This window comes from Acanthaster planci, linkage group LG11 (genome assembly GCF_054643075.1).
Source record: "Acanthaster planci isolate LZ-2023a linkage group LG11, COTS_SCS, whole genome shotgun sequence".
NCBI classification, from domain to species: domain Eukaryota; kingdom Metazoa; phylum Echinodermata; class Asteroidea; order Valvatida; family Acanthasteridae; genus Acanthaster; species Acanthaster planci.
This window is the reverse complement of record NC_141787.1, coordinates 7058074-7128867: the sequence shown is the minus strand read 5'-3', so window position 1 is coordinate 7128867 and position 70794 is coordinate 7058074. Positions and strand designations below refer to the sequence as shown.

The window sequence follows — 70794 nt, the reverse complement described above, 5'->3', positions numbered from 1 at the left end:
ATCATGAACTGTGACGAGAACAATAAAACCGAATAAGAAGAAAAAAATGTCATTTATAAATTAATATGATAACAAAAATAGACATTTCAAATACATTTTGATACTTACGTATATCGCAACAAAGAATTTTCACTGGATCAGTCTGACAAGCAGCATCCACATTCTGTACATGTAAAAGAACAAAATGAAAGTTATTTAAAAAAATTTTCTAGAGAGAACAATTGAAAGAACAATACCCATTTTGTTCCTCTTGAATGTTCAACAATAGTTGAAGGGAGCAAGTGATTGTGATGGACTTACCGACACAACTGGAATCATGCTACGAGCACTTACAGTACACTCTGGGTCTTGCACACTTTCTATGCACAAGGTTCTATCTCCAACCTTTCCGACCTGATTGCTCTCTCTTCTGGCTTGTTTCCGTGGAAGCACATCCTCCAAAACCTGATAGCAGTTTCCAATGAAAGAAAACAAATTAAATGAAATTAATCCTTGTTAAAATGAATAGGAGAAATAGTTCAGTAAAACAACAGCGTCATTTATAAACTACCACAGTTGTGCTTATATAGTGAAAAATATATTGAAAGGCAGAAGAAACAAAATCAGGTGCGGAAACCTTACGGCTAATGATATTGTTGCTTCTCATCTTCATGGCACACACATGAATGTCACGATCAGTAAGGCTCATGCTGATTGAAAAAGAACTGCACCTTGCATATTAGTGAGTGTTAACCGATTTTAACCCTGCCCCGTCATTAGCCTATCAAAATGTACAAATATCAAAGTAGGCTACTATTTCTGTACAGTGTTTCTAGCTTTAAGATCAACAGAATAAACAACCAAAATTAACAAAACGTGTACAAAACGATTACATGCACCATGCGATTATGAAACTAACGTGAATGCATGGCGAGTGAGTGAGTAAGTTTGCCTATTTATAGGGAGGAGGGTGTTCTCGAGCTCATAGGAATAGGGTGGCATGGAGGCAGGGGTAGTGGGGTCCAGCAGCAGGGGGAGGAGGTCGAGCGCAGGAGGCCAGCCGGCGCCCAGTGGCCCTAGGGCGGACCGGACTTGGAGGAGGAGACCGGGGAGGACCAGCGGCGGGAGGGCCCCCGGGCCGGGACGGGCGCCGGGGCCCCGTCGATGGTGGGCCGGAGGTGTCCGGGACTCGGCAGTGCAGCGGGCGGAGCTGGAGGAAGGCCTGCCGGAACTGACGGTAGAGTGAACGAGCGCTTCCCCGGTGGCCGAGGATTGGGTGCTGGGCTGCATGTCTGACGCAGCAGCACCAAACTGACTTGAAATCCACGGTTAATAGTGTACCCCGCAGGAGGGCTCTCGAGGAGTACCGCCAGGGTGCCGAGTCGCCACATCGGTCCCAATGCCATCACGCGATCAGCTGTTTGGCAGGGATGAACTGGGGCCTCCAGCCCGAGGGCGGCATCTCGCAGCGGGCGGCGTCGGTCCCGCCGCGGGTGCCGGACGGGGAGCGTTACGGGGGAGCGGCGCTCGCTGAAGATTTCTTCCTGGGATTGCGTTGTCCACGAAAGGGCGCATCTACGGTCTCGCTTCGACTCGGGCGCAAAACCCGACTCGGCCCTACCCGTGAACGCGTCGGCGAGGCACCCTAGCTCGCAAGAACGTCTCTCATCGGGGTCTGTTGGGGCCAAAACGTGTGCCGAGTGGGCGCGAGACTCCCGAGCCAAACAAGAAAGACACGGGCGGCCTCAACTGAGCGCGCCGGAAGAAGGCCAGGCATGCAGGCAGGCAGGGCATGCCAAAAGAGAAAAAGGGGACGCCATGCCCCGCCAGCGGGGACCGAGTGCTGCTGGCCCCGTTGCAGATCTCCGAGTGGACCGGCGGAGAGGGAACGGGCGCCCAGCGCCGAGAGAGAGAGAGAGAAGATAGCCTGCGCGGACGGGCTGCGGAGGGGGCCCCCTTTCTGGCAGCCGCCGAGGCGCCAGGTGGGCCCCCGATAGGCGAGAGAGAGGCAGAGGCAGAGGCCTATTGCGAACCCATCGACGTCAGGTCGGGCGAGAGGACCCACTCGATTTAAGCATATCTTTAGCGGAGGAAAAGAAACTAACCAAGATTCCCCCAGTAGCGGCGAGCGAAGCGGGAAGAGCCCAGCGCCGAGTCTCCGGGCCCCCAGCGGGCCTGCAGGAACTGTGCCGTGAGGAAGTCTGGTCCGGCTGTCGCGGCGGGGCCGAGGTACTTCTGATCGAGGCCCCCCTCCGTCCTGTGCCGAGTGTCAGGCCCCTGCGGGCGCCGTCCGGCCGGTGACTAGGGCTTCCGGGAGTCGGGTTGTTTTGTAGCGCAGCCCAAAGGCGGGTGGTAAACTCCATCCAAGGCTAAATACCGGCACCCCGGTTCCCCAGACCGGGGGGGGGGCGGTCGGAGAGCCTAGAGACCGGCCGTGGTCGCGCCGGCTGCCCGGCCGAGGAAGGGACGACGGGCCACGCCCGCCCGCGCGCCGCTGCCTCCCCACAGCGGCCGCGGGCCGGGCTTCCCGGCCCGCCGGAGGGCCCTGCCCGCCTCGACCGTCCCAGGTGGCACCGGGCCGGCGGTCCCCGTCCGGGCCGGTGTCGGCCGCGCTGAGGCGCCCCGGGTCCGCGGGCGAATGTCGCGAGCCCTGCCGGCCCGTCTTGAAACACGGATCAAGGAGTCTATCGGGCTCGCAAGTCTGGGGGCAGCCAGGTGAAGCGTGGATAAACGGCAGGATTAACTATGACTCTCTTAATGTAGCCAAATGCCTCGTCATCCAATTAGTGACGCGCATGAATGGATTAACGAGATTCCCACTGTCCCTATCTACTCTCTAGCGAAACTACAGCCAAGGGAACGGGCTTGGCAGAATCAGCGGAGAAGGAAGACCCTGTTAAATCTGACTCTAGTCTGACCTTGTGAAGAGACACGGGGGTGTAGGATAGGTGGGAGGGCCCCGGCCCGACGGTGAAATACCACTACTCTCGTCGTTTCTTTACTTAGCCGGTGGGGCGGGGAGCGGGCCCCGCGCGGGCCCAGTCTATTGGCGCTACGAGGCCGGCCGCCTCAGGGCTCCGCCGGCCGCCACCCGCTCTGGCGACAGCGTCAGGCGGGGAGTTTGACTGGGGAGGTACATCTGTCAAAGGGTAACGCAAGTGTCCTAAGGCGAGCTCAGCGAGAACAGAAAACCCCTCGCGGAGCAAAAGGGCAAAAGCTCGTTTGATTTTGATTTTCAGTATGAATACGGACCGTCAAAGCGTGGCCTATTGATCCTTTTGAGCTTGGGAGTTTGAAGCAAGAGGTGTCAGAAAAGTTACCACAGGGATAACCGGCGCTCGCCCGGCGGCCTGGGATGAGCTGCTGGGCCGCAAGTCTGAGGGGGCCGCCCCAAACTGATTTGAATTCCAGGGTTGGCAGTATACCCCGCAGATGGGCTCTGGGGGAGTAGCGCCGGGGTGGCGAGTTGCCAGGTCAGTCCAAATGCCGTCGTGCGACGGGCCGTCGGGCGGGGAGGGACCCAGGCCGCTGGCGTCCCGCCCGAGGGCGGCCCGCGTCAGCGCCCACCCGCTCCGTGCCTTGGGGGGCCGGGCCGACCCCGCCGACTCCGCCCGCTGCCCCTGCCTGGGGGCCGGGAGCTCCGGCGGAAGCCGAACCGCCGTCTCGAGAGGGACGCCAGATCACTTGCAGACGACTTGGGTATGGATCGGGGTGTCGTGCCCAGTAGAGCAGCCGCTTCGCTGCGATCTGCTGAAACTAAACCTTTCGATCCAAGGGATTTGCCCGCGCCGCAGACGGGCCGATCCTGGCGGGGCCGGGTCGGAGGACGGACGGACGGACGGGAGGGCCGCGGCGCCACTCGCGGGTTGGCGGTGTTGCCTGCAGCGCCGGGCTGGCGAGTTGCCGAGTCGGTCCCGGTGACGGCGGGCGCCCGCCCGCCGGAGAGATCGGTGTTCAGCCAAGGGCGGGATCACCGCTTAAGGAACAGACTCGGGCGAAGAAACCCACTCGGCCCCACCGGCGAGCGAGCGCCGGGCCGCGAGGCCCGGCCCCCCACCTGACTTGAAAAGCGGGGTCGGCGCTGTGTCCCGCAGGAGGGCCCACCGGGAGAGACGGCGGAGCGAGCCGGCGCACGCCCGGCGGCCCGGGAGGAGCTGCTGGGCGGGGGATCTCGGGGGGCCGCCCCCAACCGACTGGAAATCCCGGGTTGGCAGCGTACCCTGCAGGAGGGCTCCGGGGGAGCGGCGGCGGGGTGGCGAGTTGCCGAGTCGGTCCCGGTGACAGAGTCTCGCAGCGGGAGCCGGACGGGCGACGTCGCGGGGGCGCCCGCTGAGGAGATCTTAAACGGACTGGGTGTTGGGGGGAAAAAAGGGATCTCCGGTGCGACCCGACTCGGTCGCAGAAACCGACTCGGCCCCACCGGCGAGCGAGCGCCGGGACGGGCGGCCCGGGCCGCGAGGCCGAGGGGGCCGGCCCCCCACCTGACTTGAAATGCCGGGTCGGCGGTGTGTCCCGCAGGTGGGCTATGACGCAGCGGCGCAGGGGTGGCGAGTTGCCAGGTCGGTCCCAATGCCCCGCCGCGAGGGGCCGCGGGGCGGGCGGGGACCGGTCCCGCCGCGGGAGCCGGACGGGCGGCCTCGCGCGGGCACCCGCTGGAGAGATCTTCCCGGGAATTGGTGTTGCGGCAAATGTGGGATCTCCGGGTTCGAGCCGACTCGGGCGGAGAAACCGACTCGGCCCCACCAGCGAGCGGGCGCCGTGACGGGCGGCCTCGCGCGGGCGCCCGCTGGAGAGATCTCCCCGGGACTCGGTGTTTTGAGACATGTGGGATCTCCGGTCTCGACCCGACTCGGGCGCAGAAACCGACTCGGCCCCACCGGCGAGCGGGCGCCGTGACGGGCTGCCGGGCGCGAGGCCGGAGGGGGCCGGCCCCCCCCGACCCGACTTGAAATCCCGGGCCGGCGGTGTGTCCCGCAGGAGGGCCCGAAGGTAGCGACGGGATGAGCTGCTGGGCGGCGGGTCTCGGGGAGCCGCCCCCAACCGACTCGAAATCCCGGGTTGGCAGCATACCCCGCAGGAGGGCTCCGGGGGAGCGGCGGCGGGGTGGCGAGTTGCCAAGTCGGTCCCGGTGACAGAGTTTCGCAGCGGGAGCCGGACGGGCGACGGCGCGGGGGCGCCCGCTGAGGAGATCTTAAACGGACTGGATGTTGGGGGGAAAAAGGGATCTCCGGTGCGACCCGACTCGGGCGCAGAAACCGACTCGGCCCCACCGGCGAGCGGGCGGCTGTGACGGCCTGCCGGGCCGCGAGGCCGAGGGGTCGGGGGCCCCCCACCTGACTTGAAAAGCGGGGTCGGCGGCGTGTCCCACAGGAGGGCTACGGCGCAGCGGCGCAGGGCCGGCGAGTTGCCAGGTCGGTCCCAGTGTCCCGCCGCGAGGGGCCGCGGGGCGGGCGGGGACCGGTCCCGCCGAGGGTGCCGGGCGGGCGGCGTCGCGGGGCGCCCGCTGAAGATTTCCTCTTGGGACTTGGCGTTTCGCGAAATGCAGGATCTCCGGTCTCGACCCGACTCGGGCGCAAAAACCGACTCGGCCCCACCGGCGAGCAAGCGCCGGGACGGGCGGCACCGGGCCGCGAGGCCGAGGGGTCCGGCCCCCCGACTGACTTGAAAAGCGGGGTCGGCGGCGTGTCCCGCAGGAGGGCCCGCCGGTAGCGACGGGATCAGCTGCTGGGCGGCGAGTCTCGGGAGCCGCCCCCAACTGACTCGAAATCCCGGGTTGGCAGCATACCCCACAGGAGGGCTGTGGGGGAGTAGCGCCGGGGTGGCGAGTTGCCAGGTCGGTCCAAATGCCGTCGTGCGATGGGCTGTCGGGCGGGGAGGGACCCGGGCCTCCGGCCCGGGGACAGAGTCTTGCAGCGGGCGACACCCGTCCCGCCGTGGGTGCCGGACGGGCGGCGTTGCGTGGGCGCCCGCTGAAGATTTCTTCCTCGGACTTCGTGGTCCGCGAAAGGTCGGATCTCCGGCTCTAGAGAGCGTCTCTCGTCAGGGTCTGTTGGGCCCAAAACGTGCCTATTTCAATGAGAGCATTTTGGACCTTAACCCCAACTCCCTGGTTTGAGTATTTATAGGGGGGAAGGTGGTCTCAAGCTCAGCTCCTGCTGCCAGAAATCATTACAGCCATATATTGTCAATACGATACGGCCATTTCCACACGGTGGAGCCCAAGGCTCTGGACAAGCCCGGCTCCGAAACAGCGGGGACTGGTGGTGTGGCGCGGCGAATGGCAGTCTTGGGGGAAAAAAAACCGCCGCAGCCGCACGCCACCCCCCTTAAGCTGTGCATTTCCGACACGTGTCCCCGGGCGAAAACAGCTCCAGGCCGGCGGGGCGGTTGGTGCAGCGCGGCGAATCGCCTTCCTCGGAAAACCTGGTCCGAGAGGTTCGGATGTCCGGGGTTGCCCTCGGAAAGCGGGCCGGGCGTCTCCGGCCTGCCGTCCATCGGCTCGCTGGCCCACCCAAGGCCTCTGAGAGGGCTTTGCACCGGGACAGGTTGGGCCCGAAACGTGTGTATTTCAATGAGAGCATTTTGGACCTTAACCCCCACTCCCTGGTTTGCCTATTTATAGGGGGAGGGTTGTCTCGAGCTCAGCTCCAGCTGCCAGAAATCAGTACAGCAATATATCGTCCATACGATACGGCTATTCCTACACGGTGAAGCCCAAGCCTCCGGAGCGATTCCCCCTGGGGTCTGGACAAGCCCCGCTCCGGAGCGGCTGGACAAATGTGGCGGCTCGCCGCCCCGCCGGGAGGCCCTCCGGGCGCTCCGTCAATGGCGTTTTTGGAGCGGCCGGCCGACGCCTTCAGCCCAGGAGAGCGTCGGCCGGCCCGCCAGGCCTTACCAAGAGGTGTCGGATAGGTCGTTCCCGGGCCGCGGCAGGCCCTACCGGAGAGCCCCGGGACGGTAGGTTCAGAAAAAAGTGGCGGCCCGCCGCCCAACCGGGAGGCCCTCCGGGCGCTCCGTCAGCGGCGTTTTTCGGCGCGGCCGGCCGACCCTTCATGCCCAGAGGTGTCGGAAAGGCCGTTCCCGGGGGCGCAGTTCGGCCGGACCCCGGGACGGGAGGTGCGGTGGTGCGTGGCCGCAAGCCTTCTGGAGGGGCTGGAGCGGCAGCACGGCCCGCTGCAGAAGAGCAAGCGGGAGAGAGTGAGGGAGAGGGGAGCCAGGGCCCCTCGGAGAGCGGTGGGTTCTCCGCTGCCCCTGATCAGCAATATATGCAAAGTCCGGATCGGCCCGGCAACTTCCGCGGAGCAGTGGGACCGGTCCGCCCTGGGGCGGGCCGCACCCGACCTCCGCCGGGTCCCGGCAGCCCAAGGCGCACTGACGTCGCGGTGGCGTCCCAGGCCCGGAGAGCCGGCAGCGCCCCCCCCCCAGGCCGGGGCCTCGCGCAACCCCGCGGCACGCCCGCCGAGCAGGCGGCGGGCGGCGCCCCGCGGTAGCGCCAAGCCGTAGCCCTTGCGGCGGCAGACAGGATCCCCGACCGGGGATCTCCAAGACGGAGGGAGCTCAGCTCGGCCAGCCTCCCGGCTGGTCTGGCCGCCCCCTCCGGGATCGAGGCGAGAGGAGGCCGGCGCAATGGGGCCAAAGGGCGGCATTCCAGCGGTTACCCGCGCGCTCGGGGAAGGAGAGGAAGTGCCGCCCCGGCCGGGCTGGAGAGGGCGAAGGACCGGCGGCGGGCGGCATTCCAGCGGTGGCCGGGCGGCGAGCGAGAGCAGAGAGGCGCAGGACTCCGGTGCCGTGGCCCAGCAGCCACGGCGCGGCCGAACAGTCCGGAGGGCCCGAGTTGGCGGGCCCCGGCCCCGAGGGGCTACCTGGTTGATCCTGCCTAAAAGATTGCCGAGGCGGGGAGGGCCGGCCACCGTACTGTCTCCCAGGTGTAGGCGGGAGTGGCCCAAGCCGGGGTGCTCCAGAGCCCGAGGAACCGCGAAGACACTGGCTGCAGGCGGCAACAAGGGGTGTGCCAAGAGACTGGGAAGTTGCGTCGCGGGTGCCCCGCTCTCCGGGGAGGATGATATGGGAAATATGCGCGCAGGTGAAAGGGAACCGGCCGGGCGCAGTCTCCCCGCGGAGGGCCGAGTTGCCCCCGGGGGAGTCCCCCATGTTGTGGTAGGTCGGGACTGAGTATCTGCCCCACCCACGGGCACCGGTCGTTCCCCGAGCCGAACAAAAAAGACACGGGAGGCCTCGAGGGAGCGCGCCCGAAGGAGGCCAGGCAGGCAGGGCAGGCCTAGAGAGAAAAAGGGAAGGCCAGGCCCAGCCAGCGGGGACCGAGTGCCACCGGCCCCATGGCAGATCTCCGAGTTGACCGCCGGAGAGGGAGCGGGCGCCCAGCGCCGAGAGAGAGAGAGAAGAGAGCCCGCACGGACGGGCCGTGGAGGGGTGCCCCCTTCCTGGCAGCCTCCGAGGCGCCGGGTGGGCCCCGAGAGGCCAGAGAGATAGAGACGAGGCCTATTGCCAACCCATCGACCTCAGGTCGGGCAAGAGGACCCGCTCGATTTAAGCATATCACTAAGCGAAGGAAAAGAAACTAACCAGGATTCCCCCGGTAGCGGCTAGCGAAGCGGGAAGAGCCCAGCGCCGAATCCCTGGGCCCCCAGCGGGCCCAAGGGAACTGTGGCGTGAGGAAGTCCGGTATGGCGGTCAAGGCGGTGCCGAGGTCCCTCTCATCGAGGCCCCCTCCGTCCCGTGGCGGGTGTCAGGCCCCTGCGGGCGCCGTCCGGCCGGCCGGCGGCCAGGGCTTCCGGGAGTTGGGTTGTTTTGTAGCGCAACCCAAACTCCATCCCAGGTTAAATACCGGCAGGAGACCGATAGAGCACAAGTACCGTGAGGGAAAGTTGAAAAGCACTCTGAAGAGAGAGTTCAAGAGTACGTGAAGCCGTCGGGCCCAGGAGATTCAGCGCGGCAGGTGCTGTGCTCGCTGCGGCCCCGCACCCCCTAGCCGCCAGCCCCCCTTGGCTGCGGCGGAGGAAGAGCGGCCACGCTAGGACCCGAAAGATGGTGAACTATGCCCGAGCAGGACCAAGCCAGAGGGCGAATGTCGCAAGCCCTGCCGACCCGTCTTGAAACACAGATCAAGGAGTCTATCGGGCTCGCGAGTCGGGGGGCCGCCAGGTGAAGCCCCGAGGTGCAACGAGAGTGCAGGCCGGCCAGGGACTGGCCGAGGCGGGATCCGGCCGGCCCTTGAAAATGCGGGGTCGTACCCATAACCGCAGCCGGTCTCCAAGGTGAACAGCCTCTGGTCGATAGAACAATGTAGGTAAGGGAAGTCGGCAAGCCTAGGTCCTTCTTCCGAGGGATTTGCCCGCGCCGCAGACGGAAAGATCCTGGCGGGCTGGGTTGGAGGATGGGCGGTGGCGGCGGCGGCGAGAGGCGGCTGCCGGGAGAGTGGCGGTGCCACTTGCGTGGCAGCAGATAGGCGGGGCGGCAGGTTGGGGTGGCGGGCGGGTTGTGGAGGGCCGGCCGGCTGGAGGCCTTCGGGCGGGCCGGACAAAGAGGAGGAGGAGGACCCGGGACTGACGGCAGAGTGAACCGGCGCTTGCCCGGCGGCCCTCAGGCGGAGCGGACCCGGTGGACCGGCGGCGGAGGAGGAGCGGCGCAGCCGGAGGAGGGCCAGCTGGGACTGACGGCGGATCGAACCGGTGCTCGTGCAGCGGCCCGGTATGAGCTACTGGGCCGCGAGTCTGAGGGGGGCCACCCCGAACTGATTTGAAATCCAGGGTTGGCAGTATACCCCGTAGGAGGGCTCTGGGGGAGTAGCGCCGGGGTGGCGAGTTGCCAAGTCGGTCCCAATGCCGTCTTGCGACGGGCCGTTGGGCGGGGAGGGACCGGGGCCTCCAGCCCGGGGACAGAGTCTCTCAGCGGGCGGCGCCGGTCCCGCCGTGGGTGCCGGACGGGCAGCGTTGCCTGGGCTCCCGCTGAAGATTTCTTCCTTGGTCCGCGAAAGGTCGGATCTCCGGTTTCGAACCGACTCGGGCGCAAAAACTGACTCGTCCCCACCTGCGAACGCGTCGGCGAGGCACCCCGGCTCTCGAGAGCGTCTCTCGTATTTCATTGAGAGCATTTTTGGACCTTAACCCCCACTCCCTGGTTTGCCTATTTATAGGAGGGTGGTCTTGAGGGTGGTCTTGAGCTCAGCTCCAGCTGCCAGAAATCAGTACAGCCATATATTGTCCATACGATACGGCTATTACTGCACTGTGGAGCCCAAGGCTCCAGAGCGATTCCCCCTCAGGTCTGGACAAGCCCAGCTCCGGAGCAGCGGGGACTGGTGGTGCGGCGCGGCCAATTGCCGTCCTGGCGAAAAAAAACCGCCGCAGCCGCACGCGGCCCCCCTAAAGCCGTGCATTTCCGACACGCTTCCTCGGGCGAAAACGGCTCCAGGCCGGCGGGGCGGGTGGTGCGGTGCGGTGAATCGCCTTCTTCGGAAAACCTGGTCCGAAAGGTTCGGATGTCCGGGGTTGCTAGCGGAAAGCGGGCCGGGTGCCTCCAGGCCTGCCGTCCATCGGCTCGCCGGCCCACCCAAGGCCTCTGAGAGGGCTTTGCGCCGGGACACGTTGGGCCCAAAACGTGCGTATTTCAATGAAAGCATTTTGGACCTTAACCCCCACTCCCTGGTTTGCCTATTTATAGGGGGGAGGGTGGTTTCGAGCTCAGCTCCAGCTGCCAGAAATCAGATCAAATCATATATTGTCCATACAATACGGCAATTCCTACACAGTCGAGCCCAAGCCTCCGAAGCGATTCCCCCTGGGGTCTGGACAAGCCCCGCACTGGAGCGGCTCGTCAAAAGTGGCGGCTCACCGCCCCGCCGGGAGGCCCTTCCGAGCGCTCCGTTAACGGCGTTTTCGGCGCGGCCGGCCGACCCCTCCAGCGCAGGAGAGCGTCGGCCGGCCCGCCCGGCTTGCCCAGAGGTGTCAGAAAGGCCGCTCCCGGGGTTGCAGTTTGGCCGGACCCCGGGACGGGAGGTGCGCTGGTGCGTGCCCGCAAGCCTCGAGGAGGGGCTGCAGCGGCAGCCCGGCCCGCTGGGGACGAGCGAGCAGGATAGAGCGAGGGAGAGAGAGGGGAGCAAGGGCCCCTCGGAGAGCGGCGGGCTCTCCGCTGCCCCCGAGCAGCAATATCTGCGACGTCCAGATCGGCCCGGCAGCTTCAGCGGAGCGGAGGGACCGGCCCGCCCTTGGGCAGCCCGACGCGCACTGACGTCGCGCGGCGGCGTCCCAGGCCCGGAGAGCCGGCAGGGGCCCCCCGCGGCACGCTCGCCGAGCAGGCGGCGGGCGGAGCCCCGCGGCGGCAGGCAGGATCCCCGACCGGGGACCTCCCGCTGCAGGTAAAAAGCTCGTAGTTGGATCTCGGGCGCAGGCTGGCGGTCCGCCGCAAGGCGCGCCACTGCCCGCCTGGCCTTCCTCTGGGTCTCCGCCTGGTTCTCGTGACTGAGTGACGAGCGCGGCCGAAACGTTTACTTTGAAAAAATTGGAGTGTTCACAGCAGGCCGACCGCCTGGACAGCAGAGCATAGAATAATGGAATAGGACCTCGGTTCTATTGCGTTGGTATTCGGAACTCGGGGTAATGGTTAAGAGGGACTGACTGGGGCATTCGTAGAGGGACAAGTGGCGTTCAGCCACGCGAGATTGAGCATTAACAGGTCTGTGATGCCCTTAGATGTTCGGGGCCGTATGCGCGCTACACTGAAGGGATCAGCGGGTAGCCGCCCTTGGCTGGAAGGTCTGGGCAATCCGTTGAACCTCATTCGTGCTTGGGATAGGGAGTTGCAATTGTCTCCCTTGAACGAGGAATTCCCAGTAAGCGCAAGTCTTCAGCTCGCGTTGATTACGTCCCTGCCCTTTGTACACAACGCCCGTCACTACTACCGATTGAATGGTTTAGTGAGATCCTCGGACGGGCCGCAGCGGGGCGCCCCCCGGCGCCTCGCTCCTGCGTCCAGAAGAGGATCGAACTTGATCATTTAGAGGAAGTAAAAGTCGTAACAAGGTTTCCGTAGGTGAACATGCGGAAGGATCATTACCAAGCAGAGAGAGCGTGCCCGGCCGGCCCCCTTCCGTCCGACGAGGCGGGGAGGGCCGGCCACCGTGCTGTCTTCCGGGTGTAGGCGGGAGTGGCCCACGCCGGGGTGCGCCGGAGCCCGCGCCGCGTGGGCGCGGGACTCCCAGCGCTCGCTGGAGCCCCGGGACGCCGGGGCTTAGCCTCAAATGGACCGGGGGGATCGGTGGGACGCTGTCGGAGCGGCCGACCACCGGCGCAATTATCAAAAGTGATCGACAGAGCCAACCACCCCCCCCAAGAAAAACGAGATACAAATCTTGGCGGTGGATCACTCAGCTCTTGCGCCGATGAAGAACGCAGCCAGCTGCGAGAATCAGTGTGAATTGCAGAACGCAGTGATCATCGGCATTTCGAACGCACATGGCGGCCCGGGCGCCCCGCGGCCCGGGCCTCGGCTGCCTGAGGGTTATATTGAGCTGGGCAATCGCCGCGGCCGGGAGGGACCGCGGCGCGAGAGCGCCGGCCGGCAGCCGCGGGGCTCGAGGCCCCCGAGAGGACACTGGCTGCAGGCGGCAACAAGGGGAGTGGCAAGATACCGGGAGGATGCGGCGCGGGTCCCCCGCTCTCCGGCGAGGATGATATGGGAAATCTGCGGGCAGGCGAAGGGGCACCGGCCAGGCACAGTCTCCGCGTGGAGGGCCGGGTCGCTCCCCGGGGGAGTCCGCCGTGGCGTGTCAGGTCGGCACTGAGTATCTGGCCCAACCACGAGCGTCGGTTGTCCCACCGAGACGAACAAGAAAGACACGGGCGGCCTCGAGGGAGCCCGCCGGAAGGAGGCCAGGCAGGCAGGGCAGGCCAAGAGAGAAAAGGGGAGGCCCGGCCCCGCCAGCGGGGACCGACTACCGCCGGCCCCGTGGCAGATCTCTGAGTGGACCGAACGAGAGGGAGCGGGCGCCCAGCGCCGAGAGAGAGAGAGAGAGAAGAGAGCCCGCGCGGACGGGCCGCGGAGGGGGGCCCCCTTCCTGGCAGCCGCCGACGCGCCGGGTGGGCCCCCGAGAGGCGAGAGAGGCCGAGGCCTATTGCGAACCCATCAACCTCAGTTCGGTCGAGAGGACCCGCTAGATTTAAGCATATTACTTAGCGGAGGAAAAGAAACTAACCAGTATTTCCCCAGTAGCGGCGAGCAAAGCGGGAAGAGCCCAGCGCCCGGCCTCCGGACCCCAGCAGGCCCGCAGAAATTGTGGCGTAGGGAAGGCCGGTCCGGCGGTCGCAGAGGCGCCGAGGTCCTTCTGATTGAGGCCCCAACGTCACGTGGCGGGTGTCAGGCCCCTGCAGGCGTCGTCCGGCCTGCGACCAGGGCTTCTGGGAGTCGGGTTGTTTTGTAGTGCAGCCCAAAGGCGGGCGGTAAAATCCATCCAAGGCTAAATACCGGCACAAGACCAATATAGCACAAGTACCGTAAGGGAAAGTTGAAAAGCACTCTGAAGAGAGAGTTCAAGACCAAGTGAAGCCGTCGAGAAGCAAACGGGAGGGCCGCGCAGATCGGGCCCGGGAGATTCAGCGCGGCCGGCGTGGTGCCCGCTGCGGCCACGCACCCCATAGCCGCCAGCCGCCAGCCGCCAGCCCCCTGCGGCTGCGGCGGAGGAAGAGCGGGCACGCTAAGACCCGAAGATGGTGAACTATGCCCGAACAGGACCAAGCCAGAACTCTGTGGTGGAGGTCCGTAGCGATTCTGACGAGCAAATCGATCTTCCGACTTGGGTATAGGGGCGAAAGACTAAAAACTTTAAATGGTGCAGGGCCCGACCCACCGGCTCGGGGCCGGGCCCTCAATGCACTGGAGCCCAGTGGTGTACCAGCTGTCCGCGTGCTGGCCCCCCTCCGTCCCCTTTGCCACCCGCTCCGTCAAAGGGGCGCGGCCGGCGGTCGGGCGCGGCGGGCGGGGCGGGGCGCTGACGCGATGTGATTTCTGCCCAGTGCTCTGAATGTCAAAGTGAAGAAATTCAGCGAAGTGCGGGTAAACGGCAGGAGTAACTATGACTCTCTTAAGGTAGCCAAATGCCTCGTCATCTAATTAGTGACGCGCATGAATGGATTAACGAGATTCCCACTGTCCCTATCTACAATCTAGCAAAACCACAGCCAAGGGAACGGGCTTGGCAGAATCAGCGGGGAAAGAAGACCCTGTTGAGTTTGACTCTAGTCTGACCTTGTGAAGAGACACGGGGGTGTAAGATAGGTGGGAGGGCCCCGGCCCGACGGTGAAATACCACTACTCTGGTCGTTTCTTTACTTAGCCAGCGAGGCGGGGCGCCACCCGCTCCGATGACAGCTTCAGGCGGGGAGTTTGACTGTGGCGGTACATCTATCAAAGGGTAACGCTGGTGTCCTAAAAGCTCGTTTGATTTTGATTTTCAGTATGAATACGGGCCATCAAAGCGTGGCCTATCGATCCTATTGGACCGTCGTGAGACAGGTAAGTTTTACCCTACTGATGAGAGGTTGCCGCCACGGCAATACTGCTCAGTACGAGAGGAACTGCAGATTCGGACCCTGGTTCAGGCGCTCTGTCGAGAGGCCAGTGGTGCGAGGCTACCACCCGAGAGATTACAGCTGAACGCCTCTAAGTCAAAATCTCTGTCGTGCGCGGCAACGCCGCCGGCGTCCCGCCCTAGGGCAGCCAGCGTCAACGCCCTCCCGCTCTTGACTTGGGAGGCCAAAAGCTCCGGCTGAAGCCGAACCGTCGTCTCAAGAGGGACGCCATATCACTTGCAGATGACTTGGGTATGGATCAGGGTGTCGTGCCAGTAGAGCAGCCGCTTTGCTTCGATCTGCTGAAACTAAACCTTTCGATCCGAGGGATTTGCCCGCGCCGCAGACGGGCCGATCCTGGCGGGCTGGGTCGGACGACTTGCCGCGGAGGAGGCAGCGTTGTCACCGCGAGAGCGGCTTCTGGGAGAGGGGCGCTTCCCCGGTGGCCGGGGAGGCGGGGACGATGGGGTCCAGCAGCGGGGGGAGGAGGTTGAGCGCGGAGGGCCGGCCGGTGCCGCCCCGTGGCCCTCGGGCGGACCGGACTTGGAGGAGGAGACCGGGGAGGACCAGAGGCGGGCCCGGCGGGACTCCGACTCGGCGGAGGAGCGGGCGCAACCGGAGGAGGGCATGTCGGAACTGACGGCGCAGTGAACGAGCGCTTCCCCGGTGGCCGAGGATTGGCTGCTGGGCTGCATGTCTGACGCGGCCGCCCCAAACTGACTTGAAATCCACGGTTAGTAGTGCACCCCGCAGGAGGGCTCTCTGGGAGTTGCCAAGTCGGTCCCAATGCCATCGTGCAATCAGCTGTTCGGCACGGATGAACCATGGCTTCCGGCCCGTGGGCGGCATGTTGCAGTGGGCAGCGTCGGTCCACCATGGGTGCCGGACGGGGAGCGTTACGTGGGCGCCCGCTGAAGATTTCTTCCTCAGACTTCGTTGACCGCGAAAGGGTGCATCTCCAATACGCTTCGACTCGGGCGCAAAAACTGACTCGGCCCCACCGGAGAACGCGTCGGTGAGGCACCCTAGCTCGCAAGAGCGTCTCTTGTCGGTGTCTGTTGGGCTCGAAACATTACGATTTTCTCCCATTTAAACGAATTTGAGTTAGACCTCTCTGACTCGGAAAGAAAACATCCATTCGGAAATGAAAGCTTTCCCCAGTGGACAATTTTTATTGCCCCCTTGTGGTGATAAACCAGTAGTCCTATGCTTTTGACCTCTGCTAAAGGTACCAGTCCTTGGTACAAAGGGAATGACGGATATGTGTCATCCTTCGCTGGTTGTGGTCATTCATTGCTGGATTGATCACTGGCTTGATGCTGCGTAGTGATATGAAAATTAAAAAAATAAGAATTTAGAGTTGATTGTCACGTACATTTATAATCTATATGAAATGTTTGGTGCACGTATAAAAAAAGCAATTTGTAACAAAGTAATAATCATTTGCAAACAGAATATCAATGAGATATTTGTGTCACCAATTAAAATGAAATATTCTGGGGCCTTTTTTTCCTTTCATGATGGAGTCTCCAAAGTAAATTGGCTGCCATATAAGGGCAAGGTTAAGGTGATTTCCTAATCTTCATCATCCATCAATTTACAGTCTTGGTGCAGTTCTCAAAATGTTCAGTTTCTAAAGAAGTCAAAATGACAGGAAAATTCTCAGTTGGAAGTTGCGTCCAGGCATTCGATGAGTTGGGAAGATTGTGTGCAGCTAAAGTAGTCAAAGATGAAGAATGGTCATATCTAGTGAGTTTTATTGGATATACTGCGCCCGATATCTTGGTGGATGAACGTTTCGTAAGACATCCAGTACCTCCCTATGAAGAGTATCATCAGAGACGTAAGTAACATGCTCATGTTCCATTTTAACATTCAATTGTTGGTCTACCGGTATATCCGAAAGAAATATGATTTAAAAATTAATATGTATTTCCAAAAGATACCGGTACTTGTACAAAGAATTAATAAATAAATAACAAATTAGTTATTTTCTTTTAAATGCACTATACATGTTTCTGAAAGAAAAACCCAATTAGGAAGGATTAGTAAATCGGAATATTTGCGGCAGGCAAGTTGTCTCTGGTACATGTAAAAAATGTTACCTGTTGATGTAATGAAATGCCATGAAACCTTAGAAAGATATTTGTTTTCATAAATCACAGATTTCTACCTTTGAATATTGTACAGTTTAACACGGGTGAGCATTACAGCCAACAAATATCATATATCTTTGCTACAGAAAACCCCAGGCAAGCCACATAAAAATCACTGTCAAAAAGTGTTAAAGGAAGCAGTACAGTTTTTGAGAGAGTGTCAGCAAGGCAATCAGGTTGAAACAAGTGATGGACACAAAGGCACTATTCTAATAGTGGATCCCTTCAAAGGATCTTTGTCCTGCAAGATGGAACTGCAGTAAACCTTGAAAACATTTCATTTCCAGGTACAGATTACTCAGATAAATGTTTTAGGGTTTCTACATACGTCTTGGTCATGCATTTTTAAACTTCTTATTCCTAAAAAATCCTGGAAAAGTCATGAAAGTTTTCCAGGAAATAAAGTTTTCTGTGGAAACCCAGTTTTCACAACCAGGAGAGCAATTTAATTACAAGTTGACTCTAGTGTTAGATTTAATTTAATTAATTTGATATGTTTTCTGCTAACTTTATACTAGTTAATGAAATCTGTTTGGACTGTATACAATAAAACATGCCATAATCAGGAGGGATCACAGAAACTTTTTATAGATCCCGAATTTTGTACTGGTAGTTTCCAGTTCGGGTTATTTCTTTCACAAAAAGCCCAAAATTGCGGGCCTATTTGGAAAGACAATGAGAGCTGGGCGAACAGTTTTACTATTTTCGATATATCTTTGGGAAAAGGCAAATAAAACAAATCGTGACTAAAACCCATAAATTGAAACAAAAAGTGATCTACTGGCCAAAATCTTGAATTTCTGGCAAAAAAAACGGAGACAAACCTCCTCCGGGATTCAACAGGCGGCGCTATTTCGCTCTGATCTTTCACGGCTTTCTATGCGTGCACTGAACTAAAGAAAGCCCATTTGAAGACAAGGTAAAATCGACCACGTTTGCAGCCCCGGTGCAGGCAACCAAAGTCCTTCGGGCCTCTTACCCCCCCCCCAGCGGCAACTTAAAAAGAACAAAACAAAACAAAAAAGCAGAGTGTTCTTGGGTCATTCAGCTTTCTATTGATTTTCAATTTTAAGTAGGTTACTTAACCAATGAAATTTCTAATTATTCACCAAAAACAAACGCCACCAAGTCTGTCATCCGAAGCCATTTTTCAAATGACATCCCTCCCCCTTTTCAGTCTCTTGGAACAATTTGTCAGTAACATTTTGCTGTGCTTGGCCCTGGGATGGGAGAGCTTGAATGTGGAGAATTCATTCTGGGCCATTCTTCCACAATCCCACAATTTCTTGGGCCACTCAATTTCCTCTTTTTCAAATAAACTCTAGGGGTACTTTTTCAGCGCCTCAGTTTGGCGAAGAATTCTCCCTGAATTGGGCAGAGCACCCCTATGGGCGTGTGTTTTGGTGTAGTGCAACCTTTAAGAGTTGAGAAGTGTCCGGACGGACGTGCAGTCCGGGGAATTTACCATATTGATGCGCGCGCTTTAATTCAAATTTGTCAAGGAAGAGCTGCCAGTGAGATTTGTGTGCAGGCCAATTGTGCATTTTTGCTACATGATGCACTATTGTGGCGTTTTGATCGCTCATTCTTTGCAGAGTAAAATTCTGTACGGTATAAGTTGGTTAATAATGGTTTTGTTATCTACGAAGCAATTCTCTGAAATAGCCAAATGATTAAGCTCGTGGTTATCAGATCGTCAGATCGTGGGTTCGAATCCCACCGGTGACTTTTATTTTCCCAAAGCTTGCTGTCAGTCAGTAGCTATAAGATACTCTATTTCACCCCGCCAAATACCAACAGTACCTTAGCCCACGGGATAAGCTCTTCTGCTGGGACTGTCCGCGAAGTCCAGGTGAGCACCTTAGTACAGGTTCGAGACGTATGGCCGACTCGGCGGCCAGGGCTTAGGGGCTTGTCTCGTTTCCTCCCTTGCATGGTCGCTCAAACTCTTTTTAGAGTTAAATGGATGGGCAGGGAGGAAGTGTGTTGGGCCGGGAACCCCGAGATCCCAGAAGAGTCCTATATGGAAGCCGGTAACTGCGATTCCTTGCGAATTTCAGGAGTCCGTGCACCTGAATGCTTGGTCAACACCACATAACTTTTATATTTTTCCCTCACTTTTTTTTTTATTTCGTGAGCGAAAAACTCTCAAGGCAATTTTCTGGGTTAAATACACGGATCACTTTTTTATTCATAATCTACATTTCTTAAATGTTCGACAATAAAACCGATTTCAACTGTGTTGGGGTCCATTTCTGCCTAGTGATCTCAATCGAAAAAACAGGGACGTATCTCTGTGAATTTTTATTATTGACGGTGCAAGAGAAACAGATCAAGAGGCCGCACAGTGTGGCACCTTATTTCATTGACGGAAAAACATTTAGTACAATTTTGCTTGCTTTCAACTGCAGAATCACTTGATATTTTCAAACAGAAATCCTCACAAAAGACATGCGTGTCCCACTTGTATTGGACTAACCTTCTTGCGTCACGCCAACAGATCTGCTCCCCCAAATACAAGCACAAAACTGATTAAACAAAAGCAAAGCAAAACAAACAAACAAACAAACAAACAAACAAACAAACAAACAAACAAACAAACAAACAAACAAACAAACACCCCAACAAACAAACAAACCAACCAACCTACCAACAAACAAACAAACAAACAAACAATCCTTATAGTTCTTTGAATTTCAAGAACAGAAAATGACAGAGAATCCACTGGATGTCGAATCAGTAAAGATTTGGGTTTTACCCTAATCACGTCCTAAAAACTGTATACAGCCTCTGTATCACGGCACACTCCATTCAGTTTTGTTTTTATCTCCACGTAACCCACGTTACATTTAATTTTGGCAAGACCGAAACTTCATGTTGTGATTTATATCTAGAGCCTCACTGGCCCTTAATTTTTACATCCGTATTCGAGTTACAAAAAGGGACAAGGGAAAAAAAGTCACCCATGTTACTTGGTCAAGAGTATGTCCCTTTTCGAACTCAAATAGCACACTACCAAAATTTACCTGCCATTTCTCAAAACCTAAAAAAATATTAAATACAAGTATTGACCATTCCGTATTTCCCTAGGTGCTGTGCATGAAGACGACATGATAAAACACCGTCTTTGGAGTTACTATGAAATCCTGCAAAAGAGTTGTGATTGTAAACACACAACACAAAGTTGGCGCATATTCTTCCTATTTCTTTAACTCGTATACAATTTGTCTAAAATGTACCTTTTTATTCAACTGCAGGCCTTGAGAATCAAAACTTTGACTTAACACTGGCTTGTACACAGACTGACGTATGTGAAATGGCATAAATGATGACGTGATCTTGTGATTTATAAATAAAATGTAACTTGGACAAAGATGCAAGATAATTTGTCAAAGAAGTATTAGATTTGGACCATCTGAATTTCAAACTTCTCATTAAAATGACAGCTACAATTAAATTATTTTCATGTAAAACCTCAAAATGCACATTTTTGTCTCAAGTAACCTTACTTTCAACTTTTGTTTCACTATTTTCAAAGGGTGCTCTAATTGATGATTGATGTTTTGTTTTCACGGTAACGACCATTCCCATATTCAAGCGCAACACACATGCTTTCCCAGTTAGGGTTGGGGCTAGGGCTAGGATAAAAGGGTTGGGGTTAGAGATAGGGTTAAGGTACAGATAGGGGTATGGTAAGGGTTAGGGTTGGGATTGTGGTTAGGGTAAGGTTTAGGGATATATAGGTTTGTGGTTAGGGTTAGGGGTAGTATAATAGGGTTGGGGGTAGGGATAGGGTAACAGATAGGGTTAGGGTTGGGGTAAGGGATAGGGTAGGGGTTATGATTGGGGTTGTGGCTAGGGTTAGATTTAGTGATATATAGGTTTGTGGTTAGGGTTAGGGTTAGGATTAGAGTAAGGGTTAGGGTTTGGGTAGGGTAAGGGTTAGGATTGGGGTTGTGGTTAAGGTTAGATTTAGTGATATATAGGTTTGTGGTTAGGGTTAGGGGTAGGGGTAGGGTAAGTCTGAGGATTGGGGTTGTGGTTAGGATTAGTGATATAAAGGTTTGTGGTTAGGGCTAGGGTTAGGCTTAGAGTAAGGGTTAGGTTAGGGGTAGGGTAACGGTTGAGTTTGGGGTTGTGGTTAGGGTTAGTGATATATAGGTTTGTGGTTAGGGCTAGGGTAGGGTTAGAGTAAAGGTTAGGGTTAGGGTTAGGATAATAAGGTTGGAGTTAGGGATAGGGTTAGGGTTACAGATAGGGTTAGGGGTAGGGTGAGGGTGAGGATTGGGGTTTTGGTTGGGGTTAGATTTACTGTTATTTTATGTTTGTGGTTAGGGTTAGGGGTAGTATAATAGGGTTGGGGTTAGGGATAGGGTAACAGATAGGGTTAGGGTTGGGGTTAGGGATAGGGTAAGGGTTAGGATTGGGGTTGTGGCTAGGGTAGTGATATATAGGTTTGTGGTTAGGGCTAGGGTTAGGGTTAGAGTAAGGGTTAGGGGTAGGGTAAGGGTTAGGCTTTGGGTTGTGGTTAGGGTTAGATTTAGTGATATATAGGTTTGTGGTTAGGGCTAGGGTTAGGGTTAGGGGTAGGGTAAGGGTTGAGTTTGGGGTTGTGGTTAGGGTTAGTGATATAAAGGTTTGTGGTTAGGGCTAGGGTTAGGGTTAGGGGTAGGGTGAGGGTTAGGATTGGGGTTTTGGTTGGGGTTAGATTTACTGATATATATGTTTGTGGTTAGGGTTGGGGGTACGGTTAGGAAAATAAGGTTGGGGTTAGGGTTACAGATAGGGTTAGGGTGAGGGTTACGATTGGGGTTTTTGGTTTGGGTCAGATTTACTGATATATATGTTTGTGGTTAGGGTTAGGGTTAGGGGTAGTATAATAGGGTTGGGGTTAGGGGTAGGGTAAGGGTTAGGATTGGGGTTGTGGCTAGGGTTTGTGATATATAGGTTTGTGGTTAGGGCTAGGGTTAGGGTTAGAGTAAGAGTTAAGGTTAGGGGTAGGATAAGGGTTAGGATTGGGGTTGTGGTTAGGGTTAGATTTAGTGATATATAGGTTTGTGGTTAGGGTTAAGGGTAGGGTAGGGTTGTGTTTGGGGTTGTGGTTAGGGTTAGTGATATATAGGTTCGTTGTTAAGGCTAGGGTAGGGTTAGAGTAAGGGTTAGGGGTTAGGGTTAGAGTAAGGGTTAGGGGTAGGGTAAGGGGTTGTGTTTGGGGTTGTGGTTAGGGTTAGTGATATATAGGTTCGTTGTTAGGGCTAGGGTAGGGTTAGAGTAAGGGTTAGGGTTAGGGTTAGGATAGTGGTTTTGGTTAGGGCTAGATTTAGTGATATATAGGTTTGTGGTTAGGATTAGGGGAAGGGTATGTGTTAAGATATAGGCTGTGGTTAGGGTTAGTGATATAAAGGTTTGTGGTTAGGGCTAGGGTTAGAATACGGGTTAGGGTTAGGGGTAGGGTAAGGGTTGGGATTGGGGTTGTGGTTAGGGTTAGATTTAGTGATATATAGGTTTGTGGTTAGGGTTGGGGCTAGAATAAGGGTTAGGGTAAGCGTTAGGCTTGGGGTTGTGGTTAGGGTTAGGGTTGTGGGTTAGGGTAGGGTAGGGGTAGGGTAATGGTTAGTATAGGGGATATGGTTAGGGTTAGATATATAGTTTTGTAGGGTTAGGGTTACGGGTTAGGGTACAGTAAGAGTTAAGGTTAGGGGTAGGATAAGGGTTAGGATTGGGGTTATTTAGTTAGATGTAGTGATATATAGGTTTGTGGTTTGGGTAAGGGTAAGGGTAGTTGAGGATCGGGGTTAGTGATAAAGGTTTGTGGTTAGGGCTAGGGTTAGGGTTAGGTAAGGGTAAGGGTTAGGGTTAGGTAGTAGGAAGGATTGTGGATTGTGGTTAGGGTTAGTGATATATAGGTTTGTGGTTAGGGCTAGGGTTGTGGTTAGGGTTAGAGTAAGAGTTAGGGTTAGGGTAGCTGTAGGGTAAGGGTTAGGGTTGGGGTTGTGGTCGGATTTTGTGATGTATACGTTTGTGGTTTGGATAGGGATATATAGCTTTGTGGTTATGGTTAGGGACAGTAGGGTGAGGAATATTCTTGGTGTTAAAGTTAAGATATCGTGAGTGTTGGTGATTGGGTTAGAGAATGGGACAGTCAGGATCAACATTTGACACAACTGAAAATACGACAACTCGAGTCAACATATTAAAACCATATAAAAATGACAGGAACAGTGCTCACTTTTCAAGTAAAGAGGCTTGCATCACACGGCAAAGTATCTAAATAACTAAACCATGTATCAAATCCACCACACAAGCGAACAGTCTATTTTCCTTTTTATCAGAACTGTTAGTGTTCCTGATTCACTCCAACCCCTGGAAAAAGGGCCTGCGTGATACCATCAAGGTTGCATCCCGCGAAATGATTGTATTTCTGCGTGCGAACTCATTGATGTTCTGTAATCCCAGGGATTTTTACAATAAAACATGCCATAATCAGGAGGGATCAAAGAAACATTTTTATAAATCCCGAATTTTGGACTGGTAGTTTCTTTCACAAAAAGCCCGAAATTGCGGGCCTGTTTGGAAAGACAGTTTTGGATATATCTTTGGAAAAAAGGCAAATAAAAACAAATCGTGGGTGAAACCCATAAAATTGAAACGAAAAGTGATCTACTGGCCATAATCTTGAATTTCCGGTGCAAAAGCCGAAGACAAACCTCCACCCAGAGTCAACAGACGGCACTATATCGCTAAACCGTGTTTGGGTCCATTCCTGCCTAGTGATCTCAATCAAAAAAAGCGACGTATCTGTATAGTGAATTGTTATTATTGACGGTGCAAGGGAAACATATCAAGGGGCCGCACAGTCTGGCAACACTCGCCTCCTTATTTCATTGAAGAAAAAACATATAGTACAATTTCGCTTGCTTTCAACTGCAGAATCACTTGATATTTTCAAACAGAAATCCTCACAAAAGACATGCATGTCCAACTTGTATTGGATTAATCTTCTTGCGTCACGCCAACAGATCTGCTCCCCCAAATACAAGCACAAAACTGATTAAACAAAAGCAAAACAAACAAACAGACAATCCCTATAGTTATTTGAATTTCAAGAACAGAAAATGACAGAGAATCCACTGGATGTCGAATAAGTATAGATTTGGGTTTTACCCTAATCACGTCCTAAAAGCGGTATACAGCCTCTGTATCACGGGGCACTCCATTCAGTTTGGTTTTTATCTCCATGTAACCCACGTTACATTTAATTTTGGCGAGACTGAAACTTTAAGTTGTCATTTATATCTAGAGCCTCACTGGCCTTCAAATTTATATCAGTATTCGAGTTACAAAAAGGGACAAAGGAAAAAAGTCACCCAAGTTACTTGGTCAAGAATATGTCTCTTTTCAAACTCAAATGGAACACCACCCAAATTTACATGCCATTTTTCAAACCACCCAAATTTACATGCCATTTTTCAAAACTTAAAGGAATCTACGTTTAAGATCCATCTCTGATCACTCCTTTTAGTTCTACACCAGGCAGGGTTTTAATCTCAAAATTTATTGTATCTGCTCCTGTACCTTGCAATCAGAACATCTTTCTCTGGAAACCTGTATTTCTCTGCCATAGTGGGGGGTTTAGACTGAGCAGCAGTGTTGGGTACAACAAACAGCATCGTCGGATAGCCTCTTTAAACAGAGTCCTGACATACCCTGAGGAGAACAAACAATACAGTGATTTTGAATATGGAAATTCTTAATTACAACAGCTCTTCTTTGGAATTTTCAAAAAGTGTCCTTTGTTTGCCTACACGTATATGTATTAACATGGGCTTTTTAAGCCTTTACTTAGTCACACTTTACGGGGGAAAAATAAAAAAGTTGTATTTCCTGAAATCTGTTGAAAGATACAATTTCAAATCTCCAGTCTTACTTATCTAAATTCTTTTTCAAATGCAAGGAATATGTCATGTTGAGAGCATAAATGTACTTCCGGAAAAAAAGGAGATTTGAGGGGAAATTTTACAATCTACAAACCATGGGTTTTGTGGAATAAACTTGACAAATTAAAAAAGCAAGACCCCTACCAAAGGAAGCTGCTTCTTGGATTTATTTCACCATAGCTTCCCCCGGCTTAAACTTTGGCTTGCTGAGGTGAAACATGTGAGTGCCCTTGGATGTGGTAGCATGGCTTCTGTCACTATTCTCGTTTTAGTGATGGCCAGCAATGTGAAGCCTAACAAATACAACAAGTGTATGATTTTCAACAAAAGGAAAAATTTATAGAAGTAAATCTGGAATGGCCATATTGAAAGTAAATAAAGGGATGGCAAAAGATTGGTCCAGTTGGATAAATTTCCAGGAGAAGCAAAATGCTCAAAAACATTTAGACTAAGTAAATAACATAAGAGTCAATTTCAAAACTGAAGTAACACCTTAATTCTACTCACCTGCAAGTTGTACCATCATATGAGTAGGCCTTCATCTCGGGAGCAAATTGGTTTATGAGGCTGTGGAAGCTCTCCAGGGAGGACGTCTGCGCTGTGGAAGACATTTTCCGAATATCTTTCAGCAGTGAAGTACTCTCCAGGAATTGGTACAGCTGGGTAGTTTCCTCTGTCCCTATAAAGCCACGAACCTGATTTGTTAATATCATTTTGTTTCAATTAATCTTCATGACTCCTGTATTAAAGAACCATAAGGGAAAGCCTGAAAGTAAATTCTTTTTTTAATACCTGGCTTCAACCATTTCTTCTTTTGCCTCCCAAGTCGGCCTTGGTCACACTTAGTATATAGAGCACAGTGCCCTTGGTGTACTCCAACGATATGGTTACATAAAGAGGCCCACTTGGCCTCCCGGAGATCGTCCTCTGCATCAGTGGTGGAAGAGGCACACCAATAGACATGATTGTTTATGGACCTCTTCCATTCGGCCACACCTTCAAACCCTTTCCTCTTTGATAACTTATCGACCTTCTTCTTGATCCCTTAATGGAAAATAAAAAAAATAAATGATACAAAATAAACTTCAGCGTGTTAAGGCTTACTTTTTTGGCAAAGTGAAATCACTTTTTTGCAAAAAGGAAAGTAACTGTTCCATTAGAAAATTATATCCAAGATAATGCAAAGATACTTTGGGCCTTTCAAATAATTTCTTGCCATAAATATTTTCCTATGTGTTTCTCAAGAAATCAGTTGAAATTCTGTAGTCTCGGCAAATGGATTTGAGGGTCATAAAAACAAATATTGATTTTTGGATATAACTTTAAATCTTTATCCTCAACTACTGGTACCTTTTGCTACATGCCAGACGTCATACATGTGCAGAATTGTTGGCTCATGTTCCCGCACATATTTGGCCAAAGACCGAAGACGGTCAGTGACGAGCTTGCAGACAGTGAGGTCAGCTTCACGTAGGGTTGCCATTGTCCTTTTGAAGCCCTCCAGCTCCATGTGGTAGCTACTCTTGACTTCTTTGCACTAACAAATGAATACACAACAAATACATGTACTAAATTTTAGTAACAGTCAATCTGAGGCTATCAATCAAGGCGCAGCGGCAGCAGCAAATTGAAATAAGCAGCAAATTGAAACTTTCAAATTGACTTTATATACAGAATAAAGTTAATGAAATGAATGCATCCTTTTGCTTGTACAAATTGTCGAGAACCATTTATCGAAAACCATCGCATGTACATCAACTCTACCTTTCTTTAGAAACAAAGACTCACCTGTACAGGCTGAATATCAACAATCTTGTAGGCGTTGAGTTCTATTGCAGAGTAGCTCCCATATTTAGCGGAGTGGCCTGGACTATCTTCCCGTCCATCCCCGCCGATGACTAGCGCTTGACTATCAGCTTTCAGACGAAGCTTTAATTCGGTGATGTGTTGTGTCCACACGGCTTCAACTGATGGCAAGAGGTGTCTCTTCTGGTGGGAGAAAAAAGTGCGCAGCGAAATACAAGTTGCCCCCGTACAGGTCAACATGCGGAGAACCTTTGATGGGCTGGCACCAGCAAACAGGAAAGCTGCAGATAGTAGCAGATTTCCTGCAGGTGTTGCACCCAGCCATGGCTGGGAACTCCAGGTCGTCCCCTTGGACTTGCAGGCCCCTCATCGCTGAAAAACAGAAACGAAAGTCCCCACAGTTCGTTTCATCAGACTGATCTTCCGTGAACCGCACTTGAAACACTTCCTGAAAGGTTGGAAGAGCTGCCCCTCGAACAGTGTACTTTGGATGATCTTGAGGAAAAACATCCGGTGATATTGGAACGGTCTGTGGACTTCTTTCCCTTCTGTTTACAAAAGATCAATGGCATTTGGATAAACCAAGGTGATACCACGGTGAGTGTAGGAATGAAAAGTAGTTTCTACTCTGCGATGAGAGAAGGTTAATTTTAAATTTAAAAAAAAACATGTGGCTTTGTTTCTGTTGTAACCTTATAAAATAAATTTTAGTTTCATATACTGCATCTATCGTACTTACTTTTTGAATGACCGGGTGCGACAAGGTTCTGAAGATGATGACGAAGATGATGAGGAGGATGGTTCATAGTCGGAGGAATCATCACGCTCTTGTTCCTCTTCTAACTCTGCCTCTTCTAATTCTTCAACTTCTGCATCATCAAGCAGCTTGCATTGTATTCCAGTTTCGCTGACTTCGGGAACAGCTTATATTCCGGCATCGGTATCTATCAGAAAAAAAAAATGTATAAATTTGCTGTTTATCATGAACTGTGACGAGAACAATAAAACCGAATAAGAAGAAAAAATGTCATTTATAAATTAATATGATAACAAAAATAGACATTTCAAATACATTTTGATACTTACGTATATCGCAACAAAGAATTTTCACTGGATCAGTCTGACAAGCAGCATCCACATTCTGTACATGTAAAAGAACAAAATGAAAGTTATTTAAAAAAAATTTCTAGAGAGAACAATTGAAAGAACAATACCCATTTTGTTCCTCTTGAATGTTCAACAATAGTTGAAGGGAGCAAGTGATTGTGATGGACTTACCGACACAACTGGAATCATGCTACGAGCACTTACAGTACACTCTGGGTCTGGCACACTTTCTATGCACAAGGTTCTATCTCCAACCTTTCCGACCTGGTTGCTCTCTCTTCTGGCTTGTTTCCGTGGAAGCACATCCTCCAAAACCTGATAGCAGTTTCCAAAGAAAGAAAACAAATTAAATGAAATTAATCCTTGTTAAAATGAATAGGAGAAATAGTTCAGTAAAACAACAGCGTCATTTATAAACTACCACAGTTGTGCTTATATAGTGAAAAATATATTGAAAGGCAGAAGAAACAAAATCAGGTGCGGAAACCTTACGGCTAATGATATTGTTGCTTCTCATCTTCATGGCACACACATGAATGTCACGATCAGTAAGGCTCATGCTGATTGAAAAAGAACTGCACCTTGCATATTAGTGAGTGTTAACCGATTTTAACCCTGCCCCGTCATTAGCCTATCAAAATGTACAAATATCAAAGTAGGCTACTATTTCTGTACAGTGTTTCTAGCTTTAAGATCAACAGAATAAACAACCAAAATTAACAAAACGTGTACAAAACGATTACATGCACCATGCGATTATGAAACTAACGTGAATGCATGGCGAGTGAGTGAGTAAGTTTGCCTATTTATAGGGAGGAGGGTGTTCTCGAGCTCATAGGAATAGGGTGGCATGGAGGCAGGGGTAGTGGGGTCCAGCAGCAGGGGGAGGAGGTCGAGCGCAGGAGGCCAGCCGGCGCCCAGTGGCCCTAGGGCGGACCGGACTTGGAGGAGGAGACCGGGGAGGACCAGCGGCGGGAGGGCCCCCGGGCCGGGACGGGCGCCGGGGCCCCGTCGCTGATGGGCCGGAGGTGTCCGGGACTCGGCAGTGCAGCGGGCGTAGCTGGAGGAAGGCCTGCCGGAACTGACGGTAGAGTGAACGAGCGCTTCCCGGTGGCCGAGGATTGGGTGCTGGGCTGCATGTCTGACGCAGCAGCACCAAACTGACTTGAAATCCACGGTTAATAGTGTACCCCGCAGGAGGGCTCTCGAGGAGTACCACCAGGGTGCCGAGTCGCCACATCGGTCCCAATGCCATCACGCGATCAGCTGTTTGGCAGGGATGAACTAGGGCCTCCAGCCCGAGGGCGGCATCTCGCAGCGGGCGGCGTCGGTCCCGCCGCGGGTGCCGGACGGGGAGCGTTACGGGGGAGCGGCGCGCGCTGAAGATTTCTTCCTGGGACTGCGTTGTCCGCGAAAGGGCGCATCTACGGTCTCGCTTCGACTCGGGCGCAAAACCCGACTCGGCCCTACCCGTGAACGCGTCGGCGAGGCACCCTAGCTCGCAAGAACGTCTCTCGTCGGGGTCTGTTGGGGCCAAAACGTGTGCCGAGTGGGCGCGGGACTCCCTGCTGGCCCGTCTTGAAACACGGATCAAGGAGTCTATCGGGCTCGCAAGTCTGGGGGCAGCCAGGTGAAGCGTGGATAAACGGCAGGATTAACTATGACTCTCTTAATGTAGCCAAATGCCTCGTCATCCAATTAGTGACGCGCATGAATGGATTAACGAGATTCCCACTGTCCCTATCTACTCTCTAGCGAAACTACAGCCAAGGGAACAGGCTTGGCAGAATCAGCGGAGAAGGAAGACCCTGTTAAATCTGACTCTAGTCTGACCTTGTGAAGAGACACGGGGGTGTAGGATAGGTGGGAGGGCCCCGGCCCGACGGTGAAATACCACTACTCTCGTCGTTTCTTTACTTAGCCGGTGGGGCGGGGAGCGGGCCCCGCGCGGGCCCAGTCTATTGGCGCTACGAGGCCGGCCGCCTCAGGGCTCCGCCGGCCGCCACCCGCTCTGGCGACAGCGTCAGGCGGGGAGTTTGACTGGGGAGGTACATCTGTCAAAGGGTAACGCAAGTGTCCTAAGGCGAGCTCAGCGAGAACAGAAAACCCCTCGCGGAGCAAAAGGGCAAAAGCTCGTTTGATTTTGATTTTCAGTATGAATACGGACCGTCAAAGCGTGGCCTATTGATCCTTTTGAGCTTCGGAGTTTGATGCAAGAGGTGTCAGAAAAGTTACCACAGGGATAACTGGCTTGTGGCAGCCAAGTGTTCATAGCGAGGAGGGCCGGCCGGCCGGCGGCCTTCGGGCGGGCCGGACCCTGAGGAGGAGGAAACCGGGGAGGACTGGCGGCGGAGGAGGAGCGGGCGCAGTCGGAGTAGGGCCCGCCAGGACTGACGGCGGAGTGAACCGGCGCTCGCCCGGCGGCCTGGGATGAGCTGCTGGGCCGCGAGTCTGAGGGGGCCGCCCCAAACTGACTTGAATTCCAGGGTTGGCAGTATACCCCGCAGAAGGGCTCTGGGGGAGTAGCGCCGGGGTGGCGAGTTGCCAGGTCGGTCCAAATGCCGTCGTGCGACGGGCCGTCGGGCGGGGAGGGACCCAGGCCGCCGGCGTCCCGCCCGAGGGCGGCCCGCGTCAGCGCCCACCCGCTCCGTGCCTTGGGGGGCCGGGCCGACCCCGCCGACTCCGCCCGCGGCCCCTGCCCGGGGGCCGGGAGCTCCGGCGGAAGCCGAACCGCCGTCTCGAGAGGGACGCCAGATCACTTGCAGACGACTTGGGTATGGATCGGGGTGTCGTGCCCAGTAGAGCAGCCGCTTCGCTGCGATCTGCTGAAACTAAACCTTTCGATCCAAGGGATTTGCCCGCGCCGCAGACGGGCCGATCCTGGCGGGGCCGGGTCGGAGGACGGACGGACGGACGGGAGGGCCGCGGCGCCACTCGCGGGTTGGCGGTGTAGCCCGCAGCGCCGGGCTGGCGAGTTGCCGAGTCGGTCCCGGTGACGGCGGGCGCCCGCCCGCCGGAGAGATCTTCCCCGGACTCGGTGTTCCGCCAAGGGCGGTATCACCGCTTAAGGAACAGACTCGGGCGAAGAAACCCACTCGGCCCCACCGGCGAGCGAGCGCCGGGACGGGCTGCCCGGGCCGCGAGGCCCGGCCCCCCACCTGACTTGAAAAGCGGGGTCGGCGCTGTGTCCCGCAGGAGGGCCCGCCGGGAGAGACGGCGGAGCGAGCCGGCGCACGCCCGGCGGCCCGGGAGGAGCTGCTGGGCGGGGGATCTCGGGGGGCCGCCCCCAACCGACTGGAAATCCCGGGTTGGCAGCGTACCCTGCAGGAGGGCTCCGGGGGAGCGGCGGCGGGGTGGCGAGTTGCCGAGTCAGTCCCGGTGACAGAGTCTCGCAGCGGGAGCCGGACGGGCGACGTCGCGGGGGCGCCCGCTGAGGAAATCTTAAACGGACTGGGTGTTGGGGGGAAAAAAGGGATCTCCGGTGCGACCCGACTCGGGCGGAGAAACCGACTCGGCCCCACCGGCGAGCGGGCGCCGTGACGGGCGGCCTCGAGCGGGCGCCCGCTGGAGAGATCTCCCCGGGACTCGGTGTTTTGAGACATGTGGGATCTCCGGTCTCGACCCGACTCGGGCGCAGAAACCGACTCGGCCCCACCGGCGAGCGGGCGCCGTGACGGGCGGCCCGGGCCGCAAGGCCGAGGGGGCCGGCCCCCCACCTGACTTGAGATGCCGGGTCGGCGGTGTGTCCCGCAGGTGGGCAATGACGCAGCAGCGCAGGGGTGGCGAGTTGCCAGGTCGGTCCCAGTGCCCCGCCGCGAGGGGCCGCGGGGCGGGCGGGGACCGGTCCCGCCGCGGGCGCCGGACGGGCGGCCTCGCGCGGGCACCCGCTGGAGAGATCTTCCCGGGAATCGGTGTTCCGGCAAATGTGGGATCTCCGGGTTCGAGCCGACTCGGGCGGAGAAACCGACTCGGCCCAACCAGCGAGCGGGCGCCGTGACGGGCGGCCTCGCGCGGGCGCCCGCTGGAGAGATCTCCCCGGGACTCGGTGTTTTGAGACATGTGGGATCTCCGGTCTCGACCCGACTCGGGCGCAGAAACCGACTCGGCCCCACCGGCGAGCGGGCGCCGTGACGGGCGGCCCGGGCCGCGAGGCCAAGGGGGCCGGCCCCCCACCTGACTTGAGATGCTGGGTCGGCGGTGTGTCCCGCAGGTGGGCAATGACGCAGCGGCGCAGGGGTGGCGAGTTGCCAGGTCAGTCCCAGTGCCCCGCCGCGAGGGGCCGCGGGGCGGGCGGGGACCGGTCCCGCCGCGGGCGGCCTTGCGCGGGCGCCCGCTGGAGAGATCTCCCCGGGACTCAGTGTTTTGAGAAATGTGGGATCTCCGGTCTCGACCCGACTCGGGCGCAGAAACCGACTCGGCCCCACCGGCGAGCGGGCGCCGGGACGGGCTGCCGGGCGCGAGGCCGGAGGGGGCCGGCCCCCCCGACCCGACTTGAAATCCTGGGCCGGCGGTGTGTCCCGCAGGAGGGCCCGCCGGTAGCAACGGGATGAGCTGCTGGGCGGCGGGTCTCGGGGAGCCGCCCCCAACCGACTCGAAATCCCGGGTTGGCAGCATACCCCGCAGGAGGGCTCCGGGGGAGCGGAGGCGGGGTGGCGAGTTGCCAAGTCGGTCCCGGTGACAGAGTCTCGCAGCGGGAGCCGGACGGGCGACGTCGCGGGGGCGCCCGCTGAGGAGATCTTAAACGGACTGGATGTTGGGGGGAAAAAAGGGATCTCCAGTGCGACCCGACTCGGGCGCAGAAACCGACTCGGCCCCACCGGCGAGCGAGCGCCGGGACGGGCTGCCGGGCCGCGAGGCCGAGGGGGCCGGCCCCCCGACCTGACTTGAAAAGCGGGGTCGGCGGCGTGTCCCGCAGGAGGGCTACGGCGCAGCGGCGCAGGGCCGGCGAGTTGCCAGGTCGGTCCCCGTGTCCCGCCGCGAGGGGCCGCGGGGCGGGCGGGGACCGGTCGGGCCGCGGGTGCCGGTCGGGCAGCGTTGCGGGGGCGCCTGCTGGAGAGATCTTCCCGGGACTCGGTGTTCCGGCAAATGTGGGATCTCCGGGTTCAAGCCGACTCGGGCGCAAAAACCGACTCGGCCCCACCGGCGAGCGGGCGGCCGTGACGGCCTGCCGGGCCGCGAGGCCGAGGGGTCGGGGGCCCCCTACCTGACTTGAAAAGCGGGGTCGGCGGCGTGTCCCACAGGAGGGCTACGGCGCAGCGGCGCAGGGCCGGCGAGTTGCCAGGTCGGTCCCAGTGTCCCGCCGCGAGGGGCCGCGGGGCGGGCGGGGACCGGTCCCGCCGAGGGTGCCGGGCGGGCGGCGTCGCGGGGCGCCCGCTGAAGATTTCCTCTTGGGACTTGGCGTTTCGCGAAATGCGGGATCTCCGGTCTCGACCCGACTCGGGCGCAAAAACCGACTCGGCCCCACCGGCGAGCAAGCGCCGGGACGGGCGGCACCGGGCCGCGAGGCCGAGGGGTCCGGCCCCCCGACTGACTTGAAAAGCGGGGTCGGCGGCGTGTCCCGCAGGAGGGCCCGCCGGTAGCGATGGGATCAGCTGCTGGGCGGCGAGTCTCGGGGGGCCGCCCCCAACTGACTCGAAATCCCGGGTTGGCAGCATACCCCACAGGAGGGCTGTGGGGGAGTAGCGCCGGGGTGGCGAGTTGCCAGGTCGGTCCAAATGCCGTCGTGCGATGGGCCGTCGGGCGGGGACAGAGTCTTGCAGCGGGCGACACCCGTCCCGCCGTGGGTGCCGGACGGGCGGCGTTGCGTGGGCGCCCGCTGAAGATTTCTTCCTCGGACTTCGTGGTCCGCGAAAGGTCGGATCTCCGGCTCTAGAGAGCGTCTCTCGTCAGGGTCTGTTGGGCCCAAAACGTGCCTATTTCAATGAGAGCATTTTGGACCTTAACCCCCACTCCCTGGTTTGAGTATTTATAGGGGGGAAGGTGGTCTCAAGCTCAGCTCCAGCTGCCAGAAATCATTACAGCCATATATTGTCAATACGATACGGCCATTTCCACACGGTGGAGCCCAAGGCTCTGGACAAGCCTGGCTCCGAAACAGTGGGGACTGGTGGTGTGGCGCGGCGAATGGCAGTCTTGGGGAAAAAAACCGCCGCAGCCGCACGCCACCCCCCTTAAGCTGTGCATTTCCGACACGTGTCCCCGGGCGAAAACAGCTCCAGGCCGGCGGGGCGGTTGGTGCAGCGCGGTGAATCGCCTTCCTCGGAAAACCTGGTCCGAGAGGTTCGGATGTCCGGGGTTGCCCTCGGAAAGCGGGCCGGGCGTCTCCGGCCTGCCGTCCATCGGCTCGCTGGCCCACCCAAGGCCTCTGAGAGGGCTTTGCGCCGGGACAGGTTGGGCCCGAAACGTGTGTATTTCAATGAGAGCATTTTGGACCTTAACCCCCACTCCCTGGTTTGCCTATTTATAGGGGGAGGGTTGTCTCGAGCTCAGCTGAAGCTGCCAGAAATCACTACAGCAATATATTGTCCATACGATACGGCTATTCCTACACGGTGAAGCCCAAGCCTCCGGAGCGATTCCCCCTGGGGTCTGGACAAGCCCCGCTCCGGAGCGGCTGGACAAATGTGGCGGCTCGCCGCCCCGCCGGGAGGCCCTCCGGGCGCTCCGTCAATGGCGTTTTTGGAGCGGCCGGCCGACGCCTTCAGCCCAGGAGAGCGTCGGCCGGCCCGCCAGGCCTTGCCAAGAGGTGTCGGATAGGTCGTTCCCGGGCCGCAGCAGGCCCTACCGGAGAGCCCCGGGACGGTAGGTTCGGAAAAAAGTGGCGGCCCGCCGCCCAACCGGGAGGCCCTCCGGGCGCTCCGCCAGCGGCGTTTTTCGGCGCGGCCGGCCGACCCTTCATGCCCAGAGGTGTCGGAAAGGCCGTTCCCGGGGGCGCAGTTCGGCCGGACCCCGGGACGGGAGGTGCGGTGGTGCATGGCCGCAAGCCTTCTGGAGGGGCTGGAGCGGCAGCACGGCCCGCTGCGGAAGAGCAAGCGGGAGAGAGTGAGGGAGAGGGGAGCCAGGGCCCCTCGGAGAGCGGTGGGTTCTCTGCTGCCCCTGATCAGCAATATATGCAAAGTCCGGATCGGCCCGGCAACTTCCGCGGAGCAGTGGGACCGGTCCGCCCCGGGGCGGGCCGCACCCGACCTCCGCCGGGTCCCGGCAGCCCAAGGCGCACTGACGTCGCGGTGGCGTCCCAGGCCCGGAGAGCCGGCAGCGCCCCCCCCCCAGGCCGGGGCCTCGCGCAACCCCGCGGCACGCCCGCCGAGCAGGCGGCGGGCGGCGCCCCGCGGTTGCGCCAAGCCGTAGCCCTTGCGGCGGCAGACAGGATCCCCGACCGGGGATCTCCCAGACGGAGGGAGCTCAGCTTGGCCAGCCTCCCGGCTCGGCCAGCCTCCCCCCTCCGGGATCGAGGCGAGAGGAGGCCGGCGCAATGGGGCCAAAGGGCGGCATTCCAGCGGTTACCCGTGCGCTCGGGGAAGGAGAGGAAGTGCCGCCCCGGCCGGGCTGGAGAGGGCGAAGGACCGGCGGCGGGCGGCATTCCAGCGGTGGCCGGGCGGCGAGCGAGAGCAGAGAGGCGCAGGACTCCGGTGCCGTGGCCCAGCAGCCACGGCGCGGCCGAACAGTCCGGAGGGCCCGAGTTGGCGGGCCCCGGCCCCGAGGGGCTACCTGGTTGATCTCCAATGACGCGGCGGGCAGTCTGCGGGAAACCAAAGTCTTTCGGTTCCGGGGGAAGTATGGTTGCAAAGCTGAAAGATAAAGGAATTGACGGAAGGGCACCACCAGGAGTGGAGCCTGCGGCTTAATTTGACTCAACACGGGGAAACTCACCCGGCCCGGACACAGTGAGGATTGACAGATTCAGAGCTCTTTCTTGATTCTGTGGCTGGTGGTGCATGGCCGTTCTTAGTTGGTGGAACAATTTGTCTGGTTAATTGCGATAACGAACGAAACTCTGGCTTGCTAAATAGTCGTGCCGGCCGCCCCGCCGGGCGCGGACTTCTTAGACGGACAAGTGACGTTCAGCCACGCGAGATTGAGCAATAACAGGTCTGTGATGCCCTTAGATGTTCGGGGCCGCACGCGCGCTGCACTGATCATTTAGAGGAAGCAAAAGTCGTAACAAGGTTTCTGTAGGTGAACCTGCGGAAGGATCGTTACCGAGCAGAGAGAGCGTGCCCGGCCGGCCCCTTCCGTCCGCCGAGGAGGAGAGGGCCGGCCACTGTACTGTCTCCCGGGTGTAGGCGGGAGTGGCCCAAGCCGGGGTGCACCCGAGGAGCTGCGATGACACTGGCTGCAGGCGGCAACAAGGGGAGTGCCAAGAGGCCGGGAGGTTGCGGCGCGGGTCCCAGGCTCTCCGGGGAGGATGATACGGGAAATCTGCGGGCAGGCGAAGGGGCACTGGCCGGCCACGGTCTCCGCGCGGAGGGCCGAGTGGCTCCTCGGGGGAGTCCACCGTGGAGTGGCAGGTCGGCGCTGAGTATCCGCCCCACCCACGAGCACCGGTCGTCCCCCCCCCTTAGCCGAACAAGAAAGACACGGGAAGCCTCGAGGGAGCGCCCCGGAAGGAGGCCAGGCATGGCAGGCCAAGAGAGAAAAAGGGGAGGCCAGGCCCAGCCAGCGGGGACCGAGTGCTGCCGGCCCCGTGGCAGATCTCCGAGTGGACCGCCGGAGAGGGAGCGGGCGCCCAGCGCCGAGAGAGAGAGAAGAGAGAGCCCGCGCGGACGGGCCGCAGAGGGGGCCCCACTTCCTGGCAGCCTCCAAGGCGCCGGGTGGGTCCGGGAGGCGAGAGAGATAGAGACGAAGCCTATTGCGAACCCATCGACCTCAGGTCGGGCGAGAGGACCCACTCGATTTAAGAATATCACTAAGCGGAGGAAAAGAAACTAACCAAGATTCCCCCATTAGCGGCTAGCGAAGCGGGAAGAGCCCAGCGCCGAATCCCGGGCCCCCAGGAGGCCTGCGGGAACTGTGGCGTAGGGAAGTCCGGTCCGGCTGTCGCGGCGGTGCCAAGGTCCCTCTCATCGAGGCCCCCTCCGTCCCGTGGCGGGTGTCAGGCCCCTGTGGGCGCCGTCAGGCCGGCGGCCAGGGCTTCCGGGAGTCGGGTTGTTTTGTAGCGCAGTCCAAAGGCGGGTGGTTAACTCCATCCAAGGCTAAATACCGGCACGAGACCGATAGAGCATAAGTACCGTGAGGGAAAGTTGAAAAGCACTCTGAAGAGAGAGTTCAAGAGTACGTGAAGCCGTGACCCCCTAGCCGCCAGCCGCCAGCCGCCAGCCGCCAGTCCCCCGCGGCTGCGGCGGAGGAAGAGCGGGCACGCTAGGACCCGAAAGATGGTGAACTATGCCCAAGCAGGACCAAGCAAGAGGAAACTCTGGTGGAGGTCTGCAGCGATTCTTACCTGCAAATCGATCGCCCGACTTGGGTATAGGGGCAAAAGACTATTCGAACCGTCTAGTAGCTGGTTCCCTCCAAAAGTTTCCCTCAGGATAGCTGGCGCCTGGGAAAGAAAGAGAGAGAGCAGTTGCATCCGGTAGGCGAATGATTAAAGGCCTTGGGGCCGAAACGACCTCAACCTATTCTCAAACTTTAAATTGGTGCGGGGCCCTACCTGCCGGCTCAGGGCCGGGCCCTCAATGCACGGGCGCCCAGTGGGCCATTTTTGGTGAGCAGGACTGGCGCTGCAGGATGAACCGAACGCCGGGTAGGGAGCCGCATTGCAGCCGACGCTCATCAGAGCCCAGAAAAGGCGTTGGTTGATACGGGCAACAGGACGATGGCCATGGAAGTCGGAGTGTGTAACAACTCACCTGCCGAATCAACTAGCCCTGAAAATGGACGGCGCTGAGCGTGCCGCCCACACCCGGCCGTCGGGGCAGAGAAAGAGTGGGACCGCCGCCCGGGTGGTACGCCCCAACGAGTAGGAGGGCCGCCCCGGTGCACGTCGAAGTGCCGGCCACGAGGCCGCGTGCAGCCGCCGCGGGCGCAGATCTTGGTGGTGGTAGCAAATATTCGAGTGAGATCCTCGAGGGTCGAATGGCGGAGAAGGCGTCCATGTGAAGAGCAGTTGTAAATGGGACAGTCGATCCTAAGCCCCAGGGAAAATACGCCCCGACCGGAGGCGAAAGGGAATCGGGTCAATATTCCCAAACCCCCAGGCGGAGCCATCCGTTCTTCACGGCGGTCTGAGCTGCGAAGCAAGTGAGCCCGCAGACGTGTCCTAAGGCGAGCTCAGCGAGGGCGGAAACCTCGCGCAGAGCAAAAGGGCGAAAGCTCGTTTGATTTTGATTTTCAGTATGAATACGGACCGTCAAAGCGTGGCCTATTGATCCTTTTCAGTTTGGGAGTTTGAAGCAATAGGTGTCAGAAAAGTTACCACAGGGATAACTGGCCTGTGGCAGCCAAGTGTTCATAGCGACGTTGCTTTTTGATCCTTCGATGTCGGCTCTTCCTATCGTTGCGAAGCAGAATTCGCCAAGCGTTGGATTGTTCACCCATTAATAGGGAACGTGAGCTGGGTTTACACCGTCGTGAGACAGGTTAGTTTTACCCTACTGATGAGAGGTCGCCGCTACGGCAATCCTGCTCAGTACGAGAGGAACCGCAGATTCGGATCCCTGGTTCAGGCGCTCGGTGGAGAGGCCGGTGGTGCGAGGCTACCACCCGAGAGATTACGGCTGAATGCCTCCAAGTCGAAATCTCTGCCGGTGCGCGGCTACGCCGCCGGCGTACCGCACGAGGGCGGCCCGCATCAGCGCCCACCCGCTCTTGCAGGGCCGACTCCGCCAGAGTCCCTGTCCGGGGGCCGGGAGCTTCGGCGCAACCGCTGTCTTGAGAGGGACGCCAGATCACTTGCAGACGACTTGGGTATGGATCGGGCTGTTGTGCCCAGTAGAGCAGCCGCATTGCTGCGATCTGCAGAAACTAAACATTTCGATCCGAGGGATTTGCCCGCGCCGCAGACGGGCCGATCCTGGCAGGCCGATTCGGACAACGTGCCGCTGAGGAGGCAGCGTCGCCGCTGCGGGAGCGGCTTCTGGGAGAGGGGCGCCGCAACGCGGGGAGGCAGGGGTGCTGGGGTCCAGCAGCGGGGAGAGGAGGTCGAGCGCGGAGGGCCGGCTGGCGCCGCCCGGTGGCCCTCGGGCGGACCGCACTTGGAGGAGGAGACCGGGGAGGACCAGCAGCGGGCGCGGCAGGAGGGCCCCTGGGCCGGGACAGGCGGTGGGGCCCCGTCGCTAGTGGGCCGGACGTGTCCCAGACTCGGCGGTGCAGCGGGCGCAGCCGGAGGAGGGCATGCCGGAACTGACGGCGGAGTGAACGAGCACTTCTCCAGTGTCCAAAGTTTGGCTGCTGGGCTGCATGTCTGACGCGGCCGCCCCAAACTGACTTGAAATCCACGATTAATAGTGTACCCCGCAGGAGGGCTCTCGAGGAGTACCGCCCTGGTGCCGAGTTGCCAAGTCGGTCCCAATGCCATCGTGCAATCGGCTGTTCGGCACGGATTAACTGGGGCCTCCAGCCCGAGGGCGCAATCTCGCAGCGGGCGGTGTCGGTCCCGCCACGGGTGTCGGACGGGGAGCGTTACGTGGGCGCCCGCTGAGGATTTCTTCCTCGGACTCCGTTGTCCGCGAAAGGGCGAATCTCACTTCGACTCGGGCGCAAAACACGACTTGGACCCACCCGTGAACGTGTCGGTGAGGCACCCTAGCTCGCAGGAGCGTCTCTCGTCGGGGTCTGTTGGGCCCAAACGTGCGTAATTCAAACGCTGCGCGTAAATTGCCATCCGGGAAAAACCGCTGCAGCCATACACGCATATTTCAATGAGAGCATTTTGGACCTTAACCCCCCACTCCCTGGCTTGGTTATTTATTGGGGGAGGGTGGTTTCGAGCTCAGCTCCAGCTGCCAGAAATTAGTACAACCACGTATCGTCCATATAATACGGCCATTCCTTCACGGTGGAGCCCAAGTCTCCGGAGCGATTCCCCCTTGGGTCTGGACAAGCCCCGCTCCACAGCGGCTCGATGAAAGTGGCAGCTCGCTGCCCCGCCGGGAGGCCCTCCAGGCGCTCCGTCAGGGGCGTTTTCGGCGCAGCCGGCCGACCCCTCCTGCGCAGGAGAGCGTTGGCCGGCCCGCCTGGCCCTCCCCCAAGGTGTCCAGAAGGCCAATCCCGGGCCGCAGTTCCGCTGGACCCCGGGATGGGAGTTGCAACGGTGTGTGGCCGCAAGCCTTCAGGAAAGGCTGGAGCGGCAGCCCGGCCCGCTGCGGACGAGTGAACGGGAGAGAGAGAGGGTAGGGCCCCTCGGAGAGCGGCAGGTTTTTCCGCTGCCCCCGAGCAGCAATATCTGCCACGTCCGCATCGGCCCGGTAGTTTCCGCAGAGAGGAGGGACCGGCCCGCCCTGGGGCCCTGGGCCGCACCCAACCTCCCCCAAGTCCTGGCAGCCCAAGGCGCACCGTGACGGCGTCCCAGGCCCGGACAGCCAGCAGCGGCCCCCCGCGGCTGGAGCCGCGCGCGACCCCGCAGCACGCACGCCGAGCAGGGGGCGGGCAGCCCCCCGCGGTAGCGCCGAGCCGCAAGCCAGGCGGCGGCAGGCAGGATCCCCAACCGGGGACCTCCCAGATGGAGGGAGCTCAGACCGGCCAGCCTCCTGGCTGCTCCAGCCGCCCCTCCGGGATCGAGGCCAGAGGACGCGCGGCCGAAACGTTTTCTTTAAAAAAATGGAGTGTTCAAATCAGGCCGACCGCCTGGACAACTGAGCATGGAATAATGGAATAAGACCTTGGTTCTATTACGTTGGTTTTCGGAACTCGAGGAAATGATTTAGAGGGACTGACGGGGGCATTTGTATTGCGGTGTGAGAGGTGAAATTCTTGGATCGCCGCAAGACGACCGACTTCAAAAGCATTTGCCAAGAATGTTTTCATTAATCAAGAACGAAAGTTAGAGGTTCGAAGGCGATCAGATACCGCCCTAGTTCTAACCATAAACGACGCCGACTGGCAATCCAATGACGCGGAAGGCAGTCTGCCTGAAACCAAAGTATTTGGGTTCGGGGAAAAGTATGGTTGCAAAGCTGAAACTTAAAGGATTTGACGGAAGGGCACCACCAGGAGTGGAGCCTACAGCTTAATTTGACTCAACACGGGGACACAGTGAGGATTGACAGATTCAGAGCTCTTTCTTGATTGTGTTGGGTGGTGGTGCATGGCCATTCTTAGTTGGTGGAGCGATTTCTCTGGTTAATTCCAATAACGAACGAGACTCTGGCTTGCTAAATAGTCGCGCAGGACGCTGACTTCTTAGAGGGACAAGTGGCGTTCAGCCACGCGAGCTTGAGTAATAACAGGTCTGTGATGTCCCCGGCGCCTCGCTTGTGCGCCCGGAAGACAATCGACCTTGATGATTTAAGGATTAAGTAAAAGTCCTAACAAGGTCTCCGCACGTTAACCTGCGGAGAGATCATTACCGAGCAGGGAGAACGTGCCCGGCCGGCCCTCTTCCGTCCGCCGAGGCGGAGAGGCCGGCCACCGTGCTGTGTTCTGGGTGTAGGCGGGAGTGGCACACGTCCGGGGAACGCCGGAGCCCCGGCCGAGTGGGCGCAGGACTCCAAGCGCTCGCCGGGGTCCCGGGACGCCGGGGTTCGGCCTCGAATGGACCAGGGGGGTCGGTCCCTTGGGGAAAGGGGCCGCCGCGCGAGAGGCGACCGGTCCCCGCTCGGCCCTGCTTCAGCCGGTGTTTTTTTGGTTTGTTTTGGGGTTTTTTTGGCATTTCGGTTTCCGAAAGACCTGAATGCTCCGCGCCCGGGCCACCGGCGCAGTTATTAGAGGTGATAGACAGAGCCAAACCCCAAAACGAGAGGCAATTCTCGGGGGTGGATCACTTGGCTCGTGCGCCGATGAAGAACGCAGCCAACTGCAAGAATCAGAACTGGCTTGTGGCAGCCAAACGTTCATACCGACGTTGCTTTTTCATCCTTCGATGTCGGCTCTTCCTATCATTGCGAAGCAGAATTCGCCAAGCGTTGGATTGTTCATCCGTTAATAGCGAACGTGAGCTGGGTTTAGACCGTCGTGAGACAGGTTAGTTTTACCCGTCTGATGAGGGGTCGCCGCCACAGCAGTCCTGCTCAGTACGAGAGGAGCCGCAGATTCAGACCCCTGGTTTTAGTGCTGGGGAGAGACCGCTGGTGCTACCTACCGAGAGATTACGGCTGAATGCCTTGAAGTCGAAATCTCTGCCGGTACGCGGCGGCGCCGCCGTCGTCCGGCCCGAGGGCGGCCCGCATCAGCGCTCACTCGCTCTTGCATTGGGGGGCCTGGCCGAAGCTGCCGACCCCGCCTGCGGCCCCTGCCCGGGGGCCGGGGGCTGGGAGCTCTGGTGGAAGCAAAACCGCCGTCTCGAGAGGTCCGCCAGATCACTTGCAGACGACTTGGGTATGGATCGGGGTGTCGTGCACAGTAGAGAAGCCGCTTCGCTGCGATCTGCTGAAACTAAACCTTTCGATCCGAGGGATTTGCCCGCGCCGCAGACGGGCCGATCCTGGCGGGCAGCGAGGTGGGGGCGGCGGGTTGGGGCGGCGGGGAGGGTTGTGGAGGGCCGGCCGGCAGGTGGCCTTCGGGTTGGCCAGACCCAGAGGAGGAGGAGACCGGGGAGGACCAGTGGCGGGGGAGGAGCGGGACTGACGGCGGAGTGAACCGGCGCCCGCCCGGCGGCCCGGGATGAGCTGCTGGGCCGCAAGTCTGAGGGGGCCGCCCAAAACTGACTTGAAATCCTGGGTTGGCAGTATATCCCGCAGGAGGGCTATGGGGGAGTAGTACCGTATTTCAATTGGAGCATTTTGGACCTTAGCCCCACTCCCTGGAGTGGGAAGGTGGTCTCAAGCTCAGCTCCAGCTGCAAGAAATCAGTACAGCCATATATTGTCCATACGATACGGCCATTTCCACACGGTGGAGCCCAAGGCGCCGTAGCGATTTTCCCTCTGGTCTGGACAAGCCTGGCTCCGGAGCGGCGGGGACTGGTGGTGCGGTGCGGCGAATTGCCATCCTGGGGAAAGAAAAACCCACCGCAGCCGCACACCGTCCCCCTAAAGCCGTGAATTTCCGACACACTTCCCCGGGCGAAAACGGCTCCAGGCCGGCAGGGCGGGTAGTGCGGCGCGGTGAATCACCTTCCTCGGAAAACCTGGTCCGAGAGGTTCGGATGTCCGGGGTTGCCCGCGAAAAGCGGGCCGGGCGTCTCCGGCCTGCCGTCCATCGGCTCGCTGGCCCACCCAAGGCCTCTGAGAGGGCTTTGCACCGGGACAGGTTGGGCCCAAAACGTGCGTATTTCAATGAGAGGATTTATGACCTTAACCCCCACTCCCTGGTTTGCCTATTTATAGGGGGAGGGCGGTCTCGAGCTCAGTTCAGGCTACAAGAAATCAGTACAGCCATATATTGTCCATACAATACGGCTATTCCTACACGGTCGAGCCCAATCCTCTGGAGCGATTCCCCCTGGGGTCTGGACAAGCCCCGCTCCGGAGCGGCTCGACAAAGTGGCGGCTCGCCGCCCCGCCGGGAGGCCAACCGGGCGCTCCGTCAATGGCGTTTTTGGCGCGGCCGGCCCGCCAGGCCTTGCCGCGAGGATTCGGAAAGGCCGCTCACAGGCCGCGGCTGGCCCTGCCGGAGAGCCCCGGCTGGTCCGGCTGCCCCCTCCGGAATTGAGGCGAGAGGAGGCCGGTGCACCGGGCCGACGGGCGGCATTCCAGCAGCCACCCGCGTGCCCGGGGAAGGAGAGGAAGTGCGGTCTGGGCCAGAGAGGGCGAGGGATCGCCGGCGTGCGGCATTCAAGCGGAGGTCGGGTGCCGAGCGAGAGCAGAGAGGCGCAGGACTCCGGCGCCGCGGCCCGGCAGCTGCGGCGCGGCCGAGCAGTCCGGAGGGCCCGAGGTGGCGGGCCCCGGCCACAAGGGGTACCTTGTTGATCATGCCCGTAGTCAAAGATTGTCTCAAAGATTAAGCCATGCATGTCTAAGTAAAAGCTTTACTAAGCAAAACTGCGGATGGCTCATTAAATCAGTTATGCTACATGGATAACTCCCGGCGCTCGCCGGGGGCCCAGGGACGCCGGGGCTCGGCCTCCAATGGTCCGGGGGGGTCGGTGAGACGCGGTCGGAGAGGCCCCCCTTGGGGAAAGGGGCTGCCGTGCGAGAGGCGACCGGTCCCCTCTCGGCAGGGCTCCCGCCGGTGTTTTTTTTTCGGATTTCCGAAAACGAGGGAAAATTCTCGACGGTGGATCACTGGGCTCGTGCGCCGATGAATAACGCAGCCAGCTGCGAGAATCAGTGTGAATTGCAGAACGCAGTGATCATCGGCCAGGGGCACCGGCCGGGTGTGTTCTCCACGGGGAGGGCCGAGTCGAGCCCGGGTGAGTCCGCCGTGGCATGGCAGGTCGGCGCTGAGTATCCGCCCCACCCACGAGCGCCGGTCGTCCCCCTGAGCGGAACAAGAAAGACACGGGCGGCCTCGAGGGAGCGCGTCGGAAGGAGGCCAGGCAGGCAGGCAGGGCAGGCCAAGAGTGCAGCCGGCCCCGTGGCAGATCTCCGAGTGGACTGCTGGAGAGGGAGCGGGCGCCCAGCGCCGAGAGAGAGAGAAGAGAGCCCGCGCGGTCGGGCCACGGAGGGGGGCCCCCTTCCTGGTAGCCGCCGAGGCGCCAGGTGGGCCCCAAGAGGCAAGAGAGAGAGACAGAGACGAGGCCTATTGCAAACCCATCGACCTCAGGTTGGACGAGAGGACCCGCTCGATTTAAGCATATCACTAAGCGGAGGAAAGGAAACTAACCAAGACTCCCCTAGTAACGGCTAGCGAAGCGTGAAGAGCTTAGCGCCGAATCCCCGGGCCCCTGGCGGGCCCACGGGAACTGTGGCGTAGGGAAGTCCATGGCTTCCGGGAGTTGGGTTGTTCTGTAGCGCAACCAAAAGGCGGGTGGTAAACTCCATCCAAGGTTAAATACCGGCACGAGACTGATAGAGCCGTACCGTGAGGGAAAGTTGAAAAGCACTCTGAAGAGAGAGTTCAAGAGTACGTGAAGCTGTCGGGAAGCAAACGGGAGGGCCGTGCAGATCGGGCCGGGAAAAATCAGCGCGGCCGGCACGGTGCCCTCTGCGGTCCCGCACCCCCTAGCCGCCAGACGCCAGCTCCCCGCGGCTGCAGCGGAGGAAGAGCGGGCACGCTAGGACCCGAAACATGGTGAACTATGCCTGATGTGGGCTCTGCCTATCATTGCAAAGCAGAATTCGCCAAGTGTTGGATTGTTCACCCATTAATAGGGAATGTGAGCTGGGTTTAGACCGTTGTGAGATGAGAGGTCGCCACCACGGCATTCCTGCTCAGTTCAAGAGGAACCGCAGATTCGGACACTGGTTCAGGCGCTCGGGGAAAGGCCGGTGGTGCAAGTCTACCACCCGAGAGATTACGGCTGAATGCCTCTAAGTCGAAATCTCTGCCGGTGCGCAGCGACGCCGCCGGCGTCCCGCCCGAGGGTGGCCCGAATCAGCGCCCACCCGCTCTTCCATTGGAGGGCCAGGCCGACGCCGCCGACTCCGCCGCAGTCCATGTCCGGGGGCTGGGAGCTCCGGCAGAACCGCCGTCTCGAGAGGTCCGCCAGATCACTTGCAGACGACTTGGGTATGGATCGGGGTGTCGTGCACAGTAGAGCAGCCGCTTCGCTGCGATCTGCTGAAACTAAACCTTTCGATCCAAGGGATTTGCCCGCGCCGCAGACGGGCCGATCCCTTCGGGCCGGGTCGGACAACGTGCCGCGGAGGAGGCAGCGTCACCGCCGCGGGAGCTGCTTCTGAGAGAGGGGCACCGCCACGCGGGGAGGCGGGGGTGGTGGGGTCCAGCAGCGGGGAGAGGAGGTCGAGCGCGGAGGGCCGGCCGGCGCCGCCCGGTGGCCCTCGGGCGGACTGCACTTGGAGGAGGAGACCGGGGAAGACCGGGGAGTGAACGAAAGCTTCCCCGGTGTCAGAAGATTGGCTGCTGGGCTGCATACCTGACGCGACCGCCCCAAACTGATTTGAAATCCACGGTTAATAGTGTACCCCGCAGGAAGGCTCTCGGGGAGTTGCCAAGTCGGTCCCAATGCAATTGTGCGATCAGCTGTTCGGCACGGATGAACCATGGCTTCCAGCCCGAGGGCGGCATCTGGCAGCGGGCGGCGTCGCTCCCGCTGTGGGTGCCGGACGGGTAGCGTTACGTGGGCGCCCGCTGAAGATTTCTTTCTCGGACTTCGTGTTCCGCGAAATGTCGCATCTCCAGTTACGCTTGGACTCGGGCGCTAAAACCGACTCGGCCCCACCCGTGAGCGCGTCGGTGAGGCACCCTAGCTCGCAAGAGCGTCTCTCTTCGGGGTCTGTTGGGCCCGAAACACTACAAATTTCTCCCGTTTAAACGAATCTGAGTTAGACCTCTCTAACTCGGAAAGAAAACATCCATTCTGAAATAACAGCTTTCCCCAATGGACAATTTTTTTGCCCCCTTGTGGTTATAAACCAGTGTCCTATGCTTTTGACCTCTGCTAAGGGTACCTGTCCTTGGTACAAAGTAAATGACACATTTGTGTCATCCTTTGCTGGTTGTGGTCATTCATTGCTTTATTGATCACTGGCTTGATGCTGCGTAGTGATATGAAAATCAAAAAATAAGAATTTAGAGTTCATTGTCACGTACATTTAAAATCTATATGAAATGTTTGGTGCACATTGTGTCATTAGTTAAAATGCAATATTCTGGGCCTTTTTTTGTTCCTTTCATGATGGAGTCTCCAAAGTAAATTGGCTTCCATATAAGGGCAAGGTTAAGGTGACTTCCTAATCTTCATTATCGATCAATTTACAGTCTTGGTGCAGTTCTACAAATGTTCAGTTTCTAAAGAAGGAAAAATGACAGCAAAATTCTCAGTTGGATGTTGCGTCCAGACATTCGATGAGTTGGGAAGATGGTGTGCAGCTGAAGTAGTAAAAAATGAAGAATGGGCATACTTAGTGAGTTTTATTGGATATACTGTGCTTGATATCTGGGTGGATGAACGTTCCTTAAGACATCCAGTACCACCCTATGAAGAGTATCATCAGAGACGTAAGTAACATGCTCATGTTCCATTTTAACATTCAACTGTTGGTCTACCGGTATATCCGAAAGAAGTATGATTTAAAAAAAATAATATGTATTTCCAAAAGATACCAGTACTTGTACAAAGAATTTATAAACAAATAACAAATTCGTTATTTCTTTTTAAATGCACTCTACATGTGTCTCAAAGAAAAACCCAATTAAGAATGATTAGTAAATCGGAATATTTGCGGCAGGCAAGTTGTCTGTGGTACCTGTTGATGTAATGAAATTCCATAAAACCCTAGAAAGTCGTCCCGTTTTCATAAATCACAGAATTCTACCTTTGAATATTCTACAGTTTAACACGGGTGAGCATTACAGCCAACAAATATCATATAGCTTTGTTAAAGAAAACCGCAGGCAAGCAACAAAAAATCACTGTCACAAAAGGAAGCGGTACAGTTTTTGAGAGAGTGCCAGCAGAGCGACCAGGTTGAAACAAGTGATGGACACAAAGGCACTATTCTAACAGTGGATCCCTTCAAAAGGATCTTTGTCCTGCATGATGGAATAGCAGTAAACCTTGAAAACATTTCATTTCCAGGTAAAGATTACTCGATAAATGTTTTAGGGTTTCCTACATACATCTTGGTCATGCATTTTTTAAACTTCTTCCAAAAAAACCCTGGAAAAGTCAGTAAATGTAGTTTTCCAGGAAATTAAGTTTTCTGTGAAAACCCAGTTTTCACAATCAAAAGAGCAATTTAATAAAAAGTTGACTCTCGTGTTAGATTTAATTTAATTAATTTGATATGTTTTCTGCTAACTTTATACTAGTTAATGAAATCTGTTTGGACTGTATACAATAAAACATGCCATAATCAGAAGGGATCACAGAAACTTTTTATAAATCCCGAAATTTGTATTGGTAGTTTCCAGTTCGGGTTATATCTTTTACAAAAAGCCCAAAATTGCGGTCTTATTTGGAAAGACAATGAGAGCTGGGCGAACAGTTTTACTATTTTTGATATATCTTTGGGAAAAGGCACATAAAAACAAATCTTGACTAAAACCCATAAATTGAAACAAAAAGTGATCAACTGGCCAAAATCTTGAATTTCTGGCGAAAAGACCGGAGACAAACCTCCTCCGGGATTCAACATGCGGCGCTATTTCGGTCTGATTTTTCACGGCTTTCTATGCGTGCACTGAACTAAAGGAAGCCCATTTGAAGACAAGGTAATATCGACAACGTTTGCAGCCCCGGTGCAGGCAACCAAAGTCCTTCGGGCCTCTAACCCCCCAGCGGCAACTTAAAAAAGAACAAAACAAAACAAAAAAGCAGAGTGCTCTTGGGTCATTCAGCTTTCTATTGATTTGCAATTTTAAGTAGGTTACTTAACCAATGAACTTTCTAATTATTCACCAACCAACCCCTTAAAAAAGTGAACGCTACCAAGTCTGTCATCCGAAGCCATTTTTCAAATGACATCCCTCCACCTTTTCAGTCTCTTGGAACAATTTGCCAGTAGCATTTTGCTGTGCTTGGCCCTGGGATGGGAGAGCTCGAATGTGGAGAGTTCATTCTGGGTCATTCTTCCACAATCCCACAATTTCTTCTGCCACACAATCTCCTCTTTTTCAAATAAACTCTAGGGATACATTTTCAGCGCCTCGGTTTGGCGAAGAGTTCTCCCTGAATTGGGCAAAGCACCCCTATGGGCGCGTATTTTGGTATAGTACAACCTTTAAGAGTTGAGACTGTCAGGACGGACTCGCAGTCGGGGACTTTGCCATATTGATGCGCGCGCATTAATTCAAATTTGTCAAGGAAGAGCTGCCAGTGAGATTTGTGTGCAGGCCAATTGTGCATTTTTGCTACATAATGTACTATTGTAGCGTTTTGATCGCTCAGTCTTTGCAGAGCAAAATTCTGTGCGGTATAACTTGGTTAATAATGGTTTTGTTATCTACGTAAATATGAAGGACCCGAAGCAATTCTCTGAAATTGCCAAATGGTTAAGCTCGTGGTTATCAGATCGTCAGATCGTCGAATCCCATCGGTGACTTTTATTTTCCCAAAGCTTGCTGTCAGTCAGTAGCTATAAGAGACTCTAATTCACCCCGCCAAATACCAACAGTACCTTAGCCCACGGGGTAAGCTCTTCTGCTGGGACTGGCCGCGAAGTCCAGGTGAGCGCCTTAGTACAGGTTCGAGACGTATGGCCGACTCGGCGGCCAGGGCTTAGGGGCTTGTCTCGTTTCCTCCCTTGCATGGTCGCTCAAACTCTTTTTAGAGTTAAATGGATGGGCAGGGAGGAAGTGTGGTGGGCCGGGAACCCCGAGATCCCAGAAGAGTCCTATATGGAAGCCGGTAACTGCGATTCCTTGCGAATTTCAGGAGTCCGTGCGCCTGAATGCTTGGTCAACACCACATAACTTTTATATTTTTCCCTCACTTTTTTTTTTATTTCGTGAGCGCAAATCTCTAAAGGCAATATTCTGGGTTGAATACACGGATCACTCTTTATATTCATAATCTACATTTCTTAAATGTTCGACAATAAAACCGATTTCAACCATGTTGGGGTCCATTTCTGCCTAGTGATCTCAATCGAAAAAACAGCGACGTATCTCTATGTGAATTTTTATTATTGACGGTGCAAGAGAAAGAGATCAAGGGGCGGCACAGTCTGGCACCTTATTTCATTGACAGAAGAACATTTAGTACAATTTCGCTTGCTTTCAACTGCAGAATCACTTGATATTTTCAAACAGAAATCCTCACAAAAGACATGCATGTCCCACTTATATTGGATTAATCTTCTTGCGTCACGCCAACAGATCTGCTCCCCCAAATACAAGCACAAAACTGGTCAAACAAAAGCAAAACAAACAAACAATCCCTATAGTTCTTTGAATTTCAACAACAGAAAATGACAGAGAATCCACTGGATGTCGAATCAGTAAAGATTTGGGTTTTACCCTAATCACGTCCCAAAAGCTGTATACAGCCTCTGTATCACGGCGCACTCCATTCAGTTTTGTTTTTATCTCCACGTAACCCACGTTACATTTAATTTTGGCAAGACCGAAACTTCATGTTGTGATTTATATCTAGAGCCTCACTGGCCCTAAATTTTATGTCCGTATTCGAGTTACAAAAAGGGACAAGGGAAAAAATTCACCCAAGTTACTTGGTCAAGAATATGTCTCTTTTCGAACTCAAATAGAACACTACCAAAATTTACCTGCCATTTCTCAAAACTTAAGAAAATATCAAATGCAAGTATTGACCATTCCGTATTTCTCTAGGTGCTTTGCATGAAAACAGAATGATGAAACACCGTCTTTGGAGTTACTATGAACTCCTGCAAAAGAGTTGTGATTGTACACACACAACACAATGTAGGCCCATATTCTTCCTATTTCTTTAACTCGGGTACAATTTGTCTAAAATGTACCTTTTTATTCAACCGCAGGCCTTGAGAATCGAAACCTTGACTTAACACTGGCTTGAACACAGACTGACGTATGTGAAATGGCATAAATGATGACGTGATCTTGTGATTTATAAATAAAATGTAACTTGGATAAAGATGCAAGATAATTTGTCAAAGAGGATATTAGATTTGGAAATCTGAATTTCCAACTTCTTATTTCAATGACAGCTACAATTAAATTGTTTTCATGTAAAACCTCAAAATGCACATTTTTGTCTCAAGTAACCTTGCTTTTAACTTTTGTTTCCCTATTTTCAAAGGGTGCTCTAATTGATGATTGATGTTTCGTTTTCACGGTAACGACCATTGCCATATTCAAGCGCAACAGCCATGTTTTCTCAGTTAGGGTTGGGGCTAGGGCTAGGATAAAAGGGTTGGGGTTAGGGATAGGGTTGAGGTACAGAGAGGGGTAGGGTAAGGGTTAGGGTTGGTATTGTGGTTAGGGCAAGGTTTAGGGATATATAGGTTTGTGGTTAGGGTTAGAGTACGGTTAGGATAATAAGGTTGGGGTTAGGGATAGGGTTAGGGTTACAGATAGGGTTAGGGGTAGGGTGAGGGTTAGGATTGGGGTTGTGGTTAGGGTTATATTTAGTGATATATATGTTTGTGGTTAGGGTTAGGGGTTAAGGGTAGTATAATAGGGGTTGGGGTTAGGGATAGGGTATCAGATAGGGTCAGGGCTGTGGTTAAGGATAGGGTAAGGGTTAGGATTGGGGGTTGTGGCTAGGGTTAGTGATATATAAGTTTGTGATTAGGGCTAGGTTTAGGGTTAGGGTTAAGGGTAAGGGTTAAGATTGGGGTTGTGGCTAGGGTTAGGGTTAAGGTAAGGATTAGGGTTAGGGGTGGGGTAAGGGTTAGGATTGAGGATGTGGTTAGGGTTAGATTTAGTGATATATAGGTTTGTGGTTAGGGCTACGGTTAGGGTTAGAGTAAGGGTTAGTGGTAGGGATACGGTAAGGGTTGTGGTTAGGGTTAGGCTTAGCGATACATAGGTTTGTGGTTAGGGGTAGGGCTAGGGTTAGGATAATAAGGTTAGGGATAGGGTTAGGGTTACAGATAGGGTTAGGAGTATGGGTAGGGTGAGGGTTACGATTGGAGATTTGGTTGGGGTTAGATTACCTGATATATATGTTCGTGGTTAGGGTTAGTTTTAGGGGTAGTATAATAGGGTTGGGTTAGGGATAGGGTTACAGATAGGGTTAGGGTTGGGGTTAGGGATGGGGTAAGGGTTAGGATTGGGGTTGTGGCTAGGGTTAGGGTTAAGGTAAGGATTAGGGTTAGGGGTGGGGTAAGGGTTAGGATTGAGGATGTGGTTAGGGTTAGATTTAGTGATATATAGGTTTGTGATTAGGGCTACGGTTAGGGTTAGAGTAAGGGTTAGTGGTAGGGATACGGTTAGGGTTGTGGTTAGGGTTAGGCTTAGCGACATATAGGTTTGTGGTTAGGGGTAGGGCTTGGGTTAGGATAATAAGGTTAGGGATAGGGTTAGGGTTACATATAGGGTTAGGAGTATGGGTAGGGTGAGGGTTACGATTGGGGATTTGGTTGGGGTTAGATTTACTGATATATATGTTTGTGGTTAGGGTTAGTTTTAGGGGCAGTATAATAGGGTTGGGGTTAAGGATAGGGTTACAGATAGGGTTAGGGTTGGGGTTAGGGATGGGGTAAGGGTTAGGATTGGGGTTGTGGCTAGGGTTTGTGATATAAAGGTTTGTGGTTAGGGCTAGGGTTAGGGTTAGAGTAAGAGTAAAGGTTAGGGGTAGGATAAGGGTTAGGATTGGGGTTGTGGTTAGGGTTAGATGTAGTGATATATAGGTTTGTGGTTAGAGTTAGGGTTAGGGGTAGGGTAAGTGTTAGGATCGGGGTTGTGGTTAGGGTTAGTGATATAAAGATTTGTGGTTAGGGCTAGGGTTAGGGTTAGAGTAAGTGTTAGGAGTAGGGTAAGGGTTGAGATTGGGGTTGTGGTTAGATTTAGTTATATATAGGTTTGTTGTTAGGGTTAGGCTTAGGGGTTGGATAATAGTGTTTGAGTGATATATTTGGATTACAGATAGGGTTACTGGTAGGGTTAGGGATAGGGTGAGGGTTAGGATTGGGATTGTGGTTAGGGCTAGTGATATATAGGTTTGTGGTTAGGGCTAGGGTTGTGGTTAGGGTTAGAGTAAGGGTTAGGGTTAGGGTAGCTGTATGGTAAGGGTTAGGATTGGGGTTGTGGTCGGATTTAGTGATATATAGGTTGGTGGTTAGGGTTACGGATATATAGGTTTGTGGTTATGGTTAGGGACGGTAGGGTGAGGGATATTCTTGGTGTTAAGGTTAGGATATCGTGAGTGTTGGCGATTGGGTTAGAGAATGAGACAGTCAGGATCAACATTTGACACAACTCAAAATACGACAACTCGAGTCAACATATTAAAAATATATCATAAAAATGACAGGAACAGTGCTCACTTTTCAAGTAAAGAGGCTTGCATCACACGGCAAAATATCTAAATAACTAAACCATGTATCAAATCCACCACACAAATGAACAGTGTAGTCCTGTTTATCAGACAGATTTTGCAGACAGTGGGGTCAGCTTCACGTAGGGTTGCCATTGTCCTTTTGAAGCCCTCCAGCTCCATGTGGTAGCTACTCTTGACTTCTTTGCACTAAAAAATGAATACACAAAGAATATATGTACTAAATGTTAGTAACAAACAGTCAATCTGAGGCTGTCAATCAAGGCACAGCGGCAGCAGCAAATTGAAATAATCAACTTTCAAATTGACTATTTATACAGAATAAAGTTAATGAAATGAATGCATCCTTTTGCTCGTACAAATTGTTGAGAACCATTTATCGAAAACCATCGCATGAACATCAACTCTACCTTTCTTTAGAAACAAAGACTCACCTGTACAAGCTGAATATCAACAATCTTGTTGGCGTTGAGTTCTATTGCAGTGTAGTTCCCATATTTAGCGGAGTGGCCTGGACTATCTGCCTGTCCATCCCCGCCGATGACTAGCGCTTGACTATAAGCTTTCAGACGAAGCTTTACTTCGGTGATGTGTTGTGTCCACACCGCTTCAACTGATGGCAAGAGGTGTCTCTTCTGGTGGGAGAAAAAAGTGCGCAGCAAAATAAAAGCTGCCCCCTTTGCTGGGCTGGCACCAGCAAACAGGAAAGCTGCAGAGAGTAGCAGATTTCCTGCAGGTGTTGCACCCAGCCATGGCTGGGAACTCCAGGTCGTCCCCCTGGACTTGCAGGCCCCTCATCGCTGAAAAACAGAAACGAACGTCCCCACAGTTCATTTCATCAGACTGATCTTCCGTGAACCGCACTTGAAACACGTCCTGAAAAGTTGGAAGAGCTCCCCCTCGAACACAGTGTACTTTGGATGATCTTGAGGAAGAACATCCGGTGATATTGGTAATGGTCTGTGGAGTTCTTTTCCTTCTGTTTATGAAAGATCAATGGCATTTGGATAAACCAAGGTGATACCACGGTGAGTGTAGGAATGAAAAGTAGTTTCTACTCTGCGATGAGAGAAGGTTAATTATAAATTTAAAAAAACATTTCGCTTTGTTTCTGTTGTAACCTTATAAAATAAATTCTAGTTTCATATACTGCATCTATCGTACTTACTTTTTGAATGACCGGGTGCGACAAGGTTCTGAAGATGATGACGAAGATGATGATGAGGATGGTTCATAGTCGGAGGAATCATCACGCTCTTGTTCCTCTTCTAAGTCTTCCTCTTCTAATTCTTCAACTTCTGCATCATCAAGCAGCTTGCATTGTATTCCAGTTTCGCTGACTTCGGAAACAGCTTGTATTCTGGCATCGGTATCTATCAGAATATCGGTATCTATAAATTTGTTGTTTATCATGAACTGTGACGAGAACAATAAAACCGAATAAGAAGAAAAAATGTCATTTATCAATTAATATGATAACAAAAATAGACATTTCAAATGCATTTTGATACTTACGTATATTGCAACAAAGAATTTTCACTGGATCAGTCTGACAAGCAGCATCCACATTCTGTACATGTAAAAGAAGAAAATGAAAGTTATTTAAAAAAAATTTCCAGAGAGAAAAATTGAAAGAACAATACCTATTTGTTCCTCTTGAATGTTCAACAATAGTTGAAGGGAGTAAGTGATTGTGATGGACTTACCGACACAACTGGAGTTATGCTACGAGCACTTACAGTACACTCTGGGTCTGGCACACTTTCTATGCACAAGGTTCTATCTCTAACCTTTCGGACCTGGTTGCTCTCTCTTCTGGCTTGTTTCCGTGGAAGCACATCCTCCATAACCTGATAGCAGTTTCCAATGAAAGAAAACAAATTAAATGAAATTAATCCTTGTTAAAATGAATAGGAGAAATAGTTCAGTAAAACAACAGTGTCATTTATAAACTACCACAGTTGTGCTTATATAATGAAAAATATATTGAAAGGCAGAAGAAACAAAATCAGGTGCGGAAACCTTACGGCTAATGATATTGTTGCTTCTCATCTTCATGGCACACACATGAATGTCACGATCAGTAAGGCTCATGCTGATTGAAAAAGAACTGCACCTTGCATATTAGTGAGTGACCAGATTAATGTCAACAGGAAAGTGTTAACCGATTTCAACCCTGCCCCGTCATTAGCCTATCAAAATGTACAAATATCAAAGTAGGCTACTATTTCTGTACAGTGTTTCTAGCTTTAAGATCAACAGAATAAACAACCAAAATTAACAAAACGTGTACAAAACGATTACATGCACCATGCCATTATGAAACTAACGTGAATGCATGGCGAGTGAGTAAGTTTGCCTATTTATAGGGAGGAGGGTGTTCTCGAGCTCATAGGAATAGGGTGGCATGGAGGCAGGGGTAGTGGGGTCCAGCAGCAGGGGGAGGAGGTCGAGCGCAGGAGGCCAGCCGGCGCCCAGTGGCCCTAGGGCGGACCGGACTTGGAGGAGGAGACCGGGGAGGACCAGCGCCGGGAGGGCCCCCGGGCCGGGCCGGGCGCCGGGGCCCCGTCGCTGGTGGGCCGGAGGTGTCCGGGACTCGGCGGTGCAGCGGGCGTAGGATTGGGTGCTGGGCTGCATGTCTGACGCAGCAGCACCAAACTGACTTGGAATCCACGGTTAATAGTGTACCCCGCAGGAAGGCTCTGGGGAATAGAACTTACTAAACTTATAAAACTTTTCGGGAAAAATTAATCAGCAAACAACACATTGTGACAAACACTTCAGTAAAAAAAAGTCCCGTATGATAAACTTCAGTAAAAAATCAGAGAAGGGTAAAGGTAAATCAAGACAGTCTGCTAAATGTTTCAATGTTGAAAAAAGGTTGTTTTATTTTTACGCAAATCTAAAAGAAAACGTTTGAGTACTAGTACTCACAAGATTTCATTCTCTGAACAAGCAAAGTTATTTGGTTACTTCTGCAAAGAGTATTCAGTGCTGTCTAATGTAGAAAAATACAAATACCTCGAAATGTGGGAAGCAAAAAAGAAGCCGAGTATCGAGCAGAAAAAAAACAAAAACTGAAGTGGAGGATTACAACGCTAATATTGCTCCTTTTTACAGAAATCTTTAATTCAAAAATTGGATTATAACCACATATGCCTCACGTGATTATCCCCGCATGCACAGGACAAGAGAACTGAACTCAGGGACAGGTGGACACTCGCATTCTAACTTTTGTGTCGATTGTCCTGAGCAGCCGTTAATTGAACTTGACACAGTTCAGGTTGTTCCCGCCCGAAGCTGGTGACGTGGAACTGCCAAAAATTACATTGCGCACAATCAAAGTATAGCTACTCAGCAATATATGGAAATAGTTCCCGCCCGAAGCTGGTGACGCGGAACTGCAAGTATATCTTACATTGCGTTTCAGGCAAAGTGTAGCTAGTCAGCAAAAATTACAGAGATTGTTCCCACCCGAGCCTGGTGACGCGGAACAGCAACTCATATCAGCAAATACATAGAGCTATCAGCAAAAAATGTATGAAAAGCAATTATCTTATCAGCATTTGTTTCTGCCCAAAGCACATGGCGGGGTAAATTAATTTTGGAATGTACCTGCGCGGTACAAAGCAAATTCAAACATACATCTAGCAGAATGCAAAATTACCCAACTTTCATGAACAAATCAACAAGGATTTACTCCAGCATACAACAACTTTGGGCCAACCATCAAACACTGGGATCGGACAGCAATGTTCACGATGTGCGGCCCGACTTGGGCTTACACTGGGTTCCAGGAACAACAGCCAACTAATGAGCATTTTCAACAACCACTTACAGCTATTTATATCAAACGACAGAAGTTAGTGAGTACGAAATGGCTTTTCTTAATTGGCCCTTAATAATCTAGTGACTTCCCCGACAAAGGAAGGGATCAAGCCGTTCCTTTCGGCACATTCCCATAAGTGTCGTAAATAAGAATACAGTGCCTTAAAACCGAGGTCAATTTCCGATCCCTGAATGAAATTCACGCCAAACGGGCTTGTTGCTGAATAAAGTCGGCAACATGACCACCGCCAAATAGACCTCAGGTGGTGGTATTAACGCCGCGGACGACCGCTGGATCTGGGGGTGAGCGTTTCGAAATAATGAATGAACGAACGCGTTCAGCGAACGTCGCGTACGCTCGAGGGAACTCTGCTTTAGGGCGTGAGGGTAAGTTTGGCGGGGCAGTAACTCTGAATAAAAATGGCAGTATGCGGCAGTACGTCTCTGGTCAAATTGATGTACTGCCGTGCTAGAATACTCAGTAAATGTTTGTGTACAAGCCCCAGGTCGTTGGCGGATAATGACGTCATGTAAGATCGGAACTGCCGACCACGCTTCCAACAGGAAATCGGAGAACTGGAACATCTGGAGTCTTCGCCGTCCCATCTAGTGGATACAGGCCAGCCGATTAAGACGCTCTCCCCAGGGCGATGACCCCACCACCCGAGCACACCAGCACACAGAGCCGTCCCCAATGACCCACACAGTTGGCTTGGCAGGGGCCAATGCTCGCTAGAAAAATGAAAAAAAAAATCGGAACAAAACACGAGCAAAGTACTTAAGCTAATACAACATGTAACGTTCAATGGAAAATAGCTGGGGTAATCCGAATGTAACGTCGGTAAGCCCTAGACTTCCAACGCCCCAAAATTTGAACATCATCCTCAGACACACCTGCCATAGCCGCAGACGTAGCTGCCCCTATGCGAAAAGAATGAGAGGTAAATCTGGCGTCGTAAAGCCCTATAAACTCAAGGGCACGACGGAGTACCCGACAAACTGGTAACGCGTGACAGGACGCCCATCGAAATGCGACAAAAACGGGCCATGGGGGGATTTGGAACAGGCAAGATAGGACAAAGTCGCCCGGACGGGGCACATCATGTTGTGCCGGATATGCGCTGCTGGGATGGAAACTACATAACCATGGCCATATTGATCTGTTTTCGAGTGACGTAGGATAAGTTCGACCCTTAAAGGGGAATCTTTGACGGTATCATCATACCCACACAAAGGGCTAGAAGATTGGTGGGATTTGGTAGAGAATTCCCCAATGCGAAGCAACCCAAAAAATGCAAGTAAGGAAGCACTTGGAAAAGCTAAGCCTCGAAATTACCCGAGCAAACGGCCTGCAAGGCTGGGACCGTACGACATAAAATATCATAAGTGATAGGGCACCGTCGGTCGCAACGACTACTACTCCTACGACATCCCTCCAGAAAACGTTTGACCAGAAAATGCTTAGTTAAATCAGGATAACTCATTACCTGCAAATTGGAGGAAACCCCGTGACGTAAGAGGTAATCGTTGTGGGGGCATACCCAGATACCGACAAAAATGCAATAAATCGAACTATCTGAAGCAGGGAGGGGGAGTGCGCGGCGTCGAAACCATGGGTTTGACTAAGCCATTGAAAAAGATGCCAAGCCCTCTGATAAGACAAGTTCGTGGGGGGCCACCGCGTCATGCAAAAGACCTTGGACCTCTAACTGAAGACACTCCACAGGTTGTCGGGCAAGGGGGTCATATCGCGGTCTGCAGCGGGTGCGAGATGACGAAATCTGGTCATCTGAAAACGTGAAAGAGCATCAGCAATGCCATTATCGAGGCATGGAACATGCTGAGATCGAAACTGGGTATTATATGTGAAACATGGCACTAGGCGTCGCACCAAACGCATCCTTAAGTGACATTTAGACGTTTGTCTGTAGATGACACTAACTACAGCCTGATTATCACACCAAAATATCACACGTTTATTATGTAATGGGACAGCCCAAAGCTGGACCGCTAGCACAATAGCGAATAACTCCAAGCAGGCAATAGAAAGTTACTGACTTTCTACATGCTTGGGTCACTTCCCTTGACACCAGTGCGTAGCAAAGTAAGCCCCAAAACCAATTTCAGCAGAAGCATCAGTGTACATGTGCAATTGGTCACTATTGTACCATACCGAATCCGGAAACATTATCGTTCCGCTAAAATGTGACAAAAACTGCTGCCACGCCAGCGAGTCTGCTCGTGCACTTGAAGTGATGCGAATTTTGTGATGAGGTTTGGAGATACCCCTAGCTAGCTCATGCAAACGACGCAGAACGGGTCTTACCGCCTTACAAACAGAATTGAGACGACCTAGCAGGGACCGAAGATTGCCCAGCGTGATTTCCTTCTGATCAAGCACACTAGCAATCGTATTTTGTAAAGCAACTTGCTTATCAGTCGGGATTTGAATCTGTCGTGCAACCGTATCCGTCGCTAAACCCAGGAAGGTGACGTTCGTAGCTGAACTTTCGTTTTTTTTCCTCCGCGATTGTTACCCCAAATCGCTGACAAACTACTCTGAAAGATTGGAGGGAACGTGCGCATGACTAGCCCCAACAAACAGGAAATCATCTAGATAATGGACAATATTTGGAGATTCGGCCACCTCACGAGTACAGTACTCAAGGAAAGTACTGAACCGCTCGAACGTAAAACAGGATATAGCACAGCCCATAAGCATGCATTTATCGAAATAAAATTGGCCGTTGCGGGATAAACCAAGCAAATCAAAATCGCTTGGATGGACGGGAAGTAAACGAATGACCGACTTAATATCTGACTTAGCCATCAGGGCACTGCGTGATAAACCTGCGATCATACTTATCGCCTCATCAAAACTCGTGTATGAAACGGTGGTGTCTGCGGGATGAATGAAATCATTCACCGATTTGCCGATAGGGGGCGACAAATTATGGATTAACCGAAATTCACCCGGAGTCTGTTTGGGCACCAGGCCCATAGGTGAACAACGGAAATGAGGAAGAGGCTGGGACAAAAACGGGCCAGCAATGCGACCCAAAGAAACTTCACGATTAATTTCTGACTGCAGAATGTTGGGATGTTTGCGAGCAAATGCAGAATTACGACCTGAATAGCCTACCCGGAAACTGCGCAAAAGACCTTCTTGCAAAATGTGGGAGTCCTGAGTATTAGGGTAAGCCCGTAAAAACGGAGCATACTACTTAGTTTTACCGGGGTTGATGCTAGCTGTGACGCGAGACTGTGAGTTTCCCCGACAACGGGTTGCGGGGTTGCCAAATGCCCTGCAGGTGGAGCAGCGATGTGCGAAGCGACACAAGGGGCGATTGCACTGACCGCAGTTGAAGTCGTTACATGTAGGTTGACCAACCCCGGCGACTGGGCGCTGACCAGGCCCAAAATTTGACCAGGGGGTGGCGGCAGTGGAGGGGGCACGCTCGCGTTGCTGGTACGGACGAAAATTATGCTGGTGCGAAACGGGCACACCAAGCAGCACCAGCCAAAGTTCGGCATCAATAGTTGCCCAAGAGCGCGACGGCACACGCGCCTGGCGCAATCGAAACTGGATGTCGTACTCGCACCAACCATACCCCACATGTCGAAATGCTGCAGATCGAATAGTGTCTGCGTACTTCAGTAACGAACGACCATGGGTAGGATTCGGCAACAAATGCACAGATGCAAAAAATATATGCGCTGACGTCCACTGCTCGATAGACGTAATACGCGGGGCCTGCTTATGGGGACGAATCTACCAAAGTGGGGACTCATTGGACCCGATTGTAAAAAGCGTCTTGACAAAGGAATTATCCAAGCCCGCGCCGCGCGACGAGATTAACAAGGTTCCGAATTCTACGTACCCCCCCTCCAAATTTTGTCTTTTAGATGTTGAGGAATCGCGGCCCCGAGATTGTCACAGACGCTAGTTACGGCCATATTCGAATCGGAAGAGGAGATAATTGACAATGTGTTTAGAGCTGAAGTTCCCGACACCACGGGCGTGAAACTGGAAGGTTGCGGGGCTAATTCAAAAGGAGTAGCAGCAGGGGACTTGCCCGGCTCCAAAGTTTGCGCCGAACTCCCTCCAGGCCGACTGATGGTAGCGGGCGCTGGCGTTGCATGGGTAGACTCAACACTTGCACTCTCTGGAATCATTCCAACCGTAGCCAACGGCATAATAAGTGGTATCCGGACCGGGCGATGCAAGCCCCGGTGCACTACACCCTGCAAGGGCCGCGACCACCGACGCATCTTGACGGGAAGACTTGCGAGGCCGCCCCCGAGAACGCTTCGCTCCATCCGTCGGCCCAGAAGGAGCCCGCCGCTTGGAATTGGCGCGGGGCATAACTAACAAAATAGCTTTTGCAAAACAGACAGATTTTCTCTTTTCCAACCAAACGCCACGGCGGCCCAAGCAACAGTGACCGGGAGGAACTCTCTCCAGTGCTACTAAAATTTTTAACGTCACGCCAGTAAGGCACCAAGTCAAAATAGAAACAGTTCGTGAAGTGGGAAACGATACATAAAAGATAATCTCCTTAACCGCTTCAGAGTAAAGCGGGCAACGACAGGGCATCACTAGCGTAATGCTTGTGGTTTGATGAACGCCACTCCTGGGTGATGTTTTCTAACAATAGAGAGCTTTAAGGATTACACTCCATTGTGGCCGGTGGTTGAGCCATTAGAGCTGTTTATCAACAGCTGAGACCCCAGCCCATTGATATGTCAACAATTTGGGGGGTTGGGGATGGGTTTATACTACCGTTTACATGGATAAGGATTTTTTTCCTTCAGTTTGCCACGCTACCCTTACCAACATTAGTGGACCTTTCTTATTTCACTTTTTAGATTGAATTTGAAATCCTGTAATTGTTGCATCTATAATTTTCTCCATTTAGTTTATTGTCTAATCCAATAATTGACAAATCTGTGATGTGGAAATCACTGCCTGACAGTGCTAGATTTTGGGATAGAAAACTACAGATCTTAATTCAGTGACACGAGACTCAGTGATGCACATAGGCCTGTTGACTATGAAGTAGTTAGTCTTTTGTTAAGAGATTAATTGCTTCCCCTCTGAATATTGTCTGTAGCCTGGAATGCAGTTGATTTTGTGTCTTCCTATCACAAGGTGTTAACCACTAATCCTCACGGCCGGCCCAGGAAGGCTGACCAGGGCCAATAAAGTTCTCCCTGAATAGGATCTTTTGTTCACAACCATGGCTGTGTAAGCCACAAACTCCATTGTTGTCAGGGTTGCTCGTGAAGCTAGACAGTCCAGGGCAGACGGTTCTTTTCAAACCGTTGAACTGTCCAACACCAAAAGACGAACGGAATGAAGGGGGATTAACACCAACTGTTCAACTGTTTCTAAACCGTCTGTATTTTGACCTCACGCCTAAGCTGTGCTAAGCCTGTGGATGAACTGGCCCAATTTACACAACAAAGCCGATGCACAATAACCATTCGTCGTAAGCTGGGAGTCAGGGCTTTTGTACCAAGGTGGGGGAAATTGTGGTATGCATCAAAGAGGTTGCTGCATAGCCAACTCCTTTTCGGGTAACTTTCTCTTGCAATCATTGCCCACTTGCAGTTGAAACGGGCAATGGTTTGAAAGGGGATTAAGGGCAATCATTTCCCGCTTGGTGAATCGTTTCTATTTGGATTCTGCACCAGCAACCGCAAGTGAACACTACTGACCCACTTAGTGACAAGAGCCTCCAATGTCCCGCGGTGATAAATCATTTGAAGCTGCAATTTATTTTGCCTCAAATTGATTGTATGGTTTGTACTTGTACATTGAGGACTTAAACTTTTTCCAGCACAAACTACTATTTATGGATATTCTTTGACAAACCTTATTTTGATTAAAATACCCTTATCATTTGGAAAGTGCAGAGGTTAGAATAACCCATTAATCAATGAATACTTGTAGTATTACTTTTTTTTGCGTTAAACTCTTAATGCTAATATTCATATTAAGATTTATCCAATTTATTTTCTACATGAAATATTGCAGGGTATTTGTAATAAAAATGTATGACTCCATTGCGTGGGGTGATGCAAGTTCAGGAAAGATGTTATCATGAATCACAGAGTTTAGTATGCAAATTACTTAGTGATTCGGCTTGTATTATGTGTGACAGTGATTGTCATCCGAACGTAACTCAGATTGGTTATGGTTATATAACTTGTTTGTATCGAAATAATTCAGGTGTGTTGTTTGTGTATTGTGCTTCATTTTTTTTTATATCCACGTTCTTTTTTGTCAGTTTCTGTTAGTTAAAGGTGCTATGTAAAACTGGTTATTATTATCATGTTCTCATGCTTCTTGATTCATTATGTGCTACAGAAACTTTTTCTGTGACGACATTTTTAATAGTTCACCACTTTATATACATCTTACAAAGACAACACACTTTGTTTTCTTAAACTGGTATTACTATAGTAGTAAAAGTGTTCGGAGTCTTTTGTCAGTTCTACATAAATAAACAGTGGCGTAACTACGGGGGGCACAGGGGTGCACGTGCCCCCCCGGGGGCCCCTGCCCCCCCGGGGCCACCCCCACATTTGAAATTTTGAAATGGACAAAAATATATATCTACCTAGTTCAATTATTTTCAGTGCCCCCTGAAAAAAAAATGTGCACCCCCAAGGTGCCCCCTCAGCTGTGGCACCCTAGTTACGCCACTGTAACTAAATGAAGTTTATTATCTACTTCCCTAGTTCTAATTTATTTCCAATTTGGTAAAACTGTCAAATAGGACTCAAATTTGCTGTATGGTTTTGCATCTTTAATTAAGTGTGTTTATATCACATCTCTTATTTTGTGAATATTATTGAAGCTATACTACCCACTTTTATTCTTTCAAGATAGAACAATTCAGTTGAATTTGAGCAAAATCCTCGTTTATTTTGTGGTTTTATGGAGTCGAATCAACATTGGTGTGTTATTGGAAAATGCAGCATCAAAAATCTATACAAACATGAAAGAATTGTTGAGACCATTTAAAATATACAAGGGCAAATGAACACAATCCCACCCCATCCCCACAAACACCTTGAATTAAATAGATAATTGAAAGTGTAAATACAAGGAGCACGTTCAAACCTTGTAAAAACCTATCAACTTGTACATAATTAATAGACCTATATTTTTCAGAACCCAGCAAAAAGTACAGGGGCCAATGCATGTAGCATCCTTACTCGAGATGGGATCCCAGAACACACGCAGTACTTGTACAAAGTGTGTGCATTTTACATGTACAATGTACATGCATTTACACTAGGGCTGTGTACACATGTACTGGTAAACTCTTTTACTGTGTACATGTAAATGTAGGCCACTTTTCCCCCTTACTATAATGTTTGTGACCAGTTTGTATAAAATACTCCCAGAGGAGCCATTCACTGAAGCTTGAACTTATCTGGCCCATGGTTGGCCCATGGTCGACCTGTGGTTCTATGGCATAGTCATTGGTGGGGCAATGCCAAGTTAATAGACTGACCACCGGTACGAGGCAAGTCTGGATCGGTTAGATGTTGAGTGATTGGATAGATACCTTTATCCCCAGGGAGACATGCTACCATTATTTTTTTCTTCTGAAAGGATGTGGAGATTTGAAAGATTTTAAATGGGAGAAATTCGTAATGACGTTCGTATTTCAATGAGAGCATTTTGGACCTTAACCCCCACTTCCCGGTTCGCCTATATATAGGGGAAGGTTTCTCCGTCAGCATGGCCAAAATTTGACCCGCCCGAATCCGATTTCCTGGCGGGTCCCCAGCCTGCCACCGGCGGCGTGAGGCATGTCGCGAGGCCCCACGGCCCCGACGGTGCGGCGAAGGAGACACCTGCCTACCGGGCGGCAGGCTCGTTGGCCTGTTGGACCTGCGGTGCGTGGCGTTGAATCCCCGTCCACGGAAAACAGAGTCGGAGAGGTTTGGATGTCCGGGGTTCCCTGCGGCCGAGCGGGCCGGGATGCTCCGCCCAGGACTCTAAGAGGGCTATATTGTCCGCTTATAGCCATGCATTACCGACACGATCGAGCGCCAAGCTCCGGGGCGGTTCCCTGGGCAAACCCGACTCTAGGGCAATGGTGCGGTTGCTGCGGTGCGGTGAATTGCCTTCTTCAGAAAACCTGGCCCGAGAGGTTCGGATGTCCGGGGTTCCCTGAAGCAGGGCGGGCCGGGCGTCTCCAGCCTGCCGTCCATCGGCTCGCTGGCCCACCCAAGGCCTCTGAGAGGGCTATGCCCCGGGACCGGTTGGGCCCAAAACGTGCGTATTTCAATAAGAGCATTTTGGACCTTAACCCCCACTCCCTGGTTTGTCTATTTACAGGGGGAGGGTGGTCTCAAGCTCATAGGGATAGGGTTGCAGGGAGGCGGGGTGGTGGGGTCCAGCAGCGGGGGAGGAGGTCCAGCGCGCAGGGCCAGCCGGCACCCAGTGGCCTTCGGGCGGACCGGACTTGGAGGAGGAGACAGGGAAGACAAGCGGCGGGTGCGGCGGGAGGGCCCCCCCAGGCCAAGACGAGCGGCGGGGCCCCGTCGCTGGTGGGCCAGAGGTGTCCTGGACTGGGCAGTAGAGCGGGCGCAGCTGGAGGAGGGCCTACCGGAACTGACGGCGGAGTGAACGAGCGCTTCTCCAGTGGCCGCGGATTGGCTGCTGGGCTGCATGTCTGATGCGGCCGTCCCAAACTGACTTGAAATCCACGGTTAATAGTGTACCCCGCAGGAGGGCTCTGGGGCAGTTGCCAAGTCGGTCCCAATGCAAATCGTGCGATCAGCTGCTCGGCACGGATGAACCATGGCTTCCAGCCCGAGGGCGGCATCTGGCAGCGGGCGGCGTCGGTCCCGCGGTGGGTGCCAGAAGGGTAGCGTTACTTGGGTGCCCGCTGAAGATTTCTTCCTCGGACTTCGTTGACCGCGAAAGGTCGCATCTCCAGTTACTCTTGGACTCGGTCGCAAAAACCGACTCGGCCCCACCCGTGAACGCGTCGGTGAGGCACCCTAGCTCGCAAGAGCGTCTCTCGTCGGGTTCTGTTGGGCCCGAAACATTACGAATTTCTCCCATTTAAACGAATCCAAGTTAGACCTCTCTGACTCGGAAAGAAAACATCCATTCTGAAATTCCCCAGTGGACAATTTTTATTGCCCCTGGTTATAAACCAGTAGTTCTGCGCTTTTGACCTCTGCTGAAGGTACAAGTCCTTGGTACAAAGGGAATGACAGATATGTGTCATCCTTCGCTGGTTGTGGTCATTCATTGCTGGATTGATCACTGGCTTGATGCTGCGTAGTGATATGAAAATTAAAAAATAAGAATTTAGAGTTCATTGTCACGTACATTTATAATCTATATGAAATGTTTGGTGCACGTATAAAAAAGCAATTTGTAACAAAGTAACAATCATTTGCAAACAGAATATCAATGAGATATTTGTGTCATCAGTTAAAATGAAATATTCTGGGGCCTTTTTTTTCCTTTCAGGATGGAGTCTCCAAAGTAAATTGGCTGCCATGTAAGGGCAAGGTTTAGGTGATTTCCTCATCTTCATCATCCATCATTTTACAGTCTTGGTGCAGTTTTCAAAATATTCAGTTTGCCATAAAACCCGAGAAAGATATTTGAAAAGTCGTCCCGTTTTCATAAATCACAGATTTCTACCTTTGAATATTATACAGTTTAACACGGGTGAGCATTACAGTCAACAAATATCGTATGTCTTTGTTACAGAAAACCGTAGGCAAGCCACAAAAAAATCACTGTCAAAAAGTGTTAGAGGAAGCAGTATAGTTTTTGAGAGAGTGTCAGCAAGGCGATCAAGTTGAAACAAGTGATGGACACAAAGGCACTATTCTAACAGTGGATCCCTTCAAAAGGATCTTTGTCCTGCAAGATGGAACTGCAGTAAACCTTGAAAACATTCATTTCCATTTAAAGATTACTCATATAAATGTTTTTGGGTTTCCTACAAACGTCTTGGTCATGTATTTTTAAACTTCTTATTCCCAAAAAATCCTGGAAAAGTCATGACATGTAGTTTTCCAGGAAATGAAGTTTTGTGTGGAAACCCAGTTTTCACAACCAAGAGAGCAATTTAATGACAGGTTGACTCTAGTGTTAGATTTAATTTAATTAATTTGATATGTTTTCTGCTAACTTTATACTAGTTAATAAAATCTGTTTAGACTGTATACAATAAAACATGCCACAATCAGGAGGGATCACAGAAACTTTTTATAAATCCAGATTTTGGACTGGTAGTTTCCAGTTCGGGTTATTTCTTTTACAAAAACCCAAAATTGCGGGCCTATTTGGAAAGACAATGAGAGCTGGGCGAACAGTTATTTTCGATAAAGCTTTGGGAAAAGGCAAATAAAAACAAATCGTGACTAAAACCCATAAATTGAAACAAAAAGTGATCTACTGGCCAAAATCTTGAATTTTCGGCGAAAAAACCGGAGACAAACCTCCTCTGAGAGTCAACAGGCGGCGCTATTTCGCTCTGATTTTTACGGCTTTCTATGCGTGCACTGAACTAAAGGAAGCCCATTTGAAGACAAGGTAAAATCGACCACGTTTGCAGCCCCGGTGCAGGCAACCAAAGTCCTTCGGGCCTCTTACCCTCCCCCAGCGGCAACTTAAAAAAAACAAACAAACAAAACAAAAAGAAGAGTGAATTTTAAGTAGGTTACTTAACCAATGATATTTCTAATTCACCAAAAACAAACTCACCCCCACTTAAAAAAGTGAACGCTACCAAGTCTGTCATCCGAAGCCATTTTTCAAATGACATCCCTCCCCTTTTCGGTCTCTTGAACAATTTGTCAGTAACATTTTGCTGTGCTTGGCCCTGGGATGGGAGAGCTTGAATGTGGAGAATTCATTCTGGGCCATTCTTCCACAATCCCACAATTTCTTGGGCCACTCAATCTCCTCTTTTTCAAATAAACTCTAGGGGTACTTTTTCAGCGCCTCAGTTTGGCGAAGAATTCTCCCTGAATTGGGCAGAGCACCCCTAGGGGCGCGTATTTTGGTGTAATGCAACCTTTAAGAGTTGAGACGTGTCCGGACAGACTCGCAGTCCGGGGACTTTACCATATTGATGCGCGCGCATCAATTCAAATTTGTCAAGGAAGAGATGCTAGTAAGATTTGTGTGCAGACCAATTGTGCATTTTTGCTACATGATGCACTATTGTGGCGTTTTGATAGCTCAGTCTTTGCAGAGCAAAATTCTGTACAGTATCAGTTGGTTAATAATTTTGTTATCTACGTAAATATGAACCACCCGAAGCAATTCTCTGAAATGGCCAAATGGTTAAGCTCGTGGTTATCAGATCGTCAGATCGTGGGTTCGAATCCCACCGGTGACTTTTATTTTCCCAAAGCTTGCTGTCAGTCAGTAGCTATAAGATACTCTATTTCACCCCGCCAAATACCAACAGTACCTTAGCCCACGGGATAAGCTCTTCTGCTGGGACTGTCCGCGAAGTCCAGGTGAGCACCTTAGTACAGGTTCGAGACGTATGGCCGACTCGGCGGCCAGGGCTTAGGGGCTTGTCTCGTTTCCTCCCTTGCATGGTCGCTGGAACTCTTTTTAGAGTTAAATGGATGGGCAGGGAGGACGTGTGGTGGGCCGGGAACCCCGAGATCCCAGAAGAGTCCTATATGGAGGCCGGTAACTGCGATTCCTTGCGAATTTCAGGAGTCCGTGCGCCTGAATGCTTGGTCAACACCACATAACTTTTATATTTTTCCCTCACTTTTTTTTTTTTATTTCGTGAGCCCAAAACTCTCAAGGCAATTTTTCTGGGTTAAATACACAGATACACTTTTTTATTCATAATCTACATTTCTTAAATGTTCGACAATAAAACCGATTTCAACTGCGTTGGGGTCCATTTCTGCCTAGTGATCTCAATCAAAAAAAGCGACGTATCTCTGTGAATTTTTATTATTGAAGGTGCAAGAGAAACAGATCAAGGGGCCGCACAGTCTGGCACCTTATTTCATTGACGGAAAAACATTTAGTACAATTTTGCTTGCTTTCAACTGCAGAATCACTTGATATTTTCAAACAGAAATCCTCACAAAAGACATGCATGTCCCACTTGTATTGGATTAACCTTCTTGCGTCACGCCAACAGATCTGCTCCCCCAAATACAAGCACAAAACTGATTAAACAAAAGCAAAACAAACAAACAAACAATCCCTATAGTTATTTGAATTTCAAGAACAGAAAATGACAGAGAATCCACTGGATGTCGAATCAGTAAAGATTTGGGTTTTACCCTAATCACGTCCTAAAAACTGTATACAGCCTCTGTATACCGGGCACTCCATTCAGTTTTGTTTTTATCTCCACGTAACCCACGTTACATTTAATTTTGGCAAGACTGAAACTTCATGTTGTCATTTATATCTAGAGCCTCACTGGCCCTAAATTTTACATCCGTATTCGAGTTACAAAAAGGGACAAGGGAAAAAAGTCACCCATGTTACTTGGTCAAGAGTATGTCCCTTTTCGAACTCAAATAGCACACTACCAAAATTTACCTGCCATTTCTCAAAACCTAAAAAAATATTAAATGCAAGTATTGACCATTTCGTATTTCCCTAGGTGCTGTGCATGAAGACGACATGATGAAACACCGTCTTTGGAGTTAATATGAAATCCTGCAAAAGAGTTGTGATTGTACACACACAACACAAAGTTGGCGCATATTCTTCCTATTTCTTTAACTCGTATACAATTTGTCTAAAATGTACCTTTTTATTCAACCGCAGGCCTGGAGAATCAAAACCTTGACATAACACTGGCTTGTACACAGACTGACGTATGTAAATGGCATAAATGATGACGTGATCTTGTGATTTATAAATAAAATGTAACTTGGATAAAGATGCAAGATAATTTGTCTAAGAAGTATTAGATTTGGACCATCTGAATTTCAAACTTCTCATTAAAATGACAGCTACAATTAAATTATTTTCATGTAAAACCTCAAAATGCACATTTTTGTCTCAAGTAACCTTGCTTTCCACTTTTGTTTCACTATTTTCAAAGGGTGATCTAATTGATGATTGATGTTTTGTTTTCACGGTAACGACCATTCCCATATTCAAGCGCAACACACATGCTTTCCCAGTTAGGGTTGGGGCTAGGGCTAGGATAAAAGGGTTGGGGTTAGAGATAGGGTTAAGGTACAGATAGGGGTAGGGTAAGGGTTAAGGTTGGTATTGTGGTTAGGGCAAGGTTTAGGGATATATAGGTTTGTGGTTAGGGTTAGGGGTAGTATAATAGGGTTGGGGGTAGGGATAGGGTAACAGATAGGGTTAGGGTTGGGGTAAGGGATAGGGTAAGGGTTATGATTGGGGTTGTGGTTAAGGTTAGATTTAGTGATATATAGGTTTGTGGTTAGGGTTAGGGTTAGGCTTAGAGTAAGGGTTAGGTTAGGGGTAGGGTAACGGTTGAGTTTGGGGTTGTGGTTAGGGTTAGTGATATATAGGTTTGTGGTTAGGGCTAGGATAGGGTTAGAGTAAAGGTTAGGGTTAGGGTTAGGGTTAGGATAATAAGGTTGGGGTTAGGGATAAGGTTAGGGTTACAGATAGGGTTAGGGGTAGGGTGAGGGGGAGGATTGGGGTTTTGGTTGGGGTAAGATTTACTGATATATATGTTTGTGGTTGGGGTTAGGGGTAGTATAATAGGGTTGGGGTTAGGGATAGGGTAACAGATAGGGTTAGGGTTGGGGTTAGGGATAGGGTAAGGGTTAGGATTGGGGTTGTGGCTAGGGTTAGATTTAGTGATATACAGGTTTGTGGTTAGGGTTAGGGGTAGGGTAAGGGTTGTGTTTGGGGTTGTCGTTAGGGTTAGTGATATATAGGTTCGTTGTTAAGGCTAGGGTAGGGTTAGTGTAAGGGTTAGGGTTAGGGTTAGGGTAAGGGTTAAGGGTAGGGTAAGGGTTGTGTTTGGGGTTGTGGTTAGGGTTAGTGATATATAGGTTCGTTGTTAGGGCTAGGGTAGGGTTAGAGTAAGGGTTAGGGTTAGGATAGTGGTTTTGGTTAGGGCTAAATTTAGTAATATATAGGTTTGTGGTTAGGATTAGGGGAAGGGTATGTGTTAAGATTGGGGCTGTGGTTAGGGTTGGTGATATAAAGGTTTGTGGTTAGGGCTAGGGTTAGAATACGGGTTAGGGTTAGGGGTAGGGTAAGGGTTGAGATTGGGGTTGTGGTTAGGGTTAGATTAAGTGATATATAGGTTTGTGGTTAGGGTT

The 70794-nt window shown here is 53.1% G+C and overlaps 1 non-coding gene and 5 pseudogenes across 1 annotated transcript; 5 read left to right on the top strand and 1 right to left on the bottom strand.

Annotated features, from left to right (window-relative positions):
- Positions 1 to 2016: 2016 nt before the first annotated feature.
- LOC147797320 (large subunit ribosomal RNA) lies at positions 2017 to 3762 on the top strand (annotated as a pseudogene).
- Positions 3763 to 12341: 8579 nt separating this feature from the next.
- LOC147797319 (5.8S ribosomal RNA) lies at positions 12342 to 12498 on the top strand. The gene has a single exon (XR_015427276.1). It is a non-coding gene; the product is annotated as a 5.8S ribosomal RNA (ribosomal RNA).
- Positions 12499 to 13120: 622 nt separating this feature from the next.
- On the top strand, positions 13121 to 14896 carry LOC147797318 (large subunit ribosomal RNA; annotated as a pseudogene).
- A 21531-nt stretch (positions 14897 to 36427) lies between these two features.
- LOC147797317 (large subunit ribosomal RNA) lies at positions 36428 to 38556 on the top strand (annotated as a pseudogene).
- A 5310-nt stretch (positions 38557 to 43866) lies between these two features.
- On the top strand, positions 43867 to 44001 carry LOC147797316 (5.8S ribosomal RNA; annotated as a pseudogene).
- Positions 44002 to 59713: 15712 nt separating this feature from the next.
- Positions 59714 to 61175, bottom strand: LOC147797315 (uncharacterized; annotated as a pseudogene).
- Positions 61176 to 70794: the final 9619 nt, after the last annotated feature.